Source organism: Chinchilla lanigera, unplaced genomic scaffold (assembly GCF_000276665.1).
Source record: "Chinchilla lanigera isolate Chin_1 unplaced genomic scaffold, ChiLan1.0 scaffold00110, whole genome shotgun sequence".
Taxonomy (NCBI): domain Eukaryota; kingdom Metazoa; phylum Chordata; class Mammalia; order Rodentia; family Chinchillidae; genus Chinchilla; species Chinchilla lanigera.
Window position 1 is genome coordinate 382262 of NW_004955511.1, and position 64038 is coordinate 446299.

Here is a 64038-nt window from a genome sequence, read left to right on the forward strand (position 1 = left end):
CAGCCTATTATCGCTATGTTACCATCTGTCTGTTTGTTTTGCTTTGTTTTTTTTTTTTCGGGTACCGGGGATCGAACTCACGACCTTGCACTTGCCAGGCAGGCGCTGTGCCACTGAGCTAAATTCCCAGCTCTGTTATGTTACCATCTGCAATCCTCTTCACCACTTGAGTATCATTAACAGGAAAAACTGCAGTCTGCTAATCTCGACTGTTAGAACCGGTTGCAGGGGCATGGTATCCATTCCTTGTCTGCTTTTACAGATTTTTGTGAAATTCATCACCAGTTTTTGCAGCGGCTTCCTTTTGCTAATTCTTCCCTATGCTAACACCTAACTCATTGGTGGCCAATTTAGGCACCTTTGTTAGTTTCCTTTTCTTTTTCTTATTTCATTATATTATTAGCTTTTAAAAAAAAAATCCCTCAATGAAGTCTGTACTAAGAAGTAGAAAGTGAAGAAAAATTATGAAGATAAAATTAAGTAAAACTTAACAAATATTTCACGAATTAAACACTAGCCTTGTCATCAGTGAACCAAAACATACCAGCAAGTCTAAATTTAGCATTTGTAAAACCTCACATTTGTCATTATGAAGATTGGAAGTTAATGTGTAGAAAATGATCAATTATGTTATGTGCTTGTCAATATGTATTTTACAGTCTATGAAAAAACAAAATAAATCCTTTCTTTTTAATTGAACTCAGGACAGAAACAGCATATATGATTTATATTAAAAATTAAAATATTTTCTAAGAGGAATTCAAACATGGCATTTAAGTACTCTTCTCACCTGTCTAGAGCATCCCTGTGTGAACTGAACAATCATGCATAAACAATGAAACAAATGATGACCAATGGCCAAACATTTAATGTGGATCCAAGTGTATCTGTTAGTGAAAAAATGAAACTCAGGTGGCTTGCAGACCATATGATGTCCACTTATTTATTTTCTGTATTAGGGAGGCACTACTATTCTGATTATTGGTTTCTCTCAGAGGTTATAAATTTGTACCCCAGTCTCAGCTCTATGTCTTGATTCCCTCTTCCTGTCTCCTCACCTCTCTCAATAGCTGTCTTTCTCCCCACAGAATGACCCCTGATGGAGTTCCTGTAATCTCTGCAGCCAACAAGAGATCCAGAGAAAATACAGAGCCAGAGTAGGGTTTGTCTTCAGGGCTAGAACTCCTCTGTTGATGTCTTATTGCTAGGAGTTCTTCATGCATCTATTATTTTTCTTTTTCTGTTGGAACTTTGGAGGCTATGGAGATAAGAAAAATACATCAAAAAGTACAGAAAAGGCAGTTTTACATTACCTGTATCACTTTCCCCTAACACTAGGCAGCACAGCAGAGACACCCAGCACATGTGTTAATGAGAGGGAAATAGACTGTAGACTTTTCCAAGGATTCCAACACTGGGCCTGCTCCAAGAAAATTCAGCACCCAGGAAATGTCCATGGTTCCAGGCTCCAGACTAGTACCTGGAGACTAAGCATCTCCGCCTGTCCAGGACTCCGCAAGCCTCTGTGATTCTAGGGTCCATGCTGGTATCTACAAACAGAGCCTTTGATCCCTTTTTTCATCCAACCAGCAAGACCGAGGCTCCAGATGCCCTCCTGCATTAGGCTAATCCCAGAGGCTATAGGAAGCCACCACAGAATCAAACTTCAGACCATTTTAGCAGTAGGATTGCCCTTCATCACAAGTTATCAAGCTGTACCCTTTGTATAAAGGATGCAGACCTATCCGTGGCAAAGGAAGCCCTTAAGTTCCAAGGCTTTAGTCTCACCTCAGCATGAGTGAGGAGTTCTCACCTCAAATAACATGCCAGTATCAACAGACATAAGACAGATGGTGTTCATGACCCAGAATCCAGGAAAGTCCTCACAGATCTTGTTGTCAGATAACAAAGCAGTGTTGGAGATTGTAGGCTACAGACCAGCCTTGTGCACCTGTGCTCTTCCCCAGCTACAATACCAGCATAGCCACAAGCTTCAGGCTATTCCCATAGCCCCAAGCCAGCAGAGTCACTATGCCCAGGAAGTCTGCTCCTACAGACTTGGTATCAGGCCCACCCTAGTATATCCTTTAGCCAGGCAAGAGTCTGTTGCCTGAGACAATACCACACCTGTTCCTCCAGTTCTAGAACCTTGTTGATAGAAGTGGCCAGAGTGAGCATTCTTATCTCATTCTCAGTCTTATGAAGAAGCTTCTAAACTTTCAACTTCTGGATATATTAGTGCATGGATTGTTGTAGATGGCCCTTATTGTGTTAAAAGCACATTCCTTCTATTCTTCATTTTTTATAGCTTTTAATCATGCAGAGATGTTGAATTTTGTCAAATGTATTTTCTGTGTGTGTTGAGATGCCCTTCATTTCTTGGATGTAGTACATTGCATTTACAGCCTTGTGTATGCTGAGCTATGCTTGCATCTATGGGAGAAAATGCACTTGTCTGTATTAGATCATCGTTTACTGATTCTGCTGAGCATGTACCTATGCTCAGCAAGAATGGCGTCTGAAGCTTCCTTGTGCAGTGTCTTTATCTCTTTTGATATCAGAATAATGCGAGGCTCATAGAAAGAGAGTTTGTCTTCAAAGTTTTCAGATTTTTGAGAAGGATTTGTGTCAATCCTTTTCTGTTTGGTAAAATTAAACTGTGAAACCATAAAGTATCAGATTTTTCTTGGATGGGAAAATTTTTATCGTTGACTCAATTTACTTACTTGCAGCTCAGTCTTCTTACTTATGTATCAGATTTCAGGATTTTTATTATGATGTTTATTTTCTCCTCTTTCAAAATAATGTCTAAGCAATTCTCCCTCCAAAGTCACAACAGGTATTTTTAAATTTAAATTTTATTAACATTATATCAACATATAATTCTACTCATGGTGCTGAACAATAATGCGAAAAGGATTTGTTTGTGAAAACTAGAAAAAAATTACAAAATGTTTGAATATATTGTTGACACATGCTTTAGAGAGCATTTTGGAAACTCAAAGTGACAAAACAAAGTTCCACATATCTCTCATTTTAAGAAGATTTGCATTAGACATAAATGCATAAAGATCGTCATTCACAAACACACTTCCTCCCCAGAGAACAAAATACAGAAGCTATGTAGGAGTGGTGCAGATCATTTCTTAATATATATAAAGACCAGAACTGTAGTTTTCTCCTTACAGTACAGATATGGGGAAAAGAAACTCCAATTGCATGAGTAGTCCTTCTCAGTCATTAACAAGTTTCACAGTAAATGGGATTTTAAAAGTAAAAGTAAAAGAGGCATTTTACCCAGGTCCCTCTTTGGTAAGGTATCTATCAACCAGTGATAGAATTGTCCTGGTAACTTAATTCTAAGAGCATCCTGACCAGGTAAGTTGATTACTCAAGGATATATAAGTACTTAAGTTTCAGTTCATAACACCTTGAGAGGGATAAAAATGTACCTTTAGGATGTAATCTTTATCTAATACTTATTTACCTTTGGAGATGAAAATGCTCAGAAACAATTTGATTCTACAGACACTAATATTTAACTACAGTTCAGAACAAAATACTCCTGCCTCAACCTTTTTTCCTCTCAGGTGACCTACCATCAATTTTTTTTTTTTTTTTTTGGTACCAGGACTCAAACTTAGGACCTTGCGCTTGCCAGGCTGGTGCTTATGCCACTGAGCTACATCCCCAGCCCATCTCCCATTAATTTTTGATGTGGCAGTGAGACAGATGACAGAAGTTACTAAAACAGTATGAAGTCTGTGTTAATTCTTGCATCAACTGAGGGAAGACAAAGTGAAGCATCAGTAGTACTGACTGTGCTGCAGAAGATGCTGTATGTGCTCTCACGGACCCCACGTGAGCCTGTAATCATCACCTACTACCAGCATGCGTGGAGGGAAAAATAGAAATTGAAAAATAATTAAAAATGGAAAAAAGTAAATTGCAAAAAATGCTTCAAATAAGAATATAAATAGGAAATACTTCAAATAAGAGTGATAGTAATTTCAATGAAGAGAGAACAGGGAAATTTATATAAAGGAAAAGAACATAGTTAAAGTAGATACAAAACGTGAGTAAATTATTTCTTTTGCCATTGTCTCATAATAATGATGTTCGTTGAAAATATGTTTTTCTAACAGCATTAAACGAACATATTCATTAGTAGCTCATTTTTAAATAGCAACTACTGGAAGTTCTGTACACTGAGAGACGTTTAAATTAAGAGAGGAGAAAGTTTGAAGAAGTCTTGAATGCTTATTGGGAGTGAAATAACATAGTGTAGAAAAATACGATCGAATTAGAATAATACTGCCCAGTTTATTGGGGAGACTTCACATGAGAAAAGGGAGGTGGTATTCCAAGGAAGAGAGTAAAATAACAAAAATGTAATTTGAATTCTAGAAAGAATATCATTCTGTGAAGTATACTTAGAGACAAATGAGGTTAATACACCCATCTTGCTGTGATGTATGAAACAAGAACCTAAGCTCACTGTTAAGAAATAGCAGTAATAGGGTTCGTATTCTCCAATTTCTTTTTTCCTATTTATTTTTCTTGTATGAACAATAGCTGAGAATGTGGTATCATTACCTATCTGTGGGAGAATAAAGATAAATTGCTCCTCCAAAAGTGAGTGAGCGCTTCCAGGGTGAGTGTATACATTTGAGAATTCTGAAGTTATTTGGCCCTAACCTTTCTTTGAATGGCTAAAGTGGGGCAGTGATTGAAACCCAGCTTTCTTGGCTTTGCCTGATATTTTTAAACATGTACAGAATTTCAGGGTGGGGGGGAGCGAGAGTTAATGTTCAATTTATTAGGTTATTTTAGGTTTTTTTTTTCCCTGAAAGTTTTTACAGTACATACTGGGGTGCTTGTGAATTCCTCTGTGAGTGGTGGAAAAAACTGAGGGTTTAAGAGTTGCTCAGCTTGGTGCTGAGGATTTAGCTCAGCGGCACAGCACCTGCATGGCAAGTGCAAGGTCATGAGTTTGATTCCTGGTACCAGAAAAAATACCAAACCGAAAAAAAAAAGAGTTGCTCAGCTTGCTATACATTGGTTATGTAACTATGTACAAATCCTTTCACCTATATAAGTCTAAATACATTTTAGTCATTTTCTTTGTGTTATATTAATATGAACATAATGACATTCATCCATCATTTCATTCTTTTAGTGTTCTTTCTCATCTATTACCAAAGTTGAGCCTCAGTACCTGCAGCTAATTTTACAGAGTGAGATATATTTTGTTACATTTCCAATAAAGAAAAAGCTCTTTTTAAAATAAAATATCAAAATTTCAGAAATCACATTTGAAGTGAATGACTAAATCATACCATGTGACCAGTGGTTGCACGTATAATTTAAAGAATGATTAGATTTGTTCTGGTAAAATTTTAAAATGCTAACCATTAATCATAGTAGTTCTGTATGTGTGAAGAAATTCAATCAGGTGGTAAAACTGTCAGGTAGAGAAATGACTCAACAGCCCTACCCTTCCGCTCAAAGCAACTCAAAATGCAAGTAATATTTTTTAGCAAACTAAACAAATGAAGACAACTCAATTCACTAACTTTGCCTGAGAAAACTCTGAGCCTTACTTAGAGTTTTATTTCATTTGAAACTCTTTCTATACATGAGAGGAGTTATGCAGTGTTTTTAGATATTAATTGTGTTTACATATGATTATTCCTGTGAAAACAGAAATGCACATTAATTCATTTTTAGAAAAAAATAAAAATTATTAATTTCAACCTTATTATTTTATCCAAATAAATTATTTTATTTTTCTTATTGAGCGGCAAAGTATATGTTGTAGGAGACAGATTTGGGACAGTTCAGAACCTATTTTTCAAAAAGTGACATTAATCTAATTCTGATTGAAATGAACGTGTTTGTTTTCAATTTCAGGCTCTGTTGCAAGGTAAATAATTATTCTGCGGGTAAGAATACTAGCTTCATCAGTGCCATGGGGAGTGGTGGAGGAAACTTCAAGAGGGTTTTACTGCGAGGCAAAGTATGAGATCAGGTCTGTAGACGTGTGCTGTCAAAAGGCAGGCACTTTACGGTGATTTGTTGAGAATGAATTGCAGACATTTTAACTTAAAACTATAAAAACAGAAATTGTTGGATAGAATTCAGTGATATCATTTTAGCACTGTACACGAATGTCATAGCTTAACAGTGGGCCATGAATGGACTTTAGGTACTCCAGTCTGATTGGTTTTATATAACGTTACACTAGTCACATATTTTCTTTGACTTGAAATTAAAATCTATCTGTGATAAAGGAAGAAATTGAGAGCTTGATTGAGACGGTCAGACTCAAAACATTTTAACATTTTCAAACATTATTATATTAACTTAAAATTTACTGAATTACTTCCCCTAATATTTATATAGTACTAGGCAACTAATATTCATATTATTTAAATAATATATATGAATATATCTAGGAATTACGAAGAACCTTCATATTCTACTGTGAATGTCACAAGGATATGAACTGAAGGTAAGGCATACTTTTCCACATTCTTTATTTGTGCTAAAATAGATGAGAAAATTGACACAGAAGATAAAGGCATGTCACAGCATGGTGCCAGGAATACAGACTGTATTCTAATTTGCCTGCAGGTAAACTACATTTCTGTCTGACAATTTCATGGAATTGGACAAAATGATTGAATTAGACAAATTTAGAAAAAATGCATACCTTTAATCATGATGCTAAAAGGGATTTGGCTTGTCAAATATAATTTCCTGTATTACAGCCAAACTTTAGTATAATATTCCCCATGCTGAATCTTTTAAATTATATATTTATTAGGTTTATTTGGTGGTTCACTTTTCTGTAGGATACTTGAATGAAGTGAATCAAATGTAATTAGTTCCTCCAATAGAATATAATCACTACTCTCTTCAGGAAACACTTGTAAATATGCTTATGAACTGTGTCATTTCAGGTAATTTTGACTCCACGAGACTATGGACAAAGGGCATAATATCACCGTGTTTATTCTCCTGGGACTCTCCCCCAACAAGAACATTGAAATCTTTTGCTTTGTGTTATTTTTATTTTGCTACATTGCTATTTGGCTGGGAAATGGGCTCATAATAATTTCTGTCGTGTGCACACAGCTAATTGACCAACCCATGTACTTCTTCCTCAATTACCTCTCCCTCTCTGACCTTTGTTATACATCCACAGTGACACCCAAGCTAATGGCTGACTTACTGTCAGAAAAAAAGATCATTTCCTACAATAACTGCATGGTGCAGCTCTTTCTCATTCACTTCCTTGGAGGCATTGAGATCTTCATCCTCACGGGGATGGCCTATGACCGCTACGTGGCCATCTGCAGGCCGCTGCACTACACTGTCATCATGAGCAGGCAAAGGTGCACCTCCATCATCGTAGCGTGTTGCGCTGGGGGCTTCCTGCACTCTGCCAGTCAGCTCCTTCTCACCATCTTCTTACCGTTCCGTGGGCCCAATGAGATAGATCACTACTTCTGCGATGTGTACCCTTTGCTGAAATTGACCTGTTCTAACACACACATAATAGGTCTCCTGGTCATTGCTAATTCAGGCTTAATTGCTTTGGTGACCTTTGTTGTCTTGATGTTGTCTTACTTTTTCATACTGTACACCTTACATGCATACTCTGCGGAGAGCCGCAGCAAAGCCCTTTCCACCTGCAGCTCTCATATAATCGTGGTGGTCCTGTTTTTTGCACCTGCATTATTCATTTACATTAGACCCACCACAACGTTCCCAGAGGACAAAGTGTTCGCTCTTTTTTACACCATCATTGCCCCCATGTTCAACCCTCTGATCTACACACTGAGAAACAAGGAGATGAAGAACGCCATGAGAAAAGTTTGGTGTCATCAAATCCTACTGAAAACTGAGTAAATTTCTGAGTTATTTCTGCTTTTCCTGCATTGGTTCCATGAGACACAAGTACTAACAAAACCATTTTCACCTTCCTGTCATTGTTTGGAAATATAAATGGGCAAACAGTAAAAATTTTCTTTCTTTTGTTTTGTTTCTATATTGGTACTCTATCAGCAGATTAAGGATTATTCTTATTCATCTGCTCAACTATCTTCCTTTATTGTTAAGATTACATGCACATTATGAAATTACCACATTTATTTAAATTTAAAGGATTATACGATGTTGTCCTGAAAAAAGAAATAGATTCTGCACTTTAGTGCCTTGAAGTGCTTTAACTGGATATATTACCTTCAATTTCTATAGCTTCTTACTGAAATATATAATAATACAGGACAATGCATATAGCTCTCATGTGTAATTTATGAATTGCACAACGATGAATTGCACATCTATTACACATTTGTGCAATGAGATATGGGATATGATATGCTACTGATGTAAATTGGCTGTCAATTGTAGCTAAAAATAGTTCTGACAACAGGCATTTTCTCAATGGAGTAAAAATAAAATATAAATAGAAATCCCTCCCAGGCACGTCTTACTAGGTTATGTTAGCTGGATTAACAAATAGGTAGCCACTAATAAGAAATGTTGTCAAACAGGATCTTCTCTGTAGCAGTTAGTTGCTTGCCAGGTTAAGCAGTGAATTCTAGATTTAGCTTGAAGGGAAGAAAACACTGACTTCATGCACCCCCAGTATGGGCAAGAATGCCACATAAAGAACCCATACCGTGCATTAGCCATAACAGAGCTCATCTCCCCATGTACAGATGTGTGCATACAAGTTCACAGATGCATAGTAGAGAAAGCAAGATCTTCAACTGGAATAAATCTGCCTATCTAGAAAAATAAAAAAGTGGGCAGAAATATTTGGTTTTTGTCCACATAACCTTATGCTATGGTTTACAGCAAGAATATCCCACAAAGGTCTCCTATGTTTGACACGGGGCTTTTGTATGGTGATTGAATCATGAGGTTCTGTATTCACCAGTGGATTCATCCATTGGTGAATTTCATAGCAGAATGGACTCTCAGGAGGTGGGGCCTGTTTAGCATGGATCTAGACCTGGGACGCTATGCAGCATACTTAGCCCCAGCTCCTCCTTATTCTCTGCTTCCAACTTCCATGGCTTGAGGGTCTTTTCTGTTAACAGGCAGCTCTACCATCTTGTTTCTGCTTTAGAACGCACATTTGTTTATATTTGTGATACTGGTATGCTGCTACTGTTGTATTTCTTTCGTTGTTTCTCATTTACTACTCTCTTTAAAATAAAAAAAAAATCTCCTTTAAATTTTGGGTATTAGACATTTTGTCCATAGATAGTTAAGCAGCAAATACAACACAGAGTCAGAAATTATTGGATATATGGGAAATCAACGTGAGACGGCTATTGCAGAGTAAAGACTAAAAACACTGCACCCATTGCATTTAGATGCAAAGTTTAATATTCATATATTTACTACACAAAAATAATAATTTAGGAAACATGATATAGTAAAAGGAGTCTTCAAGTTTCCTAGGCTGTTGAAAAAAATAAATAAATTCAATAGATACAAATATTTTTATTATAAATGATGGATAAAACATAGCATCCATATCCTAATAATCAGGTCATTAAAATTTAGATATTAATAAATTACCCAAAACACAGAATAAAGACAAAGAAATGGAAAAAATAAAGCAACCTTAAGATATATTGGAAATGGTGCAAAAGGGAACAAGATGTATATATCAAATTGCAGGATTTAAAGAAAAGTGGGAAAATACATTTCAATATAGAGGAAATTTGAAAAAAAAAAAAGCAAAAAATGCTGTGTAAAACAAAGAAAATATCTGTAGTTTATAATAGAAGCAGAAGCCAGAAGATAATGGGTGTCTAATATACAAGAAATATAACAGTATAGAATTTCTGGTCCACAACACCTGGAAAATCAGGAAAACTTGTTATTCAGTGGAAGAGTAGAGACACAAATCAAAATCGGATTTGTTAACATTAATATAGACATAACTTCTCAAGAAATCAGTAGAAAGTAGAAGAGAGACAGATTGTCAATCAATTAATCAATAGGTAAGAATGTATTGAAGAAAACAATCAAAATGAGTCTAATACAAAAGCAAGAAAAAAGGGAGAAAATTAACAAGTTAGGGAAAATGCCAAAAGCAGCAAAAATAGATAATATGTTTCAGGATAAACATGTAAGACATCAAAGTTAACACCATGGCCTAAATTATCAAGTGTAAGAACAAAGACTATTTACTAGCAAGTAAATAACTTTGCATTGAAGCTAAATTGCATGTATATATTGATAACAATTATTATTATCATTAAGTATTGATAGGATTTGTAATATAAAATATTTACAAATTCCAAATTTGCATGTATATAGAATATAAAGAAGCAACCCCAAACTGTCAGTTGTACTAATAGACACATATAGAGTACTAAACTCAATTATGTTTTATTTAAAAGAATTCAACACATTTTATGCTGGAAAGTAATTCTAAAGAAATGTAAATTATTCATACCAAATGGAAAATATTATTTAATTATAATACTATCATGAAGATATCAATAGCAAAAGGGTGACTTTTAATTTTAAATATACAGTAATTTTAAAAATTCTATTATATTAATATTAAAATAGAATACAAAGCAGAGAATATTTAGAAATAGCAATTCATAAAAGTAGTATGCAATGTGTAGATGAAAATTTGTGGTTTGAAATTCGAGGTGTTTTAAAGGAGAAAATTACATGATTGTCTCAATAGATACTTTATTACAGCTTATTCCCTAATTCACTTTACAAATAGTACCTAGATAATTCTGCAGTACCCCACCCTATTGAGTGATGAGGTCCTGAAAACTCTTCCTTTGAAACCATGAGTTAGAGTGAAGTTTACTTTCATCAGTTCAAATCACTGTTACTTAATATCTTGCTGAATGTCCCAGCCAAGGCAATAAGTTAGACACAAAAAGTTATAAACATTAAATAAGTAAGGAGTGGGGTGCTGTTTACATATATCCTACAGAAAGGAAAAGGATTGCCAGGAAATATTATCAAAAACATGATTTTAAGGTTGAAAATACCGACAATGTAAAGTTTTGGCAAAATTGTGAAGAAACAGGAATTCTCATGCATGCTGGGGAAAATATAAAATGGCACAACCTCTTTTGAAAACAGTTTACCAGTTTATTTTATTTTCTTATTCTTTGTTATTACATATTCCTTCTCTTCTTTCCTTTTTCTTTTGGTGGGGATAGGGATTGAGCACAAGGTCTTAATATCAAACTATATCCCGACTGATATATACATTTAAATATATATATAAAATTTAAATATATATATAATATATATATATATATTCAAACTGGACTCAAAGTTTGGATCCTCCTGCATCTGCCTCCAAGATTGGTAGGATTACAGGTAAGTGCCACTACATCCAGCCAGTTTAGCAATTTCTTAAAAAGTTAACACAAATTTGAATGTAACTCCATAATTCTACTCTTAGGTATGTATTCAAGCAAAATGAGCATATAGGACCTGTACTAGTCAATGCTTATAAGAGTCAGATATAGAAGAATGTAAAAGATCTGTTTGTGTTCTAGAGACCCAAAGAATCCAGTCGAGGCCCTGGATCCCACTGCAGTGTCCTCCACAGCTTCAGCTGAAGGCTTAGAGCCCACCACAATGTCTCATGCAACTCCGTATCAAAGATCTTCACAGGGATGGCACCACAGCCAGTGGTGGAAGCTAGAAAGTCTGCATTGGCAGGGTAAAAGATCTGTGGCACCAGTCTGAGGGTTCTGCACCAGAGCCAGAAAGCCGCACTCAAGGTGAAGACCAGAGCTTCCCTGAAGAGAACAGTAGCCATCTTGTTGACAGGGGAGACCTAAGCGCCTCGACCTCCTTCTCCAAAGAAAACAGCCAAGTTCTCATCAGGAAGACCAGCTGCAACAAAGGTTCTCGTGGGAAGTCAGTAGCACGCAATCTTCCCCTCTTGTTCTGCTTTTATGCCCTTGGTGTGTCTTCCACACCAAGAACCATGGTCCCCAAGCAAGTTGACCATTAACTGATCAGTGAAAAATTGTGTCCATAGAGCAATTATTGATTATAACCACAAGCTGGAAATAATTAATATATCCAGTAACTGGTGAATATATAAGTGTGGAATCCCTATACAGTAGAACACCATTCTTTTCATCAAAAAGAACAAATTACCTCTAGATTATGTGAGATCCAAGAGGACTGAGTAGGTTGCATTGCTCCTTGGTTCCATTTAATTCCTCATGAATAGTGATTTTAGACATGAGAAACACCTTTCTTAGAGAAGGAGGAAAAAAAAATTTAGTGTGTCATTAGCTAAATAATTTATTAATTCAGTGACTAGTGTGTATGGAGCATCTGTTTATGTCAGACTTGGTGTCATGGATATTACCAAGTTGGTAGGATGTGGTTCTGTCCTTGACCTAGAATACAATGGTCCAGTTGGTTCCTCCAAACTCACATCTTGTACTTTAAAATCATCCAGTTCTATCCTTGGCTTGTCTTCAAATGTACAATATACCTTTCCATCTCCTTGGCTTCACATTTTTTGCATTGCTAATTTCAAGTATCAGAATCAGTTTGTCTCTAAAATAATGATAAACATTGGGGGATGCTGTGCTGTAATTTTAATCTTTTCTTTATTCATGCAATCAAAAGTGTTTAAAGCGTACTTATGTTGGGTCACACTGTTCAAATAGATTTCCAGCTATCATAGACTGTGGACTAACTTAGTGAGGTTCAGGCTATATGGCAGAATGAGGTCATCAAAGTACAGAAAGTTTGAAGTGACAGAGGAACCACATTTTTATCAATAGTCTCCTGCTTTTTCAGAAAGAAGGTTATAACTTGCAGGTTATGACTACTGTATTGAGGTCATGTTAAAGTATTCCAGAACTATTCATGATGGTTAATATTTATTGTTAACTTAGTAGATTAGGAAAGGCTAGGGGATTATTAAAGGCACATTTCCGGGATGGTCCTTGAGGGTATTTCTGGATGAGACAACATGTGGGTTAGTGAACTGGGGGGAAGACCTTCTGTGAATATGAGGGGCACCACTCAAAGGGCTGGAGAACCAGGTGGAACAAAATCAGGAGAAACAATCCAGCCAACATTACAAGTTTGTTTCTTCCTAAATGGGTGTGTCTTTCGTTGCTGTCATCATCCACGGACATCATACTACAGTCTTTTCAGTCTCTTGGCATAAACTGACGCCAGAAACTGTGCAGTGCGCTTCTGAGTCCTGAGCCTTGCACTGTGGACGCAGCATGCTTTCTTCCTGTGGTGAAATCTCCGACTTTATTTATTTATTTATTTGTTTTTATTTTATGGAAAAAAGATACGACAAAATTTCTTAGCAACATAATAGAATAACAATAGTTAATGCATTATGTGTTTGTTATGGTTTGTGTCTGGGTGTCCCCCCAAAGCCTCTTGCGGTCATGGGGCAGGCTTTTAGAGTTTGATTGATTATGGGTGTGAGAGCTACACCTGCCCTGGGGTGGATAATTTGCATATGTAAGGAAGGGAAAGAGGCCGCTTACCACCATTCCTCCCTTTTAGTGGTTGTTGCTTTTGCTGTGTTCTGCTACCATGACCTGCAGCCCTCTGCCATGTGCCAGTCTGCCTTGTAACCTGCCAAGTATGGACTGAAACCTCCACAAACTGTAAGTGAAATAAACCTTTCCATCATTAATTTTGGTCGTCAGGTATTTTGTCCCAGGATGAGACAAAAGTAACCAAGATAGTGTTGTTATCTTTAAAGTGGTTGCTCAGGATATAAGATATGGGCATAAAAATTTCTCCAATCAGTATTAGCACAAACCTTCCTTTCTAATGAACGAAGAGACACTAATAGCATAGCTGACTTGCATTTTTTCCCTTTTCCCTACTGTCATTTCCCCTTTCACCCATTCTAGGTCATTTTTTTTTTTATTTTGAACAATTTCTTCTTTTTTTATGATATCTACTGTACATTTTAGAACTCATTTATTCTTTCAGTTTCTCACATTAGAGAGACAATAAGATATTTGCACATGTGAGCCTGATTTATTTCACTTATGAGTATGGTCTCAAGTTGCATGAACTTACCCATAAAAGTCTCAAGTTTATCCTCCTTTATGGGTGAGTAGTACCCCATTGTATAAAAATACCACATCTTGTTTTATCCATTCCTTGGTTGATGGACATTTGGGTTGCTTCCAAGATCAAGCGACTACAAATTTTGCTGCTATAAACATGGGTGAACATATATCACTGTGGCATGGTATTTTTAATTCTTCTAAGAAGACACCCAGAAGGAGTATAGCTGGGTAGAATGGGACCTCTAGTCCAAGTTAATCCACACTGATTTCCACAGTGGTTGCACCACTCTACTCTCTCACCAACAACTTCTTAAACCAAACAGATACTGGTTTTTGTGGCTGTCTGCCTTCAGATGACCATTCTGCAACTGTCCAGATTCTGATTCTGTGCACCAATATAATGAATTATCTCTTACAATTATATCTGTTTATTGAACCCCAAGCAATACAGATTGGTGCCAGGAGTGGGGTCTGTTCTTTTATGGGGTGCTCTTAAGGAACCTTTCCCTTTGTCCTGCTACAAGGTACATGGTTTCATTTTAACAGCACTTATTTACTCAGCAACCACAATCTTTGACCCCAACTTGCCTTGTGCTTCTTTTCTGTACAATCTATAAGATTTTCACACTATTCCACCATATGTCTGTCCTATATTTTCCCTGAAAATTTGGCTTTTACCTTGGTTTTTCTTCAACAGACAAGTATGACACCTTTGAATTCAGCCTCACACAAAGTCTCAAGGCACACACAAAGTGTAGACAGGCATTTTGCCCCAATGTAATATGAATGACCTCTTCTACTTTCCTTTTTTTTTTTTTTTTTTTTTCTGGTACCAAGAATTGAACTCATGACCTCACACTTGCCAGGCAGGTGCCGTGCCACTGAGTTAAATCCCCAGCCCTGACCTCTTCTACTTTCCTTGTAGAGTCTTCATTCTTATCAGAAACTTGATGAGTACAAGCTTTATTTTCTGCACCTACTATAGCTTGTATCTAGATGCCCTCTCTCAAGCCTCATGCCCCTATAGGTTGGACCCTTCAGAAGTGGCTGGATCTAGGGTGTGTGATACTGGTATTAAATGTGTGTGGTACTGGATTAGTCCACTAACTGATTTATCATAGTAGTGGGTGTGGATAATGAAAAGGCCCACCTTGGGTGTACAACCACTCAAGAAGCTTATAGCTTGGATGGGATAAAAGGGAAAGGGAGGCTCGCTGCCTGCTGCCTGCTGCCTGCTGCCTCCTACCTGCTCTGCTATGGACTGTTTCTATTCTGCCAGGCGCCTGTGCCGTACTGTTCTGGCTTGGAGCCAGCTGACTGAAACCTCTACTGACTGTGGGCTAAAATAAATCTTTTGCTTTAACTTTGGGCATTCAGAATTTTGTCCTAGTGACATGAAAATTGACTAAGATAATATTCCTATCAGTGTCCTTGTCTTCTGAGATCACACCCATATTGCTTATTAAGATTTTTGTCCTATCTTTCAGGGCTTCTCCAAGCATCTCTGAACTCTGACAAACCAATGCCAAAAGTTTCTGAACCAAATTGTCATAGATAAACACAGCAGCTACCTGACTTCTGAGTATCAATTTTCTGTGTTAGTTTTCCGCTGCTGTGACAAATCTCTGAGAAAAAACAACTTATAGGGGAAAAAAATATTTGCCTCAAGGTTTCAAAACTTTCAGTTCATGACTGGCTGGCTTCATTGTTTTGGGACCTGCGATGAGGCAGTTTATCATGGTGGAAGGCAGGGGTGGAACACAGCTTGTCACCTTATGGTAGGTGGAAGCAGATATAGCAGGATCTAATGAAGACAGGGTTAGGCAGAAGATAATGTCATCAAGTTTCTGCTTCTGGTTTTCAAGAAAGCTCCATCTCCTAAGTTTCCACCACTTCCTAATAATGCTTTCATGTAATTAACCCACTAACGATGTTATAACCCTCATGGCTCAATCACCTTCCAAAAGCTCATCAGCTGATAACCAAGACCCCAGTACATGTTTAGGAATGTTTTTTATTAAAACCAAAAATGTACTGAATAAATTTTAACTTTCTAAAATTTCTTCTTATTTTTCAATGATGTGGAACTTCCTTTCAGGATGTCTCTATTTAGATCTACTGCACCTGTTTGTAATTCTCTTTGATCTAATTCAAGGACCTGCTCTATATGCCGCAAAAAGTAATGAATCTTATTTAAACAGCATTTTAAATCACGATACGAGTCATATGCATGCAGAAAGAAGCAAAGTTTTGGGATGGAAAAGACCCCAGTGATTGTGTAGGATCATTTTGAATGTGTGTAGTGTGCTGAAATATTCTATTCTTTGACACTGGACTTACATGGTGCTCATTTCTATAATTAATTGAATGCTGTGTTCATATCTGTGCGACTTTCTATGCATGTACTATAATTGACAATATTCTTTGTTACTTTACTGTCATTCAACTATCACATACATGTAACTGTCTTTTTCCCATTCAATATGTTGCATCTGACATCATTTCCTTGCTCCCATGTTTATGTATGAGATCTGGATATTAATATTCTATGAGTCATATGCAATATTTAGTATTTTTAGAACTAATTTTCAAACATCTCCTGGATGTTAAACTATATCTTGAAAAGTAGGAAAAATAAATTGAACTGATATTCCCAAATACTCATTTAACTCATAGTAAACAGGAGTCTCCCCAAATGTCCATGATTTAATCCAACGAACCTGTGACTGTGCTTTGTTACAGGGAGAATCAGGTTGCACATGACATCAAACTTCCTAAAATATTGGCATTAAGTCAGAGATGTTAACCCATATTACCCAGATTGGCCCACTGTATTCACAAAGGCTTCTTAGAGAGGGGAGAGGGAGGCAAAAGAGGAACTAAGAGCAAGAGACACTCTTAAAGAGGTTGACTTGGAAGGTGGAAGAAATGCCACAAGGAAGCAGAGAGCTGGAAGATTTAAGGAACGAGGTTTTCGCTAGAAAGGATTTAGAAAGAATGAGGAATTCCAATACCATGATTTTGCCCTAATGAGACCAATTTAGATTTCTGACCTCTGGAACTGCAAGGAACAAAATCTGTATTGATTTAAGCCACTAAGTTTGTAGTGATTTGTTGCTGCATCAGTGGGAAAATATTATAGGAATTTAACCATGGTTGAGAACTTCCAGAAGCCTGAGTACATTTCTCCTCCTGCCCAGCTCTGTATGTTGGATCCATTTCCTCTGACAACCATAGGCAGTGGGAGGATGAGCAAGATCTTTGATACTTTGAACGCTGTATGAAAAAAGGAGAAGATAATATCAAGTTAGGAAGGGAAAAATAAAAATGCAAGGGTGAATGGGTAGGCAACAATCAGAACAGGACATGAAAAAGCTAGGAAATATGTGGTCAGGAATATACAGTCAGATCTCCATTCCTGCTTGCTTCTGCTCATGAGCAGTTATGTTGGTAAACAGAAGCTTTGGCAAAATTTTGCTTCCATCTACAAACTCTATATTGGATAATGCACCAAGGAACACACACAAACTCGGATATCTTCTCCAGACTCGTGGAACGAATTGAATTCGTGAATCGAGGCACCACTGTACCTTTTGCAATCCAGAAGCAAAAGTGTTAAAGCTAAGATCACTTCTTATCCAAAACATAGTCCAGAAATGAACCTCATCCCATCCTTTTGCTACAGAAATTGGCACAGCCTCAATTAACTTGAAAAGCGCAAGCTCCCAATTGCATAACTGAATCCATCCTATTCCAGCACATTCAAAAGAGGAGAAAAATTAAGTTCAGCAAATAACGTGAAAATAGATATTTTAATATCTAATATTAGATACATGTATTTAACATGTATATATATTGGAGTACATCAGTTCAAGGAAAAAATTATGAAATCATAAAATAAATAATTCCCTCTGCTAAACTGTTTCGGGTTAGGATTATGATCTTGGAATTGATTGTCTTAAATGCATGTTTTTATTTAATAATGCTTTTTTAAACTGAGCAAACATTTAAAATAAAAGTTTATTGTCAGGTCTGTGATGTGGTGTTGATTGTGGAGGAAGACTCTGGGGAACAACTTTCCCCAGAGTCATTAACTGGCTGCTTCATTCTCTTTAGGTAACCTGCATAAGAAGGAGGGAAAAAGAGCATTTCTTACCCCAGGTATGGTGCAGCAGCCGAATTCAGTTGATAAGAGAACTAAGGGACAAGCAAGACTGATTTCCACCAGCTTTTGAGGTAAGGGTTTAGAGATTTTCTGGTGGAAATTAGTCACCAAGCAACTCCACAGATATCAATATTAATTATTTTGGATACCTATGCCTACATTATCTAAGGAGGAGATGGAAAAATAAAGCTCTGAAAGATATTGGTGAGTTTTATTTGTCTTTTAAAATTAACACAGAACGCTTGGAGACAAAGAAGAATTCCACTGAAATGGTAAATTTTGTATACTTGTAATAGAATTGCTATATATTGTTTCTAAAGAAAGGCCAGGTGGAATTATGGTGATAAGAGAAAGTGTTTCTATATGTGAATGTGAGATAAGGTGGTGTACATCTGAATAAGACAGTACCAACTATTTCAAAGGATAACTACATACAACACCCCATTATTCTGAAATGCCCAGGAAGGGCGGGAAGGGAGTTTTGAGTTGTGTTTTGGTTTAAGGATAAATGAGTTTCCACTGGGGCCTTGTGTTTTGGACAGGAGGGGAATCATTCGCAGACTTGTGTGTAAATGTCCAGTTCTAGAAAAGATCTGAGCAATATGCATATAGTTGCTAAAGACCTCTATGGTTTGCATTCCCTTTGCTGATGGGATCTCTCAGTAGAGAAATATATTTTGTGTCAGTAGCAAAAGCAAAGGAGAAAAGGCACATAAAAGCAGGAGCGTGTGCTTGATTCTGAAACTGAATTGCATTATAGCATTATTCTACAATGCACAAGAACAGGAAGACCGGGAGTGACTTCTGTATCAGCTCTAATACACAGCTCCGATGAAACCCAGTTTCCCCAGAGCTGGAAGTGCAGGCCACAATGCTGCTGAAAAGGCATAGCGGACAGGTCAGTAGCAGCAAGCTCTGAGCTCAACAGATCTTTAGGGAATGTGTTCTCTAGTGGACTACTTGTAGCCCAGATCAATCATTGTATTCTGCCTCATTTGAGAACCTTGAAATCTTTTAATCACAACCACTCCACATACACTTTTCTCCTAAAGCATTCCCATAGAGTGGCTAAAATTCCACTGAAGATGAAATATTTTAACTCTCTTACACTCACTGTAATCATCATTTAGCAAGACTCTCTTCTTGAAATATTGAATTCATCCAAACTGAGGGGCCTAACATAGCCAAAAGTTAGAAATATGGAATGCATGAAAAAATGTTTACATCAAAAGGGAGAGGTTTTTAAAACTTTTTTATTTCTTTGCCTTTGTTTCAGTTAATAAATAAATACTTAACTCCAAGTCAAATTAATTCTTGAGGAACCCTAAAGTCATCTGAATCTGTGGATGGAGAAATTGCCCAATTTCACTTTCTTTCATTTAAATCAAACAAGGCTAATTTTATTTGTGTTATTTTAAAAAGTTGCTTCATATTTTCTTATTTGTGCTTCCATATCAGATGAGTTTTGTCCATTTTATACTTATAGAAGTGATTAATTTTCATGACAGAGGTAACTATTAATAGGACAAAATGATAGTGAAATTGAAATGCCATCCTTTCACAAATGACAGGACCTGCATGAAGTTAAACAATTTTCTTAAATTAAAGCATAATAATTTCAGAATCAGGTTTATGTAAATTTGGCCCTTTTTCTACTACACTCTGCCTCATCTTGATTGCAGTGTGACCAGCTGAGGAGCTACACCTTTGTTTGCCCAAGATCCAAGTTTGCTAAGTAAGAGAACCTCCAGAGATTCCCTAGCCTAGACTATTGAGGACTGGCACATGTGGTCACCAGCGATGGTAGTATTCAGATGGGAGAATGTGACATGTGTTTCCAATTCTGCACCAAAAATAAAGCAGACATTCCTGGGTGTATAAACATTTCCATATTCCCACACACAGAAATTGACTCAAAGTTAAGCAGAGTGCCTCATAGAAAACACAAATGAAGTAAATTTAGAAACAGAAGAATAAACCTTAAAACATAATAGTGGAGAAACATTTTAAAACACATGAGACTTGAGGGATTTTCTTTATCTCTCTGGACTTTGCTTCCTTATCTGAAGTGAAAAAATAGATGTAATATTGAAGCAACAGGATCAAAATAGATGTAGCATACATTTTTAAGTATGCCTATAAATGAATAGTAAGAACACATTTTCCTAGTTCCATCTACTGTAAATATTTATTTATTCCTGAATCAGAACTAAATGATAACAGCCTTTTTCATCTATCCTTCAGGTAATTTCATTGTCCCTTGGGAGCATGGCCTCATGGACTCATCCCATGGAAAAATTAAACAACGTAACTGAATTCATTTTCTGGGGTCTTTCTCAGAACCCAGAGATTGAAGAAATTTGCTTTGTGATATTTTTATTTTTCTACCTGGTCATTCTCCTGGGAAACTTCCTTATCATGGTGACAGTTTGCCAAGGAAACCTGTTTAAGACTCCTATGTATTTCTTCCTCAACTTCTTGTCTTTTGTGGACATTTGTTACTCTTCAGTTACAGCACCCAAGATGATCATGGACCTGTTAGCAAAGAACAAATCTATCTCTTATGCGGGGTGTATGTTGCAAGTCTTTGGGGTACACTTCTTTGGGTGCACTGAGATCTTCATCCTCACTGTCATGGCCTATGATCGATACGTGGCCATCTGCAAACCTCTACACTACATGACCATCATGGGCCGGGAGAAATGTAATAAAATGTTGCTGGGGACATGGGTGGGTGGATTTCTACACTCCATTATCCAAGTGGCTCTGGTAGTTCAACTCCCCTTCTGTGGACCCAATGAGATTGATCACTATTTTTGTGATGTTCACCCTGTGCTGAAACTTGCCTGCGCAGATACCTACATTGTCAGCGCTGTTGTGACAGCAAACAGTGGTACCATCGCTCTGGGGAGTTTTGTCATCTTGCTCATCTCCTATAGCATCATCCTGGTGTCCCTGTGGAAGCAGTCGGCAGAAGGCAGACGCAAAGCCCTCTCCACTTGCGGCTCCCACATTGCAGTGGTCATCATCTTTTTTGGTCCGTGTACTTTCATGTACATGCGGCCCGACACCACCTTCTCTGAGGATAAGATGGTGGCCGTGTTCTACACCATCGTCACTCCCATGTTGAATCCCCTCATTTATACCTTGAGAAATGCAGAAGTGAAGAATGCAATGAGAAAGCTGTGGAGCAGGAAGGCTTTCTGGGAGGCCAGTGGCAAATAGCTGAAAGTAATAATTAAGCCTGGAGGATGTCAACATTTTTCACTGTTGTTAATTCTTCTGCACAGTGAGGAAGTAGCAACAACCTCAGTGATTTGGAGGCAGGCAGTTGAGAAAGTCATATATTCTACAGAAGTGAGGTACGATCATTATTATCATAATTATTGTACTCTTTTGTGATCAGATGCTTTCTTGAAATGTATACGACAGAGAAATCATCATCATCACAATCTCAAGCAAGATCATTGTCAGCGTCATTATTCTTTCCTTATCCTTTTACTCTCTCAACATGATATTTAAAAATGAGAGTGTTCTCTGAAGGACTGCAGGCTGTTTCTAGGATTTCAGACTATGATTGGTACCTTGGACACTCAGTGTTTGCATGTGGCATGAATAATATAATACTTGAAAAACACGTCCAAACCAATACACTCTTATGAAAGCTCTGCAAGCACAGGTTGGAATGTGAGTCAAGGTGATTAAGAATGCGAGAGAGGTAGAGCAACCTTAAATACAAAAGATGAGTTTTTACCCCCCATCCTTGAAAAAAAGTTGTACTCACTGTCTTTATACAAACATGAAGACGATGGGATGGACTGATCTGTAAAATGTTCCTTTTATGTATAGGACAGTGAGAACTATGCTCTTGATTTGTAAAGCCACCAGAAGAACAACCCAAAACAGAACAAAATGGGATGGAGATTGATAAAAATAACTTGGTAAATCAGCACCAGGATCCAGAGTGGAAGATTTGCTTTGCACAGCACCACAAAGACATGTGACTCTGACACCCATAATATGGGTCTTGCAAGCATTTATTAAAATACACTTGAATCCATGCCTCTCAGCCATGTGAAGAGGGCCTTGACATTTCTCATATCCTCCTGCATTTCACAGTTCTGTGGGTGTCTGTGTGCATGACTCTGTCTTAATTTTTTTTTCTCCAGAGAAGTAATTACAATGTTCATCAGGTTCTCAGAAGACTCAGACACAAAATGGGCTTATAATGGTTGGGAGACAAAATAGTATCAGTAATATAGCACATGTTCTAGTAACTACTCTACTTACTTTAATTTTCCAAACATAACAAGCCCCTTGTAGGACAGCTACAATGATAAATAACAGTAGTAAACAATGTGTTGGTCTTGGATCCAGTAGAGAGGAGCTGGAAGACATGAAACCCAGCAAAGTTGGAAATAGATGAGTATCCGGTGTCTTCCTCTATACTGCTGTGCTGTCCTTCAGAAGATTTCCCCTTCCAGACTCTCCTCACAGGCCCCAGCCTCCTCAAATCAGTTACACTATGCAGAAAGTCACCACATCCGGAAATATTAGCTAGCTGCCTCAATTTCTGTACCTTGAAAAAGATGAAAGTGAGAAAATCGACCCTGGTTGAACTTCTCACATTATGTAACTACATCTCCCAGGTCCTGCCAACTGGCCAAACACTGAAAAATAGTCTTTGGTAATTCACATTAGGGAAGAAGACACTTAAGAAAAAACTTTTACTAAAATAACTTCATTTGTCCCAATATTTGTGGTACATCTTTCATATAATGGGCTCCATATTCATCGCTTGATATAAGTTTTATCTTTTAATCTACATAACTCTTCCATGAAGGAGGCATTTTAAATAAAACTTCATATAAGAGAAGCTGAAACTCATAGAAGTTGAACAGAGTGCTTTGGTGGTGCATTTAGTAGCTTAATACTGACATCTGTACTGAGGACTGTGTCACAGGTATACTACCTTCAGGTGTGAAAAGTATCTTAGTAGGCTCTGTTTCTCTCTAGCATGAGTTTATTTTCCTTCTATGAGTAGCTGAGAAACTTCCAGGTAACCTCAGTATTTCCATTTTTGGGTATAAGATTTGGGTAGTGTAATTTTCCAAGGATACAAATATAGCTCTTGGGAAGTTGATCAGAAAACTTACCCCCTGGGGTATAAAGATTGAGTTAGGTGTATATTGGCAAATAAATCCAAAGTTAAAATTATGTATGGACTTCTGAGAGAAATCCTCCTTGATTTCTTTGGTAGTTTCTAAGCATACAAGCCCAGGACTCCTGCTTATAATCTTAGCCCAAGTGGAGAAAGCTAATATTGAAAAAAATACTTTTCAGGTAAGCAGAAGGAACCAGTTCTATAATAAATTTTTCATTATTGTATGTTTGCAGTACTACTGATTACATTTATCATGTGGAATTGATACATGTACATAAAACATCTTAATACTTTTTACATTCCCTACTATTACCACCCTTCCTTCTAACTCTTGGACTCTTCCCATTTGCAAAGGCTCCATTCTCATATTTTTCTGCAATTCTTTTTTTTTCATATCCTTTCCCTGTCCTTCCTCTCACACTAAACATTTCTTGTTCCCTCCTCATTTGAAAAAGATATGTCTACTTCAAAATGCCTATATTTGTTCTGCCTGCCCTGGAGGCTGACCATCTTTCCATTTTCTGATGTCTTCTTTGATCTCCTCTTTCAGAGTGATGCAATTTTCACTATAAAGGGCTCTCTTAGTTAGATTAATTTCTAAGTATTTAATTTTTTGATGTTACTGTGAATAGTATTATTATCCAAATTTCTTTCTCAGTGAGTTCATTATAAGTGTACAGGAAGGCACTTGAATTTTGTGTGCTGGTTTTATATTCTGCTACATAGCTGAATTTGATTATTATTTCTAGGAGACTTGGTGGAATTTTTTGAGTATTGTAGGTGCACAATCATTTCCTCTGCAAATAATGAGACTTTGACTTTATTCTTTCATACCTTTATCTCCTTTATTTCATTTCTTTTTAGTTTTTTTAGTTGCTCTGGTTAATGTTTCAAGGACTATGTTGAACAGGAGTGGTAATAGTCAACATCTTTTTTTCCTTATTTTAGAGAAAAACTTTCAGATTTCCCTGATTTTCCATACTGTTGGCAATTGCTTTGTAATAAATGGCTTTTTACCAGATTTAGATAAGCTCCTTCTATATCTATTTTCTTCTAAATCTATTTTCTATTTTATTGTAAATGGATGTTAAATTTTGTCAAAAGCCTTTTCTATGTCTATCAAAAAGATCATGTAATTTTTTTGGGTTTCTGTTTACATGATATATTACTTTGATGGATTTGTATAGTTGAACCATACTTGCATCCATGGTATGAATCCTACTTGGTCATGACATATGATCTTCTTGATGATTTGTATTCTGTTTGCCAGTATCTCATTGAAGAATTTTTTTTTTTTTTTTTTTATCTTTGTTCATTAGAGAGATTGTCCTGTAGTTCTCTGTTTTGGTTAAAACTTTCTCTGATTTTGTGGTCAGGATAAGAATGATTTTTCAAGTATTCCTTCTCTTTCAATTTCATTAGAGTTTGAAGAACATTGGTGTTAGACCTTCTCTGAAGTTCTTGTAGCACTCAACAATTAACTCATGAAGTCCTGTGCATTTCTTAGTTGTTAGGCTTTTTATTACTACTTCAATTTCACTGCCTGTTACTGGATCATTCAGGATTTTTAAGTCTTCTTGGTTCAGTTTTGGTAATTCATGTCTTTAGGAAACTATTGCTTCTGAATCTTCTTATTTATTGGTATTCAGGTTTGTGAAGTAGCTGCTAATAATATTGTGGGATCTGGCAGTGTCTGTTGTGCTTTCAATGTTTTCATTTGTAATTATATTAATTTGTTTCTTTTGTTTCCTTTCTTTTGTTAGATTGGCTATTGATTTGTCTATTTTGCTTATTCTTTTGCAGAACCAGCTCTCTGACTCATGGATTATTTGTATTTATTTTTTGATCTCCATTGCATTGATTTACTATCTCATATTTAAAAATTTCCTTCCTTGTACTAACTCTGGATTTAGATTGCTTGTTTTCCTGGGACCTTAGATGTACCTTTGTGTGACTTATTTGGACTTGCTCTGTTGTTTTGAAAATTAGAGCATTCACATCCACAAAATTACCTCTTCAGACTACTTTTATTGTGTCCCATAATGAGAAGGGAGTGCACATTCTTTTCAGCAGCACGTAGAACTTTATCGTTACAATAAAATTATAAATGTACAATTCACATATTTTCAAACCATTTTATCATTTAAAATTTTACTTTATATTGTTATTTTCTAAAATTACTTAAATAATACAAAAATATAACCTCACTACTTATATCAAAAATAAAATATTGCCAATAATTAAATTCATTTTTACATTTTCTCTATTCTCACTCCTGCAAGAGTAAACACTATCCTGACTTTTTAAGTGTATATAATTATCTTGCCTCTAAAGAGAAAAAATATTTTTGCCCTATGTGTTGATATTTAGTTTCACCAGGTTTTGAATTTTAAGTATTAGTGGAGTATGTAACAACTTTAGGAATGACTTTTTTATTCAAAATTAAACTACTAAATTTTGTAGATTGTTAAATATAGTCATATTCATTTTCACTGCTATAACTCCCCTATTTTATTCTATTATGGGATTATTTTAAAAGGTGATTATTCTTAAAATGCTCAGGGAATATTTGACTGTAATGAACAGTGTATGGTGGACATTTTTGCACATATCTCCCCAAAATGCAACTACTGGATTGCATGATATTCAAATATTTGACTTTATCTAGTGATATATGTTTCTGAAAGAGGTCCAGGACATACAATCTGTGTGCCAAAAGGGTAGAAGCCTGAGATATTTGTGAACTAACATAATATTATCTATCCTGTAAGAAAAGGCTTAAGTTTGTGAATATTTTATTGTTTGTTTGTTTTAATTAGAAACCAACAAATATATAATCCAAAAAATAATCCAGGGTTATATTTTTCAATGTCAATTTTAGTCATTTTTTTCTGAGTCATATTTGAAATAGGATTTCTTTAACACTACAGTACAGCAGACTGATGTCCTGTGACAGAAGGAGAATGTCTTTGAGGTATAAGGATTTTAAAAAATTATTTATTAAATTTTATTAAAATATATGCCTAGAAAGTTAGATTTCATATATTATTATGCTTCTATTAGTGCCAAACATATTTGTAAAGAATATTTCCATCAATCCTTACAAACGTCCATTATAAATGTCTTGCAAAAGTTAGCAGATGGATAAAAACAGAGAATTTTAGAATATTATATAAAAATTTAAGAATTTTTCCTAAAGTATGTGGTGAACTCAGAAGTCTTGCCCAGTACGAAAATTTCTCCTGTTTGGAAAATGAAATGTATCATCTTTATGCTTCTCAGTAAATAGAACTTCCAGAAGTGTGAGCCCTAAGTGTACCAGGCAGTTTTGTTTTTGGGGGGTTTTTTTTTGGTAACAGGAATTGAACTCAGGACCTTGTGCTTGTCAGGCAGGCACTTGTGCCACTGAGTATATACCTGGTTCCATACCAGGCAACTTTGAATGGTAGATTCAGTCCTCACTTACTTCAGTCTACAAGAAATTTCTTAAAATCAAGAGTTCAAAAAGGCACCTAGTTAAATTACAATTGCAAAATCATCCTTTCTGAGTGGCCTGGGACTTCTTTCCCTTTCAGGCTTGCAGTTTTCAGAATAACTGGAATGCACTGAGAAGCAACATCTTCAGATAAAAACTCCCTGTCCTGAACTATTTAAGCTTTGTTCCTAGAGCAGGGATCCTACAACTTGTCAGCACAGCTAGTTAAATATCCTCTGCAGTATAAAACTCAGAGAAGACCTTCTGCAGTCCCTCAGCTGCAGTGAAACATGACACAGATGGACAGGATTCCTTCTGGCCTGGACAGTTCTGAGCTTGGACAAAGGGCTTACAGTGAATTCTAGGCTTCTGCTGCCCCTTGCTGGCACCTGTGAGGACTCTGTTTCACTGCTCAGGTTATCGGTAGGACTTGCACCTTCATGCACGGTGCACTGGTGTTTGGGAACCTACTTCTGGTGGTTGGCATAATGACCTTTGATGTAATTCATCTAATGAGAGGGACCCTGGGAATGGTAGAAAATGTAATTAATGTGCTTCACAACTTCCGTTTTATTTCTTAATAAAACCCACTACAACGTATTAAAACTTGTGTAGAGTTTTAATGTGTCAAATGTTTTTTAAGAGTGCCATTCACTGGGACCATGAGGTCTACTGGTGGAAAGATGGGTCTTCATATCAGCTTTACTTAGCACTCTAGCACCTGCCTATGCATCAAGAACTGAGGGAAGGAAAAGTGCATTCCCTGGGGGATATGTTAAACCAATATCCTCTTCCAACACTGTCTCTTGGTATTCTAGGCTGAGGCAATGCTTTAATTATTCAGAAAGTTTGCCTCCAACATGGTTTCCATGCTCAACGGCATTGTTGTTTATCAGCTCCCTCGTGATAACTTGCCAAAGTCAGCAGCTTCTTGGCAAGAAGCTTCAGAATTGAGTCCTTAGAGTGAGCTACTGCAAATGGCTCCAGTTCCTTCAACACAGTAAGAATATCTCTGGTGTCATTACATCAGCAACCCTACTTGGTGTTCCTCTCTCCAGAGTCCTGCCCCTTCCAGAACTGTCAGTAAGTCCTTTGCCCTTTCTCTATGTCCAGGAGTTTGTGCCAACTCTCTGCCACTGCAAGAACATCTTTCTAAGATGATTCTTTCTCCTTCCCCTTGATCAGAGCATGGGCACTGCTCCAATCTTACGCAAGTCTTGAGAGTCCCTAGGTATTTTCCAGTTTATTCACAACATCTGAGAATTCCTTTGGCTACACATTGCGTATTGACAATTTTTCCCCTCAGATTTGGTTTCTTGTAGGATATTTAAAAATATCCTACAACATATGATCATATGAAGGGTGTTCTGACATTCAGCTTCAACCAGTATCACTTAACCACTCAGAATTCACCTTCTGAAAGACGAGAGAGCCAAGTGCTTCCCTCCATGTCATTTCTCATATCACTGACCTTCAGGGCTGAGTACATAACTTATCATCTTATTCAATCCACACAATTACACAATTATAAATTAGTCATAATAATCATATTCAATGTCAATAGTTGGTTATTCATTTTAAATATTGGTGAACATTGTAGACGTAACTTGAACAGTATATTTTCTATTTGTTTCTTTCATTTGGCAGGGATATGATTTTTTGGAACCCTTCATATATTCTAGGTATTAGTCTTCTGTCTGAGGAACACTGGGTAAGTTATTTTTCTCTTTGTATCTTCACTCTGTTTGTTGTTTCCTTTACTCTGCAAAAGCCTTTTAATTTGACATAATCTCATTTGTTGGTTTTCAATATTATTTCATATGCAATTGGGGTTCTATTCAGAAAGGTCCTCCATATATCTGTGTCTTCAAGAGTTTTACCTATTTTATCTTTCAGTAGATTAAGTGGAAGTAACCTTGGAGTAGTTCCTTGACCCATTTTGACTTCAGGTTAGTACATGATGAGAGATATGGGTCTAGATTCAATCTTCTGCATGTGGATTGTCAGTTTTCCCAGTGCCATTAATTAAAGAGCTTATTATTCCTCCAGTGTCAAAGATCAGTGAAGAGAATGTGCTAGGAGAAATTTTTCATCCCCTGCTCTGTTCTATTGATTTATGTATCTCTGTGTCAGTACCATACCGTTTTTATCACTGTAGCTTTGTGATATAACTTGAACTCAGATATTATGATTCTTCCTGCTTATCTCTTGTTGCCCAGGATTGCTCTTGCTACTCAGGGTCCTTTCTGGTTGCATACATATTTTAGAGTTGTTTTGTCTATTTCTATGAAGAATGCTATTGGTGTTTTGATGAAGGTTATGTTAAATTTCTGTCAGTTTGGAAGTACAGCCATTTTAACTATATTCATTCTTCCTATGAACAAATGAGGGGGGGAACTATCCATAGTTCAATGTCTTCTTCAATCTCCTTTTTTAGGCTATTATAAAGTTTGTTGTAGAGGTCTTCCACTGCCTTGGCTAGGTTGACTCCTAAGTGCTAAATTTTTCTTGGTGCTATTGTGAATGATGTTATTTTCCTAATTTCTTTCACAGTGATTTTTCATTGTTGGTATACAGGAACACAGTTAATTTTTTTGTATTGATCTTGTAGTCTGTTATAGTACTGAATTTGGACATTAGTACTAGGATATGTTTGGTGGAATTTTTGGGTCATATATGTAGAGGTTCATGTCATCTCCAAATAATGGTGTTTTGACTTCTTCCTTTCATACACATTTTATTCCTTTAACTTTCCTGATTGTTCTGGCTGAAGTTCAGAGTATTATATTATATAGGAATAGTTTGAGTGGCATTCTTGTCTTGTTCCTAATTTTAAGGGGAAGATTTCAGCTATTCCCTATTTAATATGATGTTGGGAATAGGCTTGTCATGAAAGATTTCTATCCAGTTCAGATAATGCCTTTCTATGCCTATTACAGAACAGTCTCTTTAATGAACAGAGACACAAAAATCCTCAACAAGACAGTGGAAAACAGCATACAAAAGATCATACACCATTACTAAGTAGGCTTCATCCCAAGGATGCAAGGATGGTTCAATACATGCAAATTAATAAATGTAATACATAACATAAACAGAAACAAGGGCAAAAATCACAGGATTATCTTAATAGAGGTGGAAAGAACATTTGACAAAATCCAACATCCATTCACAACACTTTTTTTTTCCAAATGCAGTCTCACTATGTAGTTCCGGCTGGCCTTGTTCTCACTATGTAGACAAGGTGACCTTGAACTCTTGGTGAGCCTTTTGTCTCAGCCTCCTGATGCTGGGATTACAGATGTGTACCACTACACCTGGCAATAAAGACTTTTAATATTAACTTTAGCATGAATTAATTTTCCTAGTTATTTGATTATTTGAAATAACTTTTGTATGACATACTTATGAAATTAGGTATCTGTGAATAATTAAATTCTCATATATGAAAAGTCATTATCATGTTAGCTGAACACCTTGAAAAGCAAGATGCTGAAATTTCTTAAGCATTAATATTTTCTCCCACTCATACAATCAGAAGTTTCTAAAATATAAGGAATAATACAACAGCCATGATCTAAGAAAAGTACTGAATTTACTATGTTTATTTTATTCTCATCTTATTTCATTCTTCAGTTCTCTCATTTGCTCTAATTTTGTTATGAAAACCTCTCACTTCCAAATGCCCTTCAATTATTATTAGAAAAGTGTTCTCCACTGCAAGATTGTCATTTTCCATAATTGCTGCTACTATTGTTTTAAAAATATCTTCCACTTAAATTTGCATCTTTTTCATTCACCAGGGTATAAAGAATATTTTACAGATTGTTGTATACATTATTAGGGAAGCTTTTAGAATAATTTATTCTTTATGATAACTTTCAAAACCCAGTTCACATGAAAGATGCTTGTGATGTTTCAGATGTTTGTGTTCATTTCCACTGATATATCTTTTCTCTTGTCAGTAGCACACATCTTGCAATAATTGAATCTTTGTGATATATTTTGAAATCTGATAGGCTCTTTCCCTCATGTTTGGTCTAAAATTATCTGTCCATGGTTTACTTATTTGTTTTTTAGCATGAGCCACCTCACCTGATTAAAAGGATACTGTTAGTTATTTCCTAGGGAAATTTTAATTTGTGGAGAGTTATTTATGACTTTGTTATGTTTAGGATATTAGGCAGAGTTAGTTTTACTACATTCAATTCCTTGAAATCACACAGGATCTGTAATGGGTCAGAGTCCACACTCAACCAACAGAACACTTTATAATTCCCAGTGTACCTATCAGGGTATTCATAAACACATAAACTTCACATTTTCATAAAGTAAACACTAGTCTCACTTAGTAAGTTATAGGAATGCAAATATCTACCATCAAGGTGACATATATCAGAAACATCAGCCAATCAAAAAGTTAGCAAGTGTGAACCAGTCATGCCGGTGCACTCCTGTCACCACAGCACTTCAGAGGCTGATACAAGGTGACTGAGAGTTTAAAGCCAGCCTGTTGTACACAGTGAGGATTTGTCTCAAAAAAAAACTTACCAGTTTTGTAAAGGATCAAGAATATAAAACCCACAGTCAGTTAGAATAATTCATTTCAAAGCCACACAAAAATTACCCTGGTTACTGTATGTTATGGTTTGTGTCTGTGTGTCCCCCCAAAGCCTCATGCGGTCATGGGGTGGACTTCTAGAGTTTGATTGATTATGGGTGTCAGAGTTGCACCCACCCTGGGGTGGATAGTTTGCATATGTAAGGGAGAGCAAGAGGCTGCTTGCAGCCATTCCTGGCTTTTGTGCTTGTTGCTTTGCTGTGTTTTGTCGCCATGAGCTGTATCCCTCTGCCATGTGCCACTCTGCCTTGTAACCTGCCAAGTATGTACTGAAACCTCCACAAACTGTGAGCTAAATAAACTTTTCCTTCCTAAATTTTGGGCATCAGATATTTTGTCCCAGCAATGAGAGAAAAGTAACCAAGACAGAATTTGGTACCAGATGAGTGGGGTCACTGCTGTGACTATATTTGACCATGTGGTTCAAAAGCCTTTGGAAATGGCCTGTGGGAAGTGTTCAGAAATGTTCAGAGATGTCGCCTGAAAGAGAAGCACTAGAACACCTTCAGCTGTTCTGTCTGGGAGATTCTGGTCAGAGCTCAGAAAACCTGGTAAAGACCGGGTTCTGGAGGTTTCTGTTGGGAAGAAGGACTCCATTGGTTGTTGGACTCCAGACCATGTGTGTTATGGCTTGGCAGAAAGTTTGTCTGCATTTAGCTTGTGTCCAGATACTTTGCCTAAGACTGGGATTAAGGGTGGCAGTGGACTGATTAATCTGGCAAAAGAAATTTCAAGGCAGTTGAATGTTGGGAAGTGGCATGGCTATTGTTGGGGGCTTTTAGCCAGATTTATATTGAGAATCAAGAACAAAGAGCCCAGCAGGATGATTTAAAATGTTGTGAGTTTGGCCAGAAAGGAAGCTCCAGTAAAGCTGTGCACTGTAAAGATAAGGCTGAGGAGATCTCCATTGCTGAGAAGGAACAGGAGAATGGAAAAGATGGCCTGAAGGCATCACAAGCAGCAAGTCTCCACCCTTTGCAGCCTCAAAACGGCAAAGGTGAAAGACCTTGCTTTGAGAAAAAAGCTGCTGAGTGCCAGCTTCCAGAGTGGTGGCAGCGTAGAGGATTTCTTCCTCAGAATTGGATTCAGAGTGCCCAGCAATCCAGGCACTTGACCCCTGTGGCCAAGAGAGAGGAAAACTTGGCTACTGCTCCAGGTGGCAGCAGACCTTGGCATCATCCATGTAGCCCTGGCTTTAGGTGTATGGCAAATGCATGAGTTCTGAGGTTTAAGAGGCTTCTGCCCAGATTTCAGAAAGCCTGGGAGTCCAGGCAGTGTGCCCCTGACAGGGCAGTGTGTGAGGATGTGAATGTGAAGCAAAAGGTGCCCTGGAGACCTCAGAAGTTTAGAAAAGCCAGCACCGTGGATCATCTAAGGAAAGCTGCAAGGAGGGAGCAAAGCAGGCCTAAGAGAGAAGCCATGGAAGCTGTAACCACCAGAAGTGCCACAGGGGTGGACTCATGCAAGCCCTTTGGAGCTCACAGTGTGCCACAGATTGCTTCAGCTGGCCATGGAATTACAGGATATAACATTAGCTCTGCTGGATTTTGGACTTGCTTTGGTCCCAATGCTCTGTGTTCCCCTGTTTGTACCTTTTGGATTGGTACTGCTTATTTTGTGCCATTGAATGTTGGAAGTGTTTAACCTTTCATTTGTAAAGGGGCTCACAGCTAAGAGTTTGCTTTACATTTTGGAAGAGACTTGGGACTTGGACTTTTCAGCAATGCTGCAACTGTTAGGACTATAGCAACTCTTGCAGATGTACTAAATGCTGTTTGTATAAACAGATGGACATGAGTCTTTGGGGGGCCAGGGGTGGAATGCTATGATTTGTGTCTGGGTGTCCCCTCAAAGCCTCATGGGATCATGGGGCAGGCTTTTAGAGTTTGATTGATTATGGGTGTGAGAGCTGTACCAGCCCTGGGGTGGATAGTTTGTATATGTAAGGGAGAGCAAGAGGCTGCTTGCAGCCATTCCTGGCTTTTGTGCTTGTTGCTTTGCTGTGTTCTGCCACCATGAGCTGTATCCCTCTGCCATGTGCTACTCTGCCTTGTAACCTGCCAAGTATGGACTGAAACCTCCACAAACTGTGAGCTAAATAAACCTTTCCTTCCTAAATTTTGGGCATCAGATATTTTGTGCCAGCAATGAAAGAAAGGTAACCAAGACACTTTAATAGTGAATACATTCATTGGTTTATGATACATGTGCTTAATATTTTTAAGAAATAAAGTTAAGATTGAGTATGACATGCAGAGACATGGAAACTATTCCAAAAGTTACAAATTGATATTATATTGTTAAAAATACAGTAACTGAGTTGAAAAACTCCCTGGAAAGTGGATTAAGGGAGGTTTGGATACTCTACAAGCTTGACCACCTCAGCAAAAGTTTTGTTAAACTGACAACATAGCAATAGAAACTACGTAAAATGGAAAATAAAGATAAAATGGTGAATGGAAAAATGAATAGTATTTGATTAGGATGGGGGAAAACTTGAGCAGCCTAATATACAAATGTTATAATTGGAATTTTCCAAGAACAGGATTGGTGAAGGAAGTGGGAAAAAAGAGTGTCCAAAAAAGTCTATGTTTTATGAGAATGATACACCCAGAAATAGAAGAATTCAACAAATTAAGAGCACAAAAATCATGAAGAGACTAAAGTTATATCATAATAAATTGTTAAAGCAGTGATAAAGAGAAAATGTTATTAGTGGACAAAGAGAAAAAAGTGTTAGGGAGAAATAAAGCTTGGGCTATTAATCAGGTTCCCCATTGCTGGGACAGATCCTTGACCTCTACATTTTAAAGGAGGAAAGTGTTAATTGGCATATGGCTTCAGAGGGATCGGTCTATGGTGGGCTGACTCCAAAGCAGAAACTTCATGGAAGAAGGGACTTCAGCACTGCTGCTCTTCCCCTCAACGATGTGCTGGACGCTGCTCTAGCTCACTCAGCAATCAGTGATGGAGGGTTGGAGCCCTGGAAAATGTCTCTTGTTTTCACTGCTTCCTCCAACACACAAGTCTCTCCCAGTCCAGGTTAGGTCTCAGTCACCCCGTGAGCAGCAAAGTGGCTTTCACTGTCTTCCGGTCTGCTAGGTTGGCTACACAGCTGCTCTAGCTGCACCACAGTCTCTGGTCTGTGGTGGTGAGCTATTTCTTCTGTAGCAATGTGTTGGTTGTGGCTGAAGCTCGATATTGGTCATATGTGTGAGGGCAGGAGAGAGCCAGAGTGCCTCAAGCAGTCAAGCTACCTCAGTATTGAAAAAATCATCCTGTCGGGACAATTTCAGTCATGAGTCCCCAGGCAACCTTGTCTCTCCTGATACTAACTTTGCAAGAGTATAAATAAATGCCCCTACTGTTTTAGTGCAGGTCTTTGGGTAAGAGGTCATCTCCACCTAATCCAGATCTTGTCTCTTGTCTTTATTTTCCTCCTACCCGCTGCCATTCCTCCCTGGGATACACTGAAAGACCAGTGATTCCCTACATTTGGCTCCTGAACAGGACACTGGTGAGAGAGAATAAGTGGGCAGTGGGTACGCTTCCAGAGTACACGCAACAGGATAGGGAAGCAAACTAGTGAGAATCGGTATTCAGTACAGGTATTCAGCACAGGTGTGCAGGTGATATTGGCAAAGCAATAGTTTGTACTTTTATGAGGCACAATGTGATGTATAAATGGTGGAATGATTAAGTCAAACTAATTAATATATCTAGGGAAGACAGTCACATTTGTGTTCATTATCTGATGGAGAGTTCACAAACAGAAGCAAAATTTTGTTGAATGCATCTGTTCACAAACCAAACTGTTCACATACAGAAGCTTGTGAATTTAGGTATTACTGTATGCACTGTATTAACTAAAACTACCGCACTGTGCAATAATTGACCAGAATGTTTGCCTCCTGTCTTCTTGAAATTTTGCATCCTTTGACCAACATCTCTGATGTCACACCTCACTCCCAGCCCCCATCACTCAGCCCCTGCAATCTATCATCTACTCTGCTTCTGAGTTCAACTTTTTGGGTTCTATGTATAAGTGAGATTGAGTGATAGTTATCTTTTAAAAGCTTTATGAAATATTAGAAATAATATCAATTTGCCAAAATGCTATTACCTTAAAGAAAGAGCAACACTATACATATAAGGAACAGTTCCATACTATAGTAATTCTTAGGAGATCGCTATGGATTTAGAAAACCGTCCTGCCCTATGAAGTGAGAAATTGTCCTCCAAAGAACAGAAGCTAATGGGGCATCTTGCAGCCCTGGAATTGAAATGTGCTGTATGTGAAAATGAAGAAGTGTGAGAGTAATTAACAATCTATTCCATGAAAACTGATGGAAAACACAATTTCAATTATAGGTACGACAAGAGGAAAAATTTTTGTTTTGAAATCTATTGGAGAGGATGAAAAACAGGCCATTTATATTACTCTCAACTTCAGTAGAGTGGTGTTCAGGTCTTTTGGAGGACACTAGAGACAAAGAATAAACCACAACAAAAAAGCATTTTGCTATTAAAAAGCTAACACAGTTCATTTTTAAAAGGGAAATTTATCATACCTGCGAAAATACAGGCTAAGACAATACTGTTATAAATCCTCTTTCATTTTGTAAATTGGTACTGGAAAAACCACACATTCTAATCTCTACTGTTAACTGCTGTATGAACACCACTTTTTTATTAATGCTGAGTCTACATGATTTTGCTCCAAGTGGTGCCCAAGTTAAATGCCAAGCTTCATTCACCAAGGAATGGATAAGAAAATTGTGATACTTTTATATAACAGAATATTGCTCAGTTATAAAGAAAGATAAACTCGAGGCCTTTATAGATAAATGGCCACAACTAGAGACCACACTCAGAAGTGAAATAAATCAGACCTGCATGTGCAAACACTGCACTGTCTCACTAGTGTAAAACCTCAAAGAGTTAATTTAAACTTGGAGGCATGATAGACCTTGTGAAATGATAGGAAAAAGCTCAAGGGTAAAGGGCAACTGGGATGTGGGAAAAGAGAAGGGAAAGGAGAACTTTTGTATGTATGTATATTCAGGATAGTTAACATAGTTAATCTACTGTCTTCTATTTCTTTGGTTAAAGAAACTGTGAATTAGTTCTTGATTGATCAATACTGCATGTCTCTGTTTTCATGAGAAACCACTTTGAAAATATCAGTATGTAATACAATAAGCATTGTTAATTTCCTGCTACTTTGTTTGTAACTCTGCATTGTCTGTACTGTTCTTTTGCTATTTTGTAAAAGGTTGTCCATCTGTTAATGTTTTCCTCCTTTCATTTTTAAAATAAAAAAAATGGCAAGCTTCAGTATGCTATGGGGGATTTTGTTGACTTCCTTATGTACTTAGAAATGTTAATGGATTGTGTGCATCTTTATCCTCACTGAATTACCTCTGCATGTGTCCATTTTCACATTAAGCCCTCTCATGTTTAATTTGTGACCTGACTCTTCTGTGAGCACTTTAAACTGTCAGCTTCACTCCGCAGGTCCAGAACTCCATTCCGTGTAAAAACTATCTTGCTCCTGTCTAATGTCACAGCCTCCACATTTCCTCTTGTTTGTGAGAAGGGGACATTCTGATCATCTCTTCTTCTTCTTAGCAACTTTCTCTTTTCTGAAGAATCGCTCTTATCATCAAGCAAATCTATTATTTTTGCCACCTTCCATATTCCTTTCAATTAACACAATGTCCAAGATGTTCATCTCTTTTATCTAAAATGACAGAATTTTCTCTGTTTTCAGGGCTGTAGACCATATAGACATATATAATACAGGTTGTCCATATGCCACATTTTCTTCATTATTTCATTTCTTATGAATAATGCTAAAATGAACTTGAAAGTTCAAACATCTTTACAGGATACTGAATTTTAATTCCTTTGGATACTTACTCTGAAATAAAATAGTTGAATTACATGATAATTATATTTGAGGAATTGGAGAAACATCCATCTTGTTTTGAAAAATGCCATATCTGTTAATGGTGAGAGAAGCCATCCAGACACAGAAAGAAAACAACAGCATAACCTCAACTCATATGTGGGATCTAAAAACACTGAACTCTTAGAAACAAGAGTAGAATGATGATTACCAATATCTGGGGAGTTTAGGATGAGATGCACTGTCTGGAATGGAAATTTTCATCAAAAAGTACAAAGTTTTGGTTAGACAGATGTACTAAGCTGGAACACCAAAAAAAAAAAAAAAAAAAAAAAAAAAAAAAAGAAAAAAGAAAAAAGAAATGAGGTGATAAGCAAGGTAGGTGTCTTAGTTACTTGCTCATCTCTGGGAAAGAATATCCAACATTCACAACTTAAAGGAACAGAGCTTACTTGGGCTCATCTTTGTAGCCCATAGCTTGCCACTTGCAGGCAGGAAGCCATGGCAGAAGGACTTGGCCACAAGAAACCTGCTTTCCTCATGGCAGCCAGGAAGCAGAGAGAGAGGGCGGAGCCAAGGAGGGAGATAAACACTTCCAGGTCTTGACCTTAGCAATATATTTCTTCTCATCAGACTCTTCCTCCCAACACTAAGCCAGCTGCAGCATCCCATAATACAGTCACCACCCACAAGGCCCTGGTTCTCAGCACTCGAGGGTCTGGGGGAACATCCAGGTAGAAACCATAACAGCAGATATGTAGGTTACCTCAACTGAATCTTTACACAATGTTCCATACATCACCACTTCCCATTGTCCTTATAAACTACTAAAACTATTAAATAAAATTTAGAAAGTCCTTTTAACTCTACTTCTTCTTGCAGCTATTTTGCCATTTCTTCCCTTCATAGGAAAATATATGGAATAATTTTACTCTTTGAATGCGCTGCCTCCAATGACCTTCTGCTCAGTGCATTTTAAAGCCATGCCAGGCAGGTTTTCCTATCATTCCCCCTTAAAGAGAGCTATTAATATTGCAAATCACTAGCAATTACTGAACTCACTTGTTAGTCATGCTCATGGTTTAGCTAGTTCTATCATCATTTTTATTTTTTTGTTTTTTTGTTTGTTTGTTTTTTTCTGGTACCAGGAATCAAACTCATGACCTTGCGCTTGCCAGGCAGAAGCTGTGCCGCTGAGCTAAATCCCCAGCCCCATCATTTTTCATTGCTGATGAACTTTATTTACTCTATTTCCAGTTTTGCCTTGGTTTGCATAGCTTGCTTCCCATTCTGTTTTGTGACTGCCTTTTCTCCCTTGTCTATTAAGGTTATTGTGCCCTATCTCCTTTTTTCCTCTGTCAATAAAAGTTGCCACAGCAAGTGCATTGGATCCCTTAGCTGTTCATGTCATCCATGTGCTGAATGCTCACAAACTAGCACATGGATTTCAGGATCATGTATCTGCCTGCATAAATCTTTGTTGTCTAACAAACTTCTTAAATTTTGGATGCCCACAAAAGGGACTCCTGCCACTATCGTCACTACCACCATCGTCAAAATTTACATCCGAACTTCTTTTGCAATTGTCCTCTTCTTCATAGATAGGAATTCTCACCTATCGATTTCCAACCAAAATTTTTCAGTCCTTCCCTTATGTGGATGAGTGTTGGTGAACCTCCAAAATTCATGTTTGAACTTGACCCTAAGGTAGAGGCATTGAAAATTAATTAGGTCATGAAGACTCCACCTTCATTGATAAGATTAGTATCCTTTTGACTAGAAGACTAAGATAAAAATTCCAAACTACTTTCAAACTTAAGAAACCCTGGTTGAGTAGGGCATGATGGTGCATACCTGTAATCCCAGCAATGGGGAGGCTGAGGCAGGAGGATCTTGTGTCTGGGCCCAGTCTGGGCAATTTAATAAGACCCAGCCTCAAAATAAAAATAATAATAATTTAAAATGCCTGCTGATGTGGTTCACTGATAGAGCATCCTGGTATTCCATTCCCAGTAGTGCAAAAGAAAAATAAAAGATCTTGATTGTAACGGGGCATGATGACATTCCCCTTAGTCCCAGCTACTCAGGAGCCCAGGGCATGAGGGTTACAAGTTGAAGCCAGTTTGGGCAACTCAATTTCACCCTGTTCCCAAATGAAATTTAAAAAGTGTTGGGGTGATAACTCCGTCGGAGAGCAGTTGCCTAGCATGCATAAGGCCCTACATTCAGTCCCCAGTACTGGATTTGGGGTTGGGTTGTAGATGAATCTTTGGATACTTCCCTCAAAAAAATCTCAAACACATATTCGTTTATCAGAAAGGTAAATGTATTATATGTTGACACTCCTCTTTGTGTCCCACAGCCTAACATTCTGAGAAAGTGGCCTAACAATATCCAAGGACATTTCGATTCAGAGCCAAAAACACTTTTGGAATCTCTATCAGACTTTAGAACCTGCGTCAAGCTGAAGCTGTCTGTCTAAGAAGCCACCTTCTTCCCAGCTCCCAGCTGTTACTCAAGGGCTTAGAGTAGACGACCCTGGATCTTCTACAACTGCAGCAGCCTAGAGGAAGAAGGTCTGTTGCTCTGACCTTCTCCAAGTCGTGGGGAAGTCCACTTGGGGAAGCCCACCTGTGATTTGGCCTCATTCTGAATACAACGGGAAGTATGGGGAGGGTCCAAGCAGTTGAGTGAGGGGCCTGGCTACTTGGGAGCAGGATGGTGCTGACTATGACAAGAGAATAGACAGTGGGATGTAGACACGAGTCAGGGGGTGGCAGTCCGGATATCTGGCTGCAGAAGCGTAAGTCACCATGGACCCCGGATGTGCAGATTGCGGCCATGTTTTCTCTTGCTGTTTCTCAAATCAGTGAGCCCAGTGTGGAAACAACGGTAGGCCTGTTCCCAGGAAGCACAGAATGCCTCTGACGGGAGGCTTTGGCTCGGAACTCCCTAGCAGCCTCGCTGAACTTCTCATAAACACACGGAAGCCTAGGACTGTTACACCCAGCCCACCTCCTCTCCAGTTGAGATCAGACTCACATCACCAACTGGCAGCACGGTCGTCCCCTCCTGGTCCCCTTCCTCTTTCCTCACACAGGCTTTCCCACCATAAACTATGCTGTCTCAGCTTCAGGGTCTAAGAGGATCTGGGTAAACAGAGAGATCAAACACAAAAGCAAGGATATCAGTGACAGGAGGCAAACACAGCAACCCAAGCATGAGATGACAGTAGGTTGGAGCAGGTTGGGGATAATAGGGAGAGAGAAATCAAATTTTGGCTTTCTTTCAAAATAGAATGCAAAGACCAACCAACAAACAAAAAACACCAAGTGCTTGTTCTTGTGGTGACACATACTTGTAATCCTTTTTCTCTGGGAGGCTAAGGCAGGAGGATTCCAATTTCAAGGCCAACCTGATAAATTTATCAATTTATCAATACCCGGTCACAAAATAAAACTTTTAAAAGGACTGGGGATTTAACTCAGTGCAAAGGCCTGAAGTTCAGTCTTAATCTCCAAAACCACATGAAAGGAAGGAAGGAAGGAAGGAAGGAAGGAAGGAAGGAAGGAAGGAAGCAAGGAAGGAAGGAAGAAAGGAAGGAAGGAAGGAAGGAAGGAAGGAAGAAAGGGAGAGAGGAAAGGAGGTAGGGAGGGAAGAAGGGAGGAAAGAAGGAAGGAAGGAAGGAAGCAAGGAAGGAAGGAAGCAAGGAAGGAAGGAAGCAAGGAAGGAAGGAAGCAAGGAAGGAAGGAAGAATATTAGACTTGCTGTTAGGATATGAGATATGAGAGAAAGTCACAGACCATTGTTTTTGATGTAGGAGTTCTCTTCACCTGAAATGGTAAATCCTGGAAGAATATTTTTGAGGAATGACTCAAGGCTTAATTTTAGAGCTAGTAAGTTTGAGATAGGATTAGATACTCTGAAGGAAATATTACACAGACAACTGATTTCATGAGTCTGGAGTTCAGGAGATGTAGCATTCAGAATTAGTGTAGAGCTGGCATTTGCTGCCATGGGGTGAAAGTGATCACCAAGCAAACAATTTTCATAATAGTTTCAAAAACTGGATTCAGCAGTGTTCTAAATTTGGAAGGTGACGAGTAGTCATCAAGAAGCAATTTCACAATATCTGTTGTACCTTTTGGACTTTATTTACTCTTTCAAATTCTTATACTAGTGATACAATGTGAGGTTTACACATGTGGGTGTCACTTATTTCACTTTTGAGTATGGTCTGCTCAACAGGGAAGAACAACTGGGGTTAGGGAAAAGAGAAAAGAAACAAAGAATGGAAAAATATATATATATATATACACACATAACATAACTAATATAATTTCTATTGGTTTATTGAAAAGAACAGTTAATGCTTAATTTTTTGACAAGTTTTACATGCTTATATCTGCTAATCTGAACAACTACTCTGAAGATAACAATATGCAATATAATAACTGTTGGTGAATTCCCATCTTGTTTTTTGAAATTCTGTATCATTTCTAATTTTTTAAATTCTCTTTATAATAAAAAAGGCAAAAAAGAAACAAGGATTGTTTAGACAAGATATCATGCCTATGTCTTGTACTCTGATTAACTAATATGAAGACAATATGCAATGCATCAACTATTGTAACTGTCTTACTAACCTGTTTCATTGTTTGTTTATCTTTTTTCTCTTTAAAATAATAAGAAGAAAGAAATAAGGAAAGTCATAATGATTTACACCTGTCATACCTGTGTGAGGAAGTTAGCATTTCAATGGTAAATGAGCTCCTCGAAGAATCATAACTGCCTCAAAGTCTGTTAAGGGTAAAATTAAAGTAGCGTCTTGAGGGATCCCTTACTGGGGAGTCTGGCTTTTAAACTGGAGTTGGTCAGGGTCGTTGTGGTGCAGAGCGGCCCTCAGGAAGGGCAGTGCCTCCCTGGCTTGGATGCACCTTCTTAGGCCAGCTTCGGCTCCTCAGGCTACAACCTGAAAGTTTTGTGCTATGCTCCAGGGAGAAGAAGGATGTCACCTGGTCTCACTTTGGGTTTGTGCCTTTCCTTTTTCACCTGAACCTTGCGCTGTACTCCTTCCTGAAGGCCTGCATTCTCTACAGTCTGCTCTTCAGGCAGCTTGGACCCTAGATATAGGCATTCTCCCTGGGGACTGGGAGGGGCTGGAGAATGCCTTGAGGCTTTTCCGTGAGTTCTGGGGAGGAGGAAGGTTGGTCAGCCTGAGCTTGGTTCACTACACTTCCGGGTGGGGTGACTCTTACCGGAAGTTGAATCACCACCTCATACCTTGCTTTCTCAACAGAACCACGCTGCCTCCAGTGGCCCCAAGCACAGGGATGAAACCGAGTGAGCATCTCCTACTGGGCCAGCAGCGCTGGCCTGCGGGAGACCACTGCCCAGGCACCACTTCCTCACCAGCCACCTGCATCCCAACCCTGTCTCCACCCCTAGGATTTTCTCTTGGACTCAGCCTAGGGTCTTGCATCTGAGGTAGCCCAGATTGGGGCCCAGAAGCACACAGAGGGCAGGATAGTAGGATAGATGAGTCTGGGGTCACTGCACAATCCAGTCATCCACCGTTCCCTGTGCCTTTGTCAGGTGCATACACTGAGAACTGCACTGGGTCATGGCTTCAGCACTGGCAGTAATTTGGGAATGAGAAATTGATCATCAGGAAGCCAAGGTTAGGGACAAGGAGGGGGAACTGGGGCTGAACACTGAGAGGAGATTTCTAAGAGGCCAGAGGTCCCCAGTGCCTGTACCATTTCCTTTCTCAGGGACTCTTGAAGGCTGCAACCCAGGCTGGGCCCCCTGAGGAGGAACAGCGGCTGCTGGCAGAGGTTAAGGAGCTGCAGAAGGAGCTGGACCACCTGGTGGGACATCTGTAAGCCCAGGTGCAGAGCAACCAGAACTAGTCACCAGAATTGGAAACTGGGAGCAGCCAGAGCACAAGGCTGAGATATAGCCAAGAGGACAGAAAGCAGATGCTGCAGGGCTTACAAACAGACCACACCCCCTCAGCCAAGGGTTCCTGCAGAACCAGAACCAGAAGCTCCAGGAGCACCTGAGCTGCCTCAGGCTGGTGCGTGGCTACTGCCCAGGGGACACCCCACTGCCACATCTTTTGTACCCCTCTGGGTCTCTGCCCTCTTAGCAAACAGGGAGCTGTAGACCTCTCCTGTGAAGGTGCCAGTGAGCCAGAACCCTGGGGCACAGAAATGGAAATTCTGCTGGAGGCCTCATCCTCATCCTTGGGATAGACTGGGTCCCTGGGGACCCTCGGACTCGGGAGGATTCTGATCTCAGCCGCACTGGTCAGGAGAGGAAGCAGCAGGGAAGAAAGGCTGAGGAGGCTCCATGCCCAGGTGCCTGCCCACAAGCCCATGGCCAGCTGGACTCTCTGTCCCTTCTCTACGATGCTTCCCTCCCCTCTTGTGACCCCAGGACCCCACACCTTGGTTTTTCTGCCCTGTGGCCCCCAGGGGATTTTTAGGATGCTCTTGGGCCCAGGCAGCACTGACCAGGGCAACCTGAGACAGAGGACTCGACCTGGGGACAGTTTTCAGGTACAATCAGAAGTACAAGAAGCACTTGTTTCACCAACCCTGATGCCCTCATACCTGTGACCGCTGAGGCTCCGCTTTCCAGGTCAAGGAAGCAGGCAGATCAATCATCACTTCCTCCTCCGGATACTCACATAGCCGGCAGTGACTAACAGAACATAAGGACGAGAAAGCGCTTTTCTACACCTGGGGGAAGCCACTACTTTCTCTTGCCTTCTCTCTCTTCATTATACATCACTTTTCATTCTCTTGCTGCATAGTCCTGCTGCTGAACTCCTCATGCGTAGTCCCTTTGTGAAGGGCAACTTGAAGGTCTCCAAGGACAGCAGGTTGGGCAGAACTGTCTGCCACATCCAGTTAGAAGAGCCCTCTCATCCTCAACAGCCACCGAATTTCAAGAGCATTTCCACGCCTGATTTCCATTGGACTTTCAAGTGTTTGTTAGAGTCTGAGGGCTTATCACTGTAGGTGTCCCTAGTGAGGCAGACAGATGTACAGAGTAACTGTTCCCAGGACTGTCCTCTCTAGTCCTTAGATTGGCAACATGACAGCTTTGGTTCTGTCCAGTTTCTAAGAGTAGAATGTAACTACTCTTACATTCCTATTTAAAACAGACCAGAACCAAATCGGAAAAAGAGCCAGGGTTGGAGAGGGTTGCCTGTAATCCTACTACTCAGGGAGGCCGAGGCAAGAGGAACCCAAGTTCAAGTCCAGCCTGGGCAACTGAGGGACTTAGTGAGATCCTATCTCAAATAAAAAATAAAAAAGATTGGAGATGTGACTCAGTACAAAGACCTTGGATTCAATCCCAAGTACTGCAGAAAAAAGATATCTGGAAAGGGATTGGCGTATACATAGTTGTCAACACATACACACACGTACACAATCACTCTGAGATTAGTCAGATATTTTATATATTCATACATATAATAAAATATATATGGAATTGAATTAGGTTGTGATTGAAAAACAAGGATATGTTGCTTGTTTTCTCCTGTCAATAATCTTGGTTTGTTCCCTCCTGTCAATAATAGTTTATCTTTCTAAGCCACACAATACCACATAACTATTAGCTAAGCATACATTAGAATCTATCTGTCTATATCATGTGTCCACTGAGGTCATACTACACCACAACTTTTTCATTGCACTTTTCACTTCTGCGTTTCTCAGTGTGTAGATGAGAGGGTTGAGCAAGGGTGTGCCAATCGTGTAAAACACAGCCACCATCTTGTCTACTGGAAATATGGTTGCAGGTCGTGTGTATATAAATATACAGGGGCCAAAAAATATGACAACCACAATGAAGTGGGAGGTGCATGTGGAAAGGGCTCTTTGCCTTCCTTCTGAGCTGTGGCTTCTCAGCGAGTACAGGATAACGGCATAGGAGACGAGCAGCAATAGGAAACTCACCATGCAGATGGCCCCACTGTTAGACACAACTAACAAGTTTATCACGTAAGTGTCCGAGCAGGCAAGTTTCAGCAAGGGCTGCAAATCACAGAAATAGTGATCAATCACATTGGGGCCACAGAAAGGCAGTCTCAAAGCCAGGAAAATCTGTGCTGAGGAATGGATGCAAGATCCCACCCAGGCCAGAGTCACCAGCACACCACAGACACGCTGGCTCATGATGGTCGTGTACTGCAGAGGCTTACAGATGGCCGCATAGCGATCAAAGGCCATGAGGATGAGCACAAAGATCTCCATGCACCCGAAGAAGTGGGCTGCAAAGACCTGCGTCATGCACTCGCTGTAGGAAATGGTCTTCTTCTGAGAAAGGGCGTCCACAATCAGTCTGGGGGCCGTGGTTGTAGAGAAACAAGCATCAGCAAAGGATAAGTAAAAGAGGAAAAAGTACATGGGACTCCCAAGGGTCTGGCTTGTTTTAATGGTCACGATGATGAGAAAGTTCCCCAACAGTGTCATGAGGTAAAGGATCAGGAAGATCCCAAATATCACCTTCTGCATTTCAGCATCTTGTGTCAGCCCAAACAGAATGAATTCGGTCACACTGTTATTCATCACCATAGCAGTGTCTGTACATAGGATGCAGCTAGCAGCACTTAATCTGCAAAGAGAAGAAATGAAATGACATACTGGAAGGGCTAGTAAGCTGAGCTCTAAATTCCACGGTTCTGTGCCATTTTCTACTACTTCCACCTACATTCTAGTGAGGCAAATTCCTCTATAGTGCTTAAAATTTTCAGATGCCAGGCCTCTTCAAGATTTATCTGCATCCTCAGAACCTTGGTAGTTTGGATCAAAGCTTGTGCATTTTGGGAATATACAATAAATATCCTTCAAATATTTTGATCTTTATCTAAACTGTGAGCTGTGAAGCCAGTTTTTTCCTTTGGGCAGGTGATTTAACTGCTTTGAAATTTAACCTTCTTATGTCAAAACGGTGTGCAAGTATCTGTCCGATCATTCTGAATTTTCTTGTCCTATCTTACTCTGAATTTTCAGAAGAAGGATAACAACTTTTTATACACACATATGTGCACACACATGAATATATGTTTCATGTGTTATGCGGTGTATCTCTGTGCTCTAGAAATCTAACAATACACTATTCCAGTAAAATTAGGCCCTAATATTTTTCAACAATCTTCCCTGCTGAATATCTTCTCAGAAGGACTTGCATAGTTCAATTTTCCACTTTCCCACTTTGCTTGCTAGAAAAATATTACAGTTGTATTTATTTCCTACTCTTTCATAATTATCTTTCACTTTCAATGCTGAGTCAAAATTACACAAAATTATTATTAAGACTGAAAGATATTACCCTGTTCCTAGGAGCCTAAAGATAAATGTAGATTAGGTCCATGGGTATATAAGATACTGTGTGATCAATATGGGAATAGCGGAAAACATCTGTGGGGCAATGAGAACAATTTTCTCATTGATATAGTGGTCAGAGGGGAACTGAAACTGTATGGAAAGAGTCTTGTTCCCAAGTAGATTCTCAGAGATGTAACAAAATCAGAAAGAGAAGTATTAGCTCAGTGACTAATGGTGGACAGCGGAATAGGTGATGGATGGAGGGTTAGAGAGGGGCAGGGGATGTAAAATGAAATAAGGTGCAGTGTACATGGACCAAATGCTCACCGTGAATGCATTCATGATGCACCACAAACATGCACTAATTGTTCAGAAAGGGATCAGACTCAAACTCCATCTCACTGCCGCTAGTGGTCTGATGCCTATCAACTCCCTTGATATTCACATAACTAATATAAATAATAAAAGAGTCTACCTTTTGGGGTTGCTATGAAAATTAGCTTAATATATACAAAACATATACAAGTGCTTGCAGTATTTATAATTGGATTGATTACATTCAGTACAATTATAACTGGTCTTTGAAGACCTACTTGGCATTCTATAAAACTATTATTTCAAGTTGCTCATTTACACAAAATGCAGTGCCCCCCGCCTTGAAGCACAGTTTCTTTGCAGAGGCTGACATTACACCAGAACTGTGGCTCATATAAGTTTTTTAGGGTTGCACAAATGAGTGATAACAGCTCCAAACATTTTAATAACTATAAAGCACATACCATTCTGAACATAGAGGTTCCCCGATGAGAGGAAAATAAAGATAAATCTTTATCAAATATTGGATTCAGAGGTATGAAAATCAGAAGAGGATGGGCATTTGGGATAGAAAGACATGTTTTAATGAAAATAGAAGGGAAATATTTTTCAGACAAATGAATCAACACAGAATTTATAATTAGGGAAGCACAAACACACACTGCAGTAGATAAGCTTGTAAAAGTAAGTTGTTCTCCTGGCAGAAAGTCATGAAAGCTGGGTTGTGAAGTTTGGAGGTTTTCATGGGCAACATACAGAATTTGAGGCATAAGGCTCCAGAGCAACTTATGCTAGTATTTATGAATTGCTATGGAGCAAATACTACTCAGAGTTGTTTAGTGGAATGTAACAATATTTTTGTGTTACTTTGATCAGCTCATCTAAAATGAAAAGCCTACTTCCTTCAAGATTCCTGGACCCACCAAAAACATCTGTCTTTCTGTTGTTTGCACTTAAAAACTCATTGGAAATTTTAGAAATTGCCTCACTGTGGTCACAAAAAAAGGAAATGGGCTCATAGTCATCCGAAATATGATTCATCACTGGCTTCACAATTGCCACTTCCTTTATTAGACAAGGATTAAAAGTGCTCATTCTCAACCATGCTCCATTAGAGACAGTAAAACTGAACACTTCTCATCAATGTTACCAAAATCACCTTTATATTTGCACAGCATAAGCCATAATCATTTTGTACATTAGTTTGTAGTTCATATGTTCTAAAATGTCTCATGAAGTTGAGTCCAGAAAAAGAATACCTCATATTAGGTCTCATACATGAGTGACTTTCATTGTGTGAATATATTTTATACAGACCAAAAATTCAGATTATTATTTTTCAAATGCCAAAGTTATCAACAGCTAATCTTAGCATCCTTTGAGGAGACCATACAGGCTTTTACTGAGATACTTTGGTCTCTGAACAAGGAAGAAGGACCCAAATTCAGATATACTAACTTCTTCTGACCTTTCATATGAAGTCCGTCTATTGTCGTCCTTACTATCACTTTAAAAGGCAAAGTGGGTGCTTTAAAACAAGGTGATCTATAAATACAGCAAAATGATTACTATGGCTTCTAAATACAGTGGTTTGGACACGCGCTGTGGCTCTCCAACCCTTAGCCCCTTGCTGTCATCCCTCTTTCCCCTTATGCTCTTACTGTTCTGCCTATCTGTGACCCCGCCACACCTAGAAATTTCTGTGGCTCACACACATACCTAAATTGTCTCATTCCCTGAATATTTTAAAGCTAATGGTTTCTCATCACCTGTCCTCTTTGATAATCTTTATTCTCCATTTCTGTCTGTGGACAGAGCACCCAATTCAAATACCATCTCTTGAGCCAACCCTTCCCAGATTTCCTCAGTCAAATAAAATTATTGCTAACAGCATTTCACAGTGAAAATGCATATTTCTATGGAGTCATTTAAGCCTTACTATGTGCTTCTCATATTTGCTTCAGCATCTTTCATTCATGTGATTTCACTAAACCTTGTATGGAAAATTTATAATATGCCTGTTTATACAATTTAAGATAGTCTGGGAACAGACTAGTGATAAGCCAGAGCAATCACAGAAGTGATTAGCAGAGATAGTGATAAGCAGAGAGCAATCACAGAAGACAGAGGGTCAGAATACAAACCTGTACCACTAGCAGGATCTCACTGAGCACTCTGTCTTTCCTGCCACAGAGAGCATCACACTCCACCCATTCAATGGAGGACAACACACGTTCAAGGAACTTTAAACGGGTAGCTAAAGGAACTACGGAAATGTTCAGCTCATGCCCAATCAAACAGATGCAACCTTCAAGATGGGTCAGTGATATCAGCCCTTCATTTTTATATTTAATACATAATATTGAGAAGGAGATAGAAAGTTTGGAGGGTAATGAGACAAGTTCAAAGGAAAACATGGTGAATAAGAATTAGAAAGAAAGAGAATCATGAGATTGAGACAGGGAAAATCTTACCATCGAGTGACAGCAAGGAATCACAGCCAGAGAGCACTTCTTTTCTAGTATTTCACTAAGGAATTTTGCTTCTCTCTCTCTCCCCTCCACTCCTTATATTATGACTTCATACACAGAAAACATGTACAGAGCAGGGCTGAAAATCAACTCTGAACAAGTAACATGGTGCCATCAGTATCAGAATTCTCAGCATCGTCAGCATCCACACAAGCTGCATAGGGTCAGTGTATTCTCTGCCTTAGACTCTGCAAATGAAAAGTCTGCAGGTCTTAGGTCCACACTAGTGTCCCCTTCGTTGTTGATCAGAACTGAACCTGTGACACAGAGGAAAGTGCAGGCTGAGAAAACTTGGAATATTGGTCTTTTTCATCCATGAGCAAAAGCTGTGTCTGGAACATTAGGTTACTTAGGAGCCAGATCTAGAGGACGGTGACTTACTTCTGAATGGGAAGCAAGGGAAAGGAAACAGCTCCATTAGGTTTGAAAACTTACCATTTTTCTTATAAAAAAAAAAAGTTATGGCAAATGGCATCCAGTTAAGTATTGATAGTTTGCTCTTTTTCAACTCTGATTCACTTCAAAGATGGATTACATGCCATATATCTGCAGCACGTAAACTATACTTTCTATCCATCCACTCTTGGGCTCTGTTGTAGAAGCCAAGCAGAGAGATACTCTACAATCCACGCTTTCCAGAGCACCTGAGTTAGGCTCTATGAAAGAGACCAAAATATTGGCAGTACGTTTCTTGCTATCTTTCTGAGCACTTTTCACAGTAAAATGATGTATCTCCTTTTTTTCTGTATAGGGACATCTGCAAAGTGAGATCTCTTAGCCCAAGATAGTCCCTGGCAGAATGTGAATTAAACCTGTGTTTCTTTCCTCAAATATTTATAGCTATTTGTAAAAACATCACAAATGCTGGGCTCCTAAGGGACAAAGGCCATTGCTCTTCCAACTTAACCCTGAAAGACTTGTTATGAGCTATGGAACACTGTTAATCTAAGTCCATAGCAAACCATGGTGACTATTAATCCCCACTAGGCTGATGACAGATTACATCCCCTGTCTTTCCTCTGGGCCAGTCTCAGAGGAAACTTTTCACTTCAGTTATCAACACTCCATCCAAGCAAGCTTTCAAAGTCATATTGAGCTGTGGACTAATAAAATGTACTTGAAGCTTTCCATTTAAGCCAAATTTTTTGAGTGATATTCAAAGCTCTGAGGAGATCTAAGTGCTCAAATAGAAAAGAGATAATTGACTTTCAGGGCCATCATTCCCCATCATTTCTGGAGCTATATATTTCCTTTATTTCTTATTTTTTCTTTCTTCTGTGTTTCTCCGTTCCCTTCCCCTGCCTTCAATTCCTCTTCTTTATTTGTAAAAGCTTTGTTTCCATTTTTCTTTCCTTTCTCTTTTTTTCTTTTCTCTTTCCTTTCCCCTCCCCATTCCCTAGTTCTTCTTCCCATTTGAACATATTCTACCTGTTTCACAATATCCACCATAAATTTTGGTTCTTATTTGCACTTTTGGTTTCACACACCAGAGAAATAATGTGACATGTACACAAGTGTGCCCATTTTATTTCACTTGAGGATATGCTCTGAATGTCCATCCATTTACCTAGAAACATCTCAGTTCTATCCTTCTTCATGGTTAAGTAATATTATACTGTATTAAAAAAAAAAACCCTATCTTCTCTATCCATTCATCTGTTGATGAGCTTTTGGGCTGTTTCCAAGATTCAGTTATTAGAAACTCTGCTGCTATAAACATAGTCATGCATATACTGTGATATGTTGCTTTTTCTTCTTCTGGGAAGATATTAAGAAGGGGAATAGCTGGGTCAAATTCAAACTCTAGTTTTAGCTTTCTGAGGAATTTCCACAGCAGCTGTACCAGTCTACACTCCCTTCAACAGTGGAGAAGGATTCTTTTTTCCCCACAACCTACAGTATTTGTTATTGGTTGATTCCTGGATAATAGCTATTCTTTCTAGAGTGAGATGGGCTATCAGCATTATTTTAATTTGCATCTCTCAAGTGACCAGTGATGTTTAACATTTTTTTAATTTAAAGTGAAGAAATAATTAAAATCATACAGAATTTCAAAATATAGGAAATAAACAATGGCTATTACATTGCATATTATTATCTTCAAATTAGTTGCTCAAATTACCAGATCAAACAATATTGATCAAACAGTACAAGCACTGTTTTTTTCAATAAACTAATAGAAATTAATGGTATAATTATCTTAACTATCGTGTGTGTGTATGTATATGTATATACACATATATTTATACATTTTCCCTTTTTTCTTTTCTCCTTTTCCCCATCCCAGTTGTTATTTCCTTTTGAGCAATTTCTTTGCCTTTCACAATATCTATTGTACCTTTCAGATCTTATTTACTCTTTCAGTTTCTTACACTAGGGAGCCAATGTTTAACATTTTTATATATTTATTTGTCATTTGTATATACTTCTTCATTTGATAAATGTGAATTCATTTCAGATGCCCAGTTTTGGTGTTGAGTCTTTAAATTGGGGTGGGAGTCTGATTTTGCATTCTTTATATATTCTAGATATTAGTACTTTGAGGAACAGCTAGCAAATATTTTCCTACTCTGTGAGTTGTATCTTCACTCTGTTGATTTCTTCTGCTGTGCAAAAGCTTTTTAATAAGATGAGACCCCAGATTTTTGATTCTTTATAATATTTTCCATGCAATTGGGGTTTCGTTCATAAAATCTTTTCCTATACCTATGTAAAGAGTTCTATTTATTCTTTCTTCAAGCAGATTTAGTGTTTTTGTTTCAATATTTAGATCTTTGATCCATTCTGTTTTTATTGGTGGGAGACATGGGCCTAGTTTTAGTCCTTGGTAAGTGGAAAGCCAGTTTTTCCACCACTATGTAGTAAAGAGGCTATCTTTCTTCCAGTGAATGTGTTTGGTACCTTTGTCAAACGTAAGGTGGCTGAGATGTCTGGAGTTCTTTCTGCATCTTCTAATCTGCTCCATTGATATGGAAGTCTGTTATTATCTTTTTGCCAGTACCATGCTATTTTATCTTTTTCTTTTTGCTTTAATCACACTAGCTTTGTGGTATAATTTCAAGTTAGGAATTGTGATGCCTCCTACCTTGGTTTGGATGCCCAGAAATGTTTTTGCTACTCTATGTCTCTTCTGGTTCTAAATGAATTTTAAGATTATTTTCTCTTAATCTGTAAGAAGTGCTACTGGAATTTTGATTGGGATTGCATTCAATCTGTATAACAATTTGCTGAGTATGGTCATTTTCACTGTGTTGGGTCTTCCTATCCAAGAGCAAAGGATATTTTTCCATTTTCTTGTCTTTTCTTCTCTCTTCTTTCTTTCTTTCTTTCTTTCTTTCTTTCTTTCTTTCTTTCCTTCTTTCTTTCCTTCTTTCTTTCTTCTTTCTTTCCTTCTTTCCTTCTTTCCTTCTTTTCTTCTTTTGGTACCTGGAATTGAATTCAGGACCTGTGCTCGTCAGGAAGGTGCTGTGCCACTGAACTATATCCCCAGCTCTTTTGATTTTCTGATATTCTCTTTGATCTCCTTTTTCAGAGTGCTTTAGTTTTCAGTGTAAAGATCTTTTACTTCCTTTGTGGGATTCATTCCTATGTATTTCATTCTTTTTCAGTGCTATTGTGAAATATGTGGTTTCCCTAAATTCTCTCTCAGTGAGTTTGTTATTTGTGTATAGGAATGTTACTGATTTTGAAAACTGATTTTGTATCCAGCTATGCTACTAGATTTGGTTATTAAATCTAGAAGTCTTTAGATGGAGCTTTTGGGTTCTTCTCTGGAGAGTATCATGTCATTGACAAATAATTTTAATTTTACTTCTTGCTTTTGTATTTTTATTTCTTTTATTTTTTTCCCTTGTCTAATTATTTTAATGTTTCTGAAATATATTGAGTAGGAGTAGTGTCAGTGACACTCTTTTCTTGTTCTTGATTTTAGAGGTAAAGCTTTCAGTTTTTGACCATTTAATGTGATATTGGCTGTTGGCTTGTCATAGATGGCTTTTATCAGATTGAGTGAAAAGTCATCCATTCCTCTTTTCTGTAAGGTTTTTATACTGAATGGTTGTTGGATTTTGTCAAATTCTTTTTCAGCATCTATAGAGATGATCATGGGTTTTTGATCTTGGCCCTGTTGATATGGTGCACACAGTAATTGATTTCCTTATGTTGAACCATCTTTGCATCCCTGGAATGAATCTTACTTGATGATTGTGTATAATGATTTTCTTGATGATTTACTGCATTCTATTTGTTAGTATCTTATAGAGGATTTTTGGGTTTAGGTCCATTAGAGAAATTGGCCTGTAGTTCTATTTTTTGGTTTGATCCTTCTTTGGTTTTGCTTTCAGGGTAATATTTGCTTCCAGGAATGACTTTAAGAATATTGCTTACCTTTCAATTTTATTAAAAATTTCAAGGGATAGTAGCATTAGATATTCTCTTAATTTCTTGTAGAATACAGCTGTGAATCTATCAGGAACTAGGTTTTTCTTTGTTGTTCAGTGTTTCTTATATCTTCAATTTCATTGACAGATATTGAGTTATTTAGTTTTTTTATATCTTCTTGATTCAACTTTGGTAATTCTTATGTATCTAGGAACCTGTCCATGTCTTCTGTGTTGTCCATCTTATTTGTGTACAGGTTGTCAAAATAGGTATCATTGATCTTCTGGACTTCTGCAGGTTGTATTGTGGTTTCACCCTTTTCATTCTGAATTACATGGATTTCAGTCTTTTCTTTCCTTTTCTTGATATGATTGGGTAGGGGTTTGTCAATTTTATTTAATCTTTCAAAGTATCAATTCTTCTACATACTTCTTAAGGGAAAGCTCCTGAGAGAAAGATAACAATCATAACTATATATGCACCAAATATCCATACACACAGCTGTATAAAATAAATATTGATGGACATGGAAAATCAGACAGGCACTAACACAATTTTAATAGGGGACCTCACTACCATACTGTCACAAATAGCCAGGTCAGCCAGACAAAAAATCAGCAAAGAACTACCAGAACCAAACAAAACCTGTGAACAGATGGGCTTAAGTAGATATCTACAGGGTGTTCTGTTCCACAACATCACAATACATATTCTTTTCAGCTTTGCATGGGACATCCTCCAAAACAGACCCCATACTAGCTCGTAGAATATGTTTAAGTAAATTGAAAGGAATTGAAATTATCCCATGGGTGTTATCTGTCTATAGTGCAATGAAACTGGAAATCAGTGGAAAAAGAATTTACAAAAACTATATAAATACATGGAAATGAAATAATACCCTCTTGAACAATCAGTGGATCACAGAGGAAATTAAGAGACATTAGACAGTTTCTACAGTTAGTTGATAATGCTGATACAATGTAATGGAACTAATGTTACATAGTGAAAGCAGTACTAAGAGGGAAATTTATAGCAGTGAACACTGAAATCAAGAAAATAGAGCAACCTGAAATAAACAACCTAATATCGAACCTCAAACATCTAGTGTCTGAGAGAAACATCTAAAAGAATACCATACTCCAATACCCTTTTCATTGTTTTTCTTATTGTTTTTGCTACCACCAATGGACTGGAAGAATCTTGACAAAGTTTTTGCTTGTGTCCTTTGAATTCTTTGGGACTCCATTTGGTCACCAATTAAATGGGAATTTGAAGACAAATGAAATGGGAATTTATATTGTACAAAATACATAACACATGAAAAGAAAAAAGCATGGACTCTGAGAAGTGCAGAAGAAATATTTTTGTGTTCTTATTAATTCTACTTTCTCAAAATAAACTGAGATGCAGAGAAGTGAAATTATCCAAGGTCACATATTTATTTAGTAATAGAAGAAACTCCAGAATCCAAATCTTTTAATAACAAGTCTAAAGCTCCTTTATTTTAATAAGATAACTCTAGTAAAGACTGAAGAGTCTTAGGCCTGGAAAACAAACATTTCCAGGTGTTATGGTTTGTGTCTGGATGTCCCCCCAAAGCCTCCTGCAGTCACGGGACTGACTTCTAGAGTTTATGATTGATCCATTATCCAACGCTGGGATTATGGGTGTGAGTGTTACACTTGCCCTGGGGCGGATAGCTGTAAGGGAGGAAAAGAGGCTTGTTTCCCCACGTGCCTCCCTTATTTATTTATTTATTTATTTATTTATTTATTTGCTCTTGTTGCTTTTGCCATTTTCTTATGCCATGAATCCTTGCCCTCTGCCACATGCCACTCTGCTTTTGAGCCAGCTGAGTATGAACTGAAACCTCCGCAAAATGCGGGCTAAATAAATCTTTCCTTCCTTAATTTTGGGTGTCAGATATTTTGTCTCAGCAACCAGAAAAAAGTAACTAAGACACCAATAGATGTATTTAGGGTGGTCAAAGATGGTGGGAACATGCTAATGAAAGCCAATAAAGTGAGATGAAAAGATGGTAGTTTTAAAATCACAGACTGAGTAGCATTTGTTACATAGGAGATGGTGCAGTTAACCATGAAGTATACGAAAGGAAGGAGAATGTTTCAAGCCAAGGGGGCCATGCACAGGCTGTGAGGCAGGAGGTATTGTAGCAAATTCCTGAAAGGGAATGAGAAGTACTGAGGGAAGTTAAGGAAACCCAACTTTGTAGTCTTAGATATCACCATAAGCATTTTGCCTTTTCTTTCATTAGAATGGAGAACAATTCCATGATGTGGTGGAAACTCCTCCTTTAACCTGATTTATGATAATGCAATGATAATAATAAATCCATTAAAGTTGGCGTGTTCTAGATTCAACTCTTAATACTGTATGTAATTCTTTTGATATTTTAGTTTAAATTGATAAAATTGTATACATTATCATGTGAAACTATTTCACTTTTTAAATTTAGAAATTGGTATTACTGACTCTTTCAGACATCCAGAGGCAGTCTTTTAAAAATTTCCATATTTTTAAATTGGCAATATGCTTCTGAAAATTCTTTCACTGACTATAATGACTAAAACAGACCATTTAATGGCAGCAAAACAGTTGGATGGCCTGCAAAGAAACCATTGAAATTCAATATCTATAAGCCAAAACAAAGTGGGGTATAAAACAATTAAAACAATAATTATTGCTGGAAAATATTTGTAAAATGTGGTTCATCAAATTTGGTGGGATGAAAAAGGTCAGATACATACCTTTTAGTATTTGTATTTTCCTTTATTGAATATTATATTTGACTTTCTCATTGAATATTATAATCAGAGTTAATAGTGGGCTGCTGAGAGTTAAAATAATGGAAATTTATTTTAATCTGAGTCTTTTCTGGGTCAGATATGAATCTTCCTTGGTTACCACTATTTGATGAGAATAATATTTTTGTTTTACAGAACATACAATCTTAGATTCTCAAATTCATGAAAAAGTTAAACGAATGATTTCAGCTACTTCTTTCTTACTAATTTGTAGATATAAATGAGCCACATAAAAATAAATCCTCTGTGAGAAGGGAAGTAACATTAGGAGATGATCTTTTATATATGGTAGACAATGATGGCAAAGACAGAAGAGGAGGAAAAGCACCTTACCATGTCCATGAATTATTGCACTTCTGTCTCAGTGAATGCACATTGTCTATGTGATATTTTAGGAACTATTCTTAACCACTAATGGACTAGCCCAAAAGACATCATTTGGATTAAGAAATGAAATCACTGAGTAACTTGAAATATAGTGATCTTTTGAGAATCTTCAGATAACTTTGGCTTCTACTCTTCCCCTTGGAGAGAAAACATCAGTTACACACATTTGCAAGTTCAGAATTGGATTTTCTAGTCACTTAGATGGTCTCCCAAAGGCTGCAGAGTCTCTCTTTTGTAATGTTAGTGGAGATGCTCACCTGTCCCCTTGGGGAATCTGCCCTTTTTCCTATGCCATGGCTAATTGCTATGACATGGTCAAGGGGCTTGACAGAAACTTATCTGTAGGCAAGACTTGAGAAATTTTGATGTCAAATATTAATAAATTGACTCAAATTCTGTAGCTGATAGTAATGGATGCACCAAATGGTGGAGTCCTGTGATCCAAGAACATTTATATTTGAAATTCTGAAAATTCTCTCTCTCTCTGTTGTCTTTTTTTTTTTTAATTAAGCACTGAGGACAGTGCCCTAAACATATATAGTTTTTTCTTGAAATGCTTTAAGTTTCTCTTTCTAATATCTATAAAGTTTTTATTCCATAAGTAATGTTTTTCAAGGCATGGAGTGAATACCAGTTGGATAGGCAGTGCATCATTTCAAACGTTCTGTTTTGATCACTACACTCAAAGTAGGGATAAATTCAAATCATTTTGATTGACACAGAGGATACTGAGTTTCCATCTCAGGGATGATCAGTAATCTGGGGGTGAAAATGTTATTTCCAGGTAAACTTGAAAGTACTTTTTCTATTGTATTATGTTAGCTCCCTGTGTGTACACAACATACACCTTATAAATATCTAGGATCATTTTGACATTTTCATCTTAAATTAATTCTTTTAGAAGTCTAATGTTTTATTTTTCATCAGACAGCACCACCAATCTCTTGCACAGTTTTCTCCTGGCACTCTTCATGTCCTTATTCCGGAAAGTATAAATCATAGGATTGAGCAAGGGAGTTAACGTGGTGCAAAATATGGCCACAAATTTATCAAAGAAGTAAGCAGATGGAGGCCGTGCATACATAAAAATGCACGGGACAAAAAATAAAACCACAACAGCAACGTGAGAGCCACAGGTGGACAGCGCCTTCTTACGCCCTTCAGAACTGTGGTTTCTCAGGGAGAACAAGATGACACCATAGGATACAAGCAACATAGAGAAGATGAGGATGCAGAAAGACCCACTGTTGGCAAACACCAAAAGATGCAAGATGTGAGTGTCATTACAAGCAAGCTTCAGGAGCGGGTACAGGTCACACATGATGTGATCTATGACCCTGGAGCCACAGAACGACAGGTGGAAAGTAAAGGAAATTTGAATCATGGAATGCAGGAAGCCTCCTGTCAGGGCGATGCCCATCAGAATGCCACAGAGCCTCCAGTTCATGATGGAAGGGTAGTGCAAGGGCTTGCAGATGGCCACATAGCGGTCATAGGCCATGGCTGTGAGCACAATCACCTCTGCACCAGCAAGGAAGTGTACACCAAAGACCTGTATCAGGCAGCCTTCATAGGAGATGGTGTTCCTCTCGTGGAGAGTGTCTGCAATTGCCTTTGGGGTGATAACTGAGGAGAAGCATGCATCCAGGGAAGACAAGAATACCAAAAAGAAGTACATGGGGCAGCCCAGCAGAGTAGGGGTGCAGACGATGGTCACTATGACTAGCATGTTGCCCCCCATAGTTGCAATGTAGACCAACAGAAATACAAGAAATGCTATTTTCTGAACTCTTGGATTCTGTGAGAGCCCCAGGAGCACAAACTCTGTCACAGCACTTTGGTTATGCATGACTTCAGAGGAAAGGTGGGAAGGCATCCCGAACATGTGGGATCTGCAATCATAAGAAAGAAAACTTTGTTTCAGATCATTTCTGGTACTGTCATCATAAACAATTTGGTGCATGCTCATAGCACAATCTCATGTGTCCTGAGTTCACAAAATTGGAAACATTAAGCCTAGAGGAGGGAGATCATGAAGAATTGAGATGAAACAAAATATCAATCATTTTAAATTGTTGAGTTTCAATAAAGAAATTTGAGTTCCACTTGTAGCAAGGATGAGAAATACTTTTCATCTCAGGTCCCAAATTTCATTTATTAGTAGTGGTTTACTGGATTGAATTCTTGGAAGGTGTCCTGAGCCCTATACAAGTCCTGTTATTTTCTTAATCCTGGCTGCTAGTAACCTGGTATGTGATAGCTTGAACACCAACCCTGACCAAGAGACAGCCTTAGCTACAAAGACAAGAAATAACATACAGATACAAAACTCTTGAAAATCAAAGCTACTCCTCAAACATCTCTGTAAACCTCTGAACTGAATTGCATCTTTAAGTAAATAATAATGAGTAATAACTCGTTCCTTACAAAAGGCAAAGACCCATGCAAATGTGTGTAGCTCTATACTTAACACATCATGAGTACAGATTAAATTTTGAGAGTTTTCAAAGTAGTCATCATTCTAAAAGCTTATAAAACAATAGCTATTTCAGCATGTTGTCATGATAACAAAATGAAGTAATTCTTCAGATTTTAACCTCCTAGGAAGCAGACTGTTGTAGACCGTGTTATACATGTTATTGGTGAGAAACTCATGATTAAGACATTGCATTCAAGCAAACCAAAGTTGCTGGGAATGGAATTTTAGACTCGGAATCTCTGTTCCCTAACAGATACCACTACCTTGGAGCAACAGCAAAAAGTGGGGTTATTTCTTTTCCATCAAGGACATAGGTAGGGGTGGCTTTTCTAGTCTCCATCTGTCTGTACACATTAAAGCCCCCGATGCTTTGCACATGTTTGAATGAGGTATTTTGCTACAAGAAACAGAGCAAATGGTGTAGGCTCAGAAGGTAACACATGTTTTGTCTGCATAATTTCTTCAAAGTTTGATTTAAATTATAGAAAATATTGAAAATTAAAGAAGATGTCCTCACCCATATATTTTACCAGTGCCTAATGATATTTTGTTAGGTTGTGTGCACATACACATGTGTATAGTAACTTACATATGTTTATTAAGTATATAAATAAAAGAACAAAGAGCTTAATGTAAGAGCTAAAAATAACCTGATGTTCTAAATGGCATGTTTGGTTTATAGGAATCATCTTAAATGTCAAGAGTATTTAAAAATAAATTATTGTGTATGTTACTGTCGCTCTCTCTTTTACTTTGAAGCAGCCGTTTCCATTATTTTCTAAATGTTTCAGACATTCCTAAATGATTTTTGCATTCTGAACTTAATATCCAACGAAAAGGTCTAACCATGAAACAACTGTATAAAATAAACCCTAAAAGGTCATTGAATCAAACATCAATATATTAACCAGCAACAAACAATTAGGTTAGTTCAGGACCAGCGCCATGGAGACAAAAAGATAAAATACGTCAGAACACAGGCTGTAAAGTCATGCAGACCTGATTTCAAAACTCAGTTGTACTATTTGTGCAGGACTGAATAGTTACTAAAATTCTCAAAGCCTGCATTTCCTTTCTGTTAGTGAGCATAATAAAATGATCTATCTACAGGATTCTTTAAGGATCTGACAATAAATACTCATAAAAACACTTACGCCATCATAAATCCAGAACATGGTTTTGAATTACAATCAGAGTCATTGACACAGGGCAGAAATGGCACTGTTTTAACTGTAACTCCTGCTTTACTGTGCATAAGACCAGTAAATGTTTGTATTTTTGCTTTTATTTATTAACTAATGTGAAACATTTCATTTTGTCACAGTAAAGACACATTATTTTTAAATACAAAGCACTTCTAAATGTTCTTAATAATATTTTAATACACTTTGTGGCCTTCTTGCCATTTAAACGCATATATTACTGTTTAAAGTAGCATTATTCACAGTAAGAAAACATTTAGACTGATAGATAGATGGATTGATTTTGACTTTGGAGAGAAAGACCAAGACAATATATTAATGTAATAGTGAAATTATTCTTAATATACTCATTTACTCTGCCTGGCAAAATTTAAGAGTACTATACAATTTTAGCACTAAAACACTTATCAGCCAAGTGCAAACCAACACACATTTCTCAGATATGAATTTCTAAAATTAATGTCAAACTTTTATAATGGAGACTGGTTGCTGCTGATGACAAGTTTCAGATTTTCTAAATGCTGTGCAGTCCTCTGGACTGAAATCCAGAATGCACAGAAAAGACTGCCATGAAAAACACAAAAATTCCGACTGAAGTCTAGTTTTTAGCACTATTTATTACTATTAATTTTGTAATTTCAACAGCTGTACCCACGATAATATTAATGCTAATATTAGGAATAAAGAAATGACGAGTACAGAGGAGCTCTTCATACTATCTTGGCAAATTTTGTAATCATTTCATTTCTCTAAATAAAAAGTTAATTAAATACAATATTCATAGTTTGTCATTAAAAAAAAGCTTCACTCATCATTCAATAAACTGATGTTTTCAGTCCACTTGCCTTTAAAATGGACACGGTAATACTTGCTCAAGGCGCCTGATCAGGAGAGCAAATGAAGTCTCTATGCACATGCTAGGTAAAGTATAAAGAAGCAGGTATGAAACTGTGGTATCAGCATTATTTTTAAGAGTGTCCACACAGTAAACAAACTGGAAATTAAACCAGTTGTAGGAATGAACTCTGGGTTATTTAAAATCACATTACATTTAAGTTGTGCCTGTTCCATTTTGGAAAACACTTTAGCGCATATTTTCAGAATTGCAAACCTGGATGTAATTTTTATACTGGTTACCTAAACCTTAAACATTTATTCCAAAAGTAAGTTGAGGTAGAGCAGTTTCATAGGAGAAAGTGGTGCAGATGTAACATAATAGTAGTGAAACTTTAGAAATAGCTGATGTGATTAGTAATAGAAAGACAATTATGTAAATGGACATACTAGAAATTAACGATATATGCATCTGTAAATAACACTTCTAATACAGTAAAATTATGAGGAAAATATGGTAATGAGGAAAAGTCCCATTGATTTTAGCAACAAATATCATTTTAGCACTAAGCATTCTGAAACTGATCCTTTGCAACTTCAAAAAATATATAACATTCAAAACTAAAACAAGAATAGTAATAAGGTTGTCATTGTAAGTAGTGTTTTATAACTATATTTCAATAAATTAATTTTAGGCTGGCAAGCGCAACATCGTGAGTTCGATTTCAGGTACCGGAAAAAAAAACCAAACAAACAAACAAACAAAAACATAAATTAATTTTAAAAGCATATCTATGTACATATATGTATGTATCAGTCACATCAGCGTACATTTTTTTCTAAATAAGTATAGTTATATCAAGTAAAAGTAGAGGTTAAGATACTTCTCAATTTTCCTACTCTTCTGCTTTTAAATCCAGAGTTCTTTGGATTTGAAATAATTTGCTTCAAAAACTAAATGCTGGGGCTGGGGATTTAGCTCAGCGGCAAAAGCGCCTGCCTGGCAAGTGCAAGGTCGTGAGTTCGGTTCCCGGTACCGGAGAAAAACCAAAAAAAAAAAAAAAAAAACCTAAATGCTGATTTCTTACCTATCTAGTTAAGCATATTTCTCTCCTTGATGACTCGGAAATGGGTTCTCTTTAGCCTTCAGGTCTGTTTCCTTCCTTTTGATATTCCTCCACTGATTGTTTTAAATATCTTAACTTTTATATTCTCACTATTTCTAGAAGTTAAAAAAAAAACTATTTAAAAATTATCCTTTCTCTTTTGAACCTGGTCATATGATTAACATCTGAATCTTTTTTTTCTTGTATTTTAATCATTTAATTCATTATAACAGGATGGCAAGTCATGAAAACAAGCATTAAAGTAATTCAGCGCTTCTGTCATTTATGAGTCTTTGAACAATTCTGAGGGAGGAAACGAATGTTAATTATGACATCACATGCACACGGCTCAAATCAGACTGTATTCTGTGTCCCGAGTCACAATTTCTTACCTTTACTGTACTTTTCTGCATCATTTGCTAGTGTGTGATTGTAGAAATAGGATGCCTTTATTCCACCAGTTACTGTAAGTGTCCTGCAGCTCTAGAATTTCTCATGCTTTATGTCAGTGTTCTCCATAGACCTTCAGAAAGCCCTACGTATAATCTAAAACCACAGGATGGAGACTTCTGGAGGAAGCATGGTAAATATGAATGTTTTAGAATGAATAAATAAAATGATACTCAAGAACGAGCAAAGCTGTTTGAATTTCACTTGGCTATACAGTGTTGATTATAGTCATAACTTATTTAGATTAGAAGTAACAGATGTTCCTAACTCGGAGAAAGAAAGATTTGTCTTTTGCTATGTATGCTGCTGTTGAGCATATTATCTTATTATGAGCATAATATCTTATTATTATTATGAGCATAATATCTTATTATTATCTGTCACATGCTGCCTTAGGGGCTCCATGTGTATTGTTTTATTTGTTTCCACGTATTCAGAGTTTGGTAATATTTTATTTCTCTTCAAGATGGGGAGTCTGAGTGCCAGAAAACTTGTGGAATCAACCCAAGTATGCACAATTAGTGGCTTGAGCATAATACCAACAGTTTTAAGGACTACATCATGATTTTATATCCTTTTTGAAAATTTAAAAGTGTAAATTACAAATCTCATCATGTATCCACTCCTAAAAAAGTCTAGTGTTAGTAACTCTGAAAACTCTATGGAGAAAAGCCCATTTGGTATCCTGAAATATGATGCTTATGTCAAAAGTTTTTTTTTCTATCAGAGAGAGAGAGAGAGAGAGAGAGAGAGAGA

General features: G+C 37.7%; 4 protein-coding genes across 4 annotated transcripts; 2 read left to right on the top strand and 2 right to left on the bottom strand.

Moving 5' to 3' along the window:
* The first annotated feature begins 6987 nt into the window (after nt 1-6987).
* On the top strand, nt 6988-9655 carry LOC102027559 (olfactory receptor 4P4). Its single transcript, XM_005408189.2, has 2 exons — nt 6988-7886; nt 9655. Coding segments are annotated over exons 1-2 (900 nt in total).
* A 10871-nt stretch (nt 9656-20526) lies between these two features.
* Nucleotides 20527-21483, top strand: LOC102025606 (olfactory receptor 4S2). Its single transcript, XM_005407943.1, has one exon. The coding sequence runs from the start codon at nt 20527-20529 to the stop codon at nt 21481-21483; it is 957 nt and encodes a 318-aa protein (XP_005408000.1).
* Nucleotides 21484-45093: 23610 nt separating this feature from the next.
* On the bottom strand, nt 45094-46020 carry LOC102027887 (olfactory receptor 4C11-like). The gene has a single exon (XM_005408190.1). The coding sequence runs from the start codon at nt 46018-46020 to the stop codon at nt 45094-45096; it is 927 nt and encodes a 308-aa protein (XP_005408247.1).
* A 12104-nt stretch (nt 46021-58124) lies between these two features.
* On the bottom strand, nt 58125-59096 carry LOC102025933 (olfactory receptor 4C15-like). The gene has a single exon (XM_005407944.2). The coding sequence runs from the start codon at nt 59094-59096 to the stop codon at nt 58125-58127; it is 972 nt and encodes a 323-aa protein (XP_005408001.2).
* Nucleotides 59097-64038: the final 4942 nt, after the last annotated feature.

What these genes read in the sequence shown, in the direction of transcription:
- LOC102027559 (XM_005408189.2), top strand. Translation starts at nt 6,988, where the DNA reads ATGGACAAAGGGCATAATATCACCGTGTTTATTCTCCTGGGACTCTCC.
- LOC102025606 (XM_005407943.1), top strand. Translation starts at nt 20,527, where the DNA reads ATGGCCTCATGGACTCATCCCATGGAAAAATTAAACAACGTAACTGAA.
- LOC102027887 (XM_005408190.1), bottom strand. Translation starts at nt 46,020, where the DNA reads ATGGTGATGAATAACAGTGTGACCGAATTCATTCTGTTTGGGCTGACA.
- LOC102025933 (XM_005407944.2), bottom strand. Translation starts at nt 59,096, where the DNA reads ATGTTCGGGATGCCTTCCCACCTTTCCTCTGAAGTCATGCATAACCAA.